This window comes from Gambusia affinis, linkage group LG05 (assembly GCF_019740435.1).
Source record: "Gambusia affinis linkage group LG05, SWU_Gaff_1.0, whole genome shotgun sequence".
In the NCBI taxonomy this organism is placed as follows: Eukaryota; Metazoa; Chordata; class Actinopteri; order Cyprinodontiformes; family Poeciliidae; genus Gambusia; species Gambusia affinis.
In genome coordinates, this window is record NC_057872.1 from 15,371,375 (window position 1) to 15,435,999 (window position 64,625).

The 64,625-nt window shown below is 38.5% G+C and overlaps 4 protein-coding genes and 1 long non-coding RNA gene across 9 annotated transcripts; 1 reads left to right on the forward strand and 4 right to left on the reverse strand.

Moving 5' to 3' along the window:
• Positions 1-1,147: 1,147 nt before the first annotated feature.
• Positions 1,148-11,344, reverse strand: ptdss1a (phosphatidylserine synthase 1a). Of its 2 annotated transcripts, XM_044117647.1 has the most exons (14): positions 11,166-11,343; positions 10,842-11,079; positions 10,355-10,446; positions 8,996-9,040; positions 8,776-8,900; positions 8,502-8,660; positions 8,139-8,290; positions 7,035-7,176; positions 5,378-5,490; positions 5,202-5,267; positions 4,660-4,759; positions 4,450-4,518; positions 3,248-3,314; positions 1,148-2,571 (listed from the first exon to the last, which is right to left on the reverse strand). In XM_044117647.1, exons 2-14 carry the CDS (start codon positions 11,021-11,023, stop codon positions 2,489-2,491), a joined length of 1,395 nt encoding a protein of 464 aa, XP_043973582.1. In that variant the 5' UTR covers positions 11,024-11,079; positions 11,166-11,343; the 3' UTR covers positions 1,148-2,488. The 2 variants fall into 2 exon arrangements, with proteins under 2 accessions (XP_043973582.1, XP_043973581.1); XM_044117646.1 differs by having other exon boundaries at positions 10,842-11,344.
• A 1,501-nt stretch (positions 11,345-12,845) lies between these two features.
• Positions 12,846-14,539, reverse strand: LOC122831459. The gene is made up of 2 exons (XR_006370698.1): positions 13,476-14,539; positions 12,846-13,390 (listed from the first exon to the last, which is right to left on the reverse strand). It is a non-coding gene; the product is annotated as an uncharacterized LOC122831459 (long non-coding RNA).
• Positions 14,540-16,911: 2,372 nt separating this feature from the next.
• On the reverse strand, positions 16,912-18,798 carry LOC122831462. The gene is made up of 7 exons (XM_044117652.1): positions 18,674-18,798; positions 18,427-18,592; positions 18,211-18,303; positions 18,060-18,116; positions 17,733-17,828; positions 17,522-17,650; positions 16,912-17,435 (listed from the first exon to the last, which is right to left on the reverse strand). The coding sequence occupies exons 1-7, from the start codon at positions 18,703-18,705 to the stop codon at positions 17,406-17,408; spliced, it is 603 nt and encodes a 200-aa protein (XP_043973587.1). The 5' UTR covers positions 18,706-18,798; the 3' UTR covers positions 16,912-17,405.
• A 14-nt stretch (positions 18,799-18,812) lies between these two features.
• On the forward strand, positions 18,813-25,948 carry si:ch211-269k10.4 (uncharacterized protein LOC100150242 homolog). Of its 2 annotated transcripts, none has more exons than XM_044117654.1 (6): positions 18,813-19,118; positions 21,040-21,230; positions 24,672-24,791; positions 24,891-24,947; positions 25,044-25,151; positions 25,276-25,948. In XM_044117654.1, the coding sequence occupies exons 2-6, from the start codon at positions 21,054-21,056 to the stop codon at positions 25,366-25,368; spliced, it is 555 nt and encodes a 184-aa protein (XP_043973589.1). In that variant the 5' UTR covers positions 18,813-19,118; positions 21,040-21,053; the 3' UTR covers positions 25,369-25,948. The 2 variants fall into 2 exon arrangements, with proteins under 2 accessions (XP_043973589.1, XP_043973590.1); XM_044117655.1 differs by lacking the exon at positions 18,813-19,118 and adding an exon at positions 20,505-20,964 and having other exon boundaries at positions 25,276-25,746.
• Positions 25,877-55,488, reverse strand: zgc:158766 (uncharacterized protein LOC100009641 homolog). 3 transcript variants are annotated; one of them, XM_044117651.1, is made up of 24 exons: positions 55,370-55,488; positions 44,367-44,564; positions 42,249-43,494; positions 39,209-39,412; positions 37,655-37,778; positions 37,171-37,264; positions 36,571-36,657; positions 36,233-36,349; positions 35,846-35,944; positions 35,321-35,463; positions 35,107-35,245; positions 34,885-35,007; positions 34,385-34,537; positions 33,228-34,099; positions 32,885-33,134; positions 31,990-32,079; positions 31,664-31,882; positions 31,339-31,509; positions 31,080-31,257; positions 30,133-30,249; positions 29,450-29,731; positions 28,861-29,096; positions 27,580-27,642; positions 25,877-26,210 (listed from the first exon to the last, which is right to left on the reverse strand). In XM_044117651.1, the coding sequence occupies exons 3-23, from the start codon at positions 43,276-43,278 to the stop codon at positions 27,598-27,600; spliced, it is 4,773 nt and encodes a 1,590-aa protein (XP_043973586.1). In that variant the 5' UTR covers positions 43,279-43,494; positions 44,367-44,564; positions 55,370-55,488; the 3' UTR covers positions 25,877-26,210; positions 27,580-27,597. The 3 variants fall into 3 exon arrangements, with proteins under 3 accessions (XP_043973586.1, XP_043973584.1, XP_043973585.1); XM_044117649.1 differs by lacking the exon at positions 55,370-55,488 and adding an exon at positions 48,606-48,839; XM_044117650.1 differs by lacking the exons at positions 27,580-27,642; positions 55,370-55,488 and adding an exon at positions 48,606-48,839.
• Between the last annotated feature and the right edge of the window lie 9,137 nt (positions 55,489-64,625).

The window sequence follows — 64,625 nt, forward strand, 5'->3', positions numbered from 1 at the left end:
TGGTGATACCAAAAAAGGGGTTCTATGTTAACATGCGACTTGGTCTGTTGAGATGTTTTTGATTGAAATAGCTTTTGATTTTAGTACATGTGACCACTTATGCTGCACATTCAAAGAATAACCGTTTGCAATTCTTTAAAATTCATAAAATGTTTAGAAAATCTGCTGTGCATAATAATTTGAAACAGAGCATTTTGAGTTTTTTATTTTTGAAAAAAAATTAAAAAATGCTGTTCTCCTGAGGAGCTTTGTTCAGTAAAATTTGATTAATACTGTAATAGTTCATGACTTGAAAATTATACTGACCATCATTTGCATTGACCATTTAAGAAAATCTGAGAAAATATCACTTGCATAATAATTTGGAACACAGTATAGTGGTCTGATCAGAAGAGACCAAAATTTATTTTTGTTATCTTACATGCAAAATGGTTATGTTGCATAAATACATCACTACACATCACCCTGTACACAGAGATGTGGCAGCATCATGCTGAGAGGATTAAGAAAAACTACAATAGGGTGACTTGTTTAAGCATGTCAATGTGTTAGGATGGTCCAGTCAAAGTCCAGACCAAAATACAAAAGAAAATTGATGCTTGCAGATGCTATTTAGCAAAACTGCTAGAGATGGATCCAAAACAAACTGAAGCTGAAATAATGGAAAGGTAGTTTTTATTAAGTTTTGCCTCAGGGCAACTGAATACAAATGTATGCTAAACATTTCAAATTATTTGCACATTTATGCATTAATTTGTATCCATTTACCTAAAAACCAAAAATATATACCAAAACATCGTGGTTGTAGGATAAAATAAAATGTGGAAAAGGTCAACGGGTCGTACATATGTTCCAAGGCCGTGTAAATCCTGGTTTGGGTCAGCACTAGAAAGCTATTTCTGGATGACTTTCAAGATGTGCAGCTCGAATGAAATCTGACTCCAGACGGGCAGCGCTGAAGTCAGCAGGTCGAGGAGCACTTACATCCTGTAGGGGTGTACTTCAGAGCCCGAAGAAGATTATTCAAGTCCCACCAGTGTTAAGTAAAAAAAAAAGTAAAATCAGCTTTAAAGATGACTGTAGCATGTCTAATTCTTACTTTAAAACCCAAAAAGGATTATTAAAAAGATACACAGAGATTTGAAAATAAAGAGGAAATGTAAAACATTTTAATATGTTGAGTTTGAATTTCGTCACAGTGAAACAAACAGCACAGGTCATCTTCAACAGTAATGTTTTTGGCAAAATGAAATGAATATCCAGAGACATTGTACCATTTACAAAGCCTAATGTTGCCCGGGAGACCGTTCCACCGAGGCCAGCATTTGGATTGTCGAGGATACGAGAAATATCTCAGTGCTGAGATGATACTGATAAAACAAAATGACAACAAAGCCCCACCGAAGCACTCCAGGCAAGAGTATTCAATAACAGAGAGCTTGGTCTAAATACAGACTGAGAAGCGTTAGGAATAAGAAATAATTCCATGCAAACAGGCACAAGGCGTGAATTACAATGTTATGACAGTAAAAGACAATACTTGTGTTCAGGTTTAAATATGATAAAGACTTCTTTTTTTTTTCCTACTGTTGTAACATTATCCTATTTAAAAATCACTTGATTTGACAGTCATGCAAAAGAAATGAACGGAACGGGAAGGTCGGCAGGAAAAGAAAACCACCTGCACACCGACATGCAAGGGTCTGAATAATTGCCCTTCAAACATAGACAAATTAAAAATAACATAGCAGCCACAGGCGGAGAGGAGAAAGTAAAGTCACTCTGGATCACAATAGTTCACATGATACTAGAACATTACGAAATGTACAGTATTTTCAGGGAAGAGCTCCTGCAAAGTGCTTTAACTGTGTGCTTCTTTACAAAATGAACCTAAATGAATGCCAACAAGCTAAAGCTGTCTGGCATGGAAATTCTGCCCACATTCAAGTATTAGTAAAAAAAAAAAAAGAAAAAAAGAGAGAGAACAATGCAAACGTTTAGGAAGTAAACCAATAATCAGTGAAGAATGCAAGTATTAAAAAAAAAAAACCCATACAGGCTTCAAATAAAATCTTTAAAATGTTTTTTTAACATTATGATGTTTTGAACCAACTTACTGGCATTCGGCCAGATGAATGCCAGCCTTCAATGATATTGTGTTGTAACTTAAAATCTACAATGGACACGCAGTCACAGCTACAGTCGCTTTTATCCTCTCACACAGACTGTCTCGCTCTCAGTCACACACAAAGAAACCTGTGATTAGTTTGTGTAGGAGTTTCTTGAGCACACAATGCGACGCGCATCTCTGTAGTTTGAGCCGCTACACTTTTCATCACAACACAGCAATCACCTGTTCATCCACTTCCTATTATCTGATGTCTGCTCTCCCTGTCTCCAGAAAGTGTAGGCGGCGGTGGTGGGATGGTGAAGTTTCAGGATCTTCTGCAGGAGCTCGGATGTCTCGCGGCCTCCCCGGCTCAGCTTACTACTGGCTGTCGATGCCATTTAAGGGTTTGGGTTTCCCTCTTCGTCTGATCGTGGGGCTCTCACCGTTTGAGTCCATGTCATCTAAAATATGGAGTTCAAACATTTAAAATAAATTTAGGTAAAAAGCGCATATTTACAGTTCCTGCAATTTATTTATTTATTTATTTTTTTTTACAGTTTTTGTAACATTCAGAACATTTGACTGCAAAAAATAAAATAAAACTTATCAGTTTTTAAGTCATTCAGTAAGTGGGCCTCATCTATGCTCAATAGTTTGACTTTTGATTTTCGTTCCCCTGTTGCTCTGGCATCTGGAGTAAAGCGCCATCTCAAAATCTGACTCCTGGACTTGTCAAATACCAGCTAAAGTACGCTAAATTACTTGCATAATTTTTAAGGCTTAGTCTGTGAACACTTCTACCATTATCCTGTTTGTGTACAAGAAATATAATTGCAGTTTTTATGCTTTGTTTGGCCTTTAAACCAAACTTAGCCATGGTTCTGCTCAAACGAAATTATTAGATTAAAAAAATAATCCAAGTGGAGGATAGTCTGTAAAATACAATTTTTACCCAAACACAATTTTACATTCTTATCCAGACCTAGAAATTGGTAAAGGCTGATTTCATAACTTTTCAAGACTGTAAACAAGCCCTTTTTGTTCAGACACTAGGGTGAAGTGCTTTACAAAAAAAACAAAAAATAAAACAAACAACCTAAAAGTTGTCACTGACAGACAACAGTAGAGACTCCGTACCTTTAAAATCCCCAGACATGTGGTCAGGAGACTCTGCGTAATTACTGTCTTCACACTCTGAAAGGCTCTGCAAGAGGAGAGGAGAGTAAAGACACATGACACACGTTCCTGTAACAGAGCACACATCATATGCAACAGCATGCAACTGATCCTGCACAATGTTTCCAATAGACCAAGTAGACTTGACAAGACAAAACCTTAAAAGCTGTGTACTAACAATAAGAGCTCAGTTACTGCCCTAAAGAAAGTCTAACTACTGCCATATATGAAGGATGGCAAAGTTCATGTAACAGAAGAGCACAACAGCTAATTGTTTTCAGCAAAGACAAGTATTTAGTTTTCAGAACAAGAGATTTTAAAAGAAAGTGAAATGGAAACGTGACTGCTCTGTAGCAAAAGCAATAGTAAATAAATGAAGACATATTTTTCTTCACCGACCAAAAAAGTTTCTCTAGAAAATGAGACAACTAGAACCTCGGTTTCAAATAAAGGAGAAAACCCGGGTTTTGGCGACTGTCACTGTTAGGTTCTTGGTAAGGGTGATGTTTCTTAAGTGCTTCAGATAAAATCCTCATTTAATTCTTCACATAATGAACACACGTTCAAATTAAGACTTTGCCATCCCAACCTTTGGCCTAAAGATTAATTTCTCTGTATTTTTTACTTTACATTATTCTCACTTTCAGACATGGACACAACTAGCTTACAAGCTATAGAGTTTTTTTTTTGTAAATCATGTTGAGATTGGCATGAGATCACTTAAATTACATGAATTATTTTCCAAATTAATTTGAACATGAAGGAACCGACTAATATAATCTTTCAAAGAGTTATGTAAAAAAAAATAAAATAAAATCCCTTCACTGAGATGGTTCACTAAAAATGATTATAAGTGAACATTAAAGATGGTCTCCGGTGTGTTAACAAAAGCTATAAGTTAAATTCGGTGCTTTTGAATGGTTTGCTAACAAAAGCTGTAAATTCAATTCAATTCAGTTTATTTAAATAGCGCCAATTCACAACAAATGTCGTCTCAATGCACTAAAACAAAAATAATTTGGAGCTCATTTCAGATATAACAAAAATGTATCTTAACAGAAAGCCAACCCTGGGTGACACCTGAAATTCAGGGTGTGTCTCTATGCTTCTAAGTACTGGATAAAACATACACACATTCCTGAAAGCTGAAACAATAAACACACCTTTCCCCTTGGACCATATGTTTCTGCATACCACACCATCCCATACAGACACAGGAATGTAATGAAGGCCTGAAAGCAGAAACAAAGCACAAGCTGTCAAATAATTCAGCAACAGGCATTCATCTATAACAATAAGTTATTTGATTGGTGGTTAAAGTACATATTTTTCAGCAGCGGTTGTGTGACGTTGCACACAAATCCTGGTCTTACCAAACACAGCAGCCAGAGGACCACATAGAGGATCTGTGTTTTTGAGAACAAGTCCTGTCCAAATTTAATACACGCCAAGGCCTCTAGAAAGGCTATCGCCCTGCAAACAACAAGAGGGGAAAACGATCAAGGACTGAAACCTGGGGGATATTTCTAGTTTGAACGAGGAGACACCAGGCCTCGGTCAAACATGTTCGGTGGATATAAAAAGGTTTACAGATCCCCAGTTATAAAAAAGTGTTAGATCTATTTCAAAATTTTATTTGATATATATCCTTCAATTAAAATAAAAGAACAATTTTACCAGAAATTTTTTTAATTTTTTTTCCAAATCTAACAACAGGAATCTGTGGGTCACTTAAACAAGGTTTAGGACAGAGGTCCTCATAATCTGATACGTTTGAAGGAATAAAAAAAAAAAAAAACTAAACGGAGGATATTTACTGCTGACTTTATGAGTTATCTCCACCTCTGTCTGTCAGTCTGCCACTATAGTCTTGTTTTTATTCGACTAACGTTACATATTTTCCATTAATACTCACCCAAAGACCCAGCACTGTGTCCCCACTCTCTTACACTGTGTATCTGTGAGGTATGCATAATACTGCCTGAAACAAAAAAAACAAAAAACAAACACGATGCAGGGATTAATTTATTCCACTAATACTTCTCAGCCTTTTACTTGCCCCAGAGAAAAAGAAAAGTCGTAACAGCGTACCTCACTGTCGGAGCTGTGATGATACCAACGAACAGGATTCGACACCAGCTGAGAGCGTGGCTCGCGGGAAAGACGAAAATGTGTTTGAGGAAGAATGTGTTCAATTCTGTCAGCTGTGAGGAAAACACAAATAAAGCTGATTTCAGTAACTAAGGCTGTGTGAACACCTAAAGAATGCCTGTTGATGAATACAGAGTAGCTTCTAGACATGGAAAAAGTCTGAGCCATGTGTTGCCTGTGGCTAATAACAAGATCCGAGAAACAACTGAAACCAAATTGCTGGTTTCTAATGACAAAATAAATCTGTCTCCTAATCTACGGTAATCTTGTTTGCTACAGTTGCAGAAGTTTTAGGCGTTTTAAGCATTTCTCTGACTAGGCCTGAAACGGTTAGCCGTTTCTCAGTCTAAACAGAGAAAGAAAATCACAAAGATTTACCGCTATACTGTCCCTACATTTGGAAATCTTTTACACGAAAGTCCAGAGAAAGTGTCTGGGACGAGTTGTCACCAGGTGCATAGAAGATAGTGTATTACTGTCCCTCCCCCACGTGTTGCTGCACACCTCTGGACAGTTTTGTGAAACAGAGTGAACTATTGAACTAAAAATGGTTTTACTAAATCAATTAGATCAAGTTATACGTTTGACATAGTTGTATAAAATCAATCTACTCTGAAATATTTTATTGAGGTGACAATAAAAAGTGCACCAATGACTTAGTTAAAACTTATTTTTTCTTACCATGTTTATTGAATAAATATCCTTAAAATATAACATTCCTACGAGTGGCGACAATATTTGTGGAGTGTTTTTTTTTTTCCTGAACTGTAAAAAGAATGAATAAAATGCACCCAGTCTTATTTTAATAATGCTAAACTTGCCATTTCAGAAAATATTTGGAAAAGGAGGAAATAAGTTTCAAGCAGCTACAAAGTAGACAGTTTTTTTTTTTTTTTTTCCACCTAATAGAAATATGATCTTGAAACATGCTGACATGAGAGCAGAACAAGCATGGGTGTGGAAAACGACATTCAATAGGGGCTTTGTTCAAAATGTGGGAAATGTTTGTGAAGAAACTGTGTCTACAAGGGCTGGGATCTTAAAACAGCTTCACAGATAAGGAGCTCCAACGCTCTGAGACAGGTTGTATTTTACCCTCGGCGTTTTTGCAGGGGAACCAGAAAACAAACCTGTTGGCAACAACAAAGCAAACAGCTAATCCAGAAGAGGAAGTGAGAGAAGCCAGTCCACACTCTGAACGGCTGAATCAGAATTAATCTCTTAAAGTAGCTCTCAAAAACAGCATTCATCAGCATGTAAAGCTTCAACTGGGTGTGTTACGAAAAGAAAGGCAGTTTTTTTTGCCAACAAAATAAAATGGTTAACATCACATTTAACAGCAAGAGGCTAGAACATTTACTCATTTTCTCCATCCATTGTTTTCTCATTACCGCAAACAGTCTCAGCCTTAAAAGGATTAGCAGTCAATGCATCGACGACAAGACACCTGTGTACTTAACGGATCCGCGAGGATTAAGATTTTACCAACAGACAAAGGAATCAGCTCAGCGGGGACTTAGCGCGCTGGATGATATCCGAATCGCCAGCGCTTCGGTCGCTGTCGAGACGCCAGAGCAGGATTTGCCCGGTGACCCACCTGCCAGATGATCATGAACAGGTAGACGCCGGTGACCCGCTGCAGGGAGGACTTTGGATCAAGCCAGCGCACGTAGGTCCAGCTCGCAGGCGTGAACTGCAGCACAGCTCGCTTGATCTTCCCTGTGGTGGTGTGGATGTCCCTGATTGAGTGGGATAGAAGTGGGATTACACAGACTTACTGACAGATTTATAAAGAAACCCTATTATTCTAATGCCTTCAGCAAAGAGCAAACAGAACCAACGTCACAATGCAAAGCATTCGACTTTGCTTTTTTGATTCATTTCTGGAATTATCTTTTAAAATAATTTCAGAATCCCATCTGTAATACTTTTATACAAGGGATTAAATTATACACAAATGTTCTGAAGTTGCAAAAGAAACTAAATAAACAACATTAACAATAAACACTACGGTATATACTTTGACAGTGAAATTTGTTTCATTATCAAAAAAAACAAACATTTTTTGAGTTTTATTTTATTTATTTTTTTACGCCTTACACATTTGGATTTAAATCGAGTTAACTTATTCACAAACTCAAAAATTTTATTTATTTATTTATTTTTTAATCAGTAAACGCAGCATATACTTCCAGGTGAGAGCATCAACAATCTTTAGCAAAGGAAGTTGTTATCGGGTGGAAAAAAGTAAGCTAGTTAGTCATTTTTGAGGTTTTTAAAAACAGAGTGAGAGGAACATCAATTGTGGCTTCCTGCAGTTCTAGCAGCCTGCAAGAGAGAGCAGGACTTTCAGCTGATAACAGAAAGGCTGAGCGACGATCCGTTTTATCTTTTTGACGTTTCAACTTCTGTTTTGTTATGAATCGTTTGGAAATCTCAGTTTCATTTCAGTAATGCTTCTCTAAATAAGAGCTAATATACTGCACTTAAGATAGCTTAAAATGTTAACTTGTTATTTATTTTGCCTCTTTTGTTTAAATATTACAAAAAAAATCTGTCATCTCCTCTGAATACAACAGAGGAGATGTATTTCCTCGATGTTCAAGCTCCTGTTATAGTTTTACAGAGAAATTGGAACGAACAAGAATCTGTACCAGGAGGTCACAGCTAAAAGACGAAACGCCGATGTTCATATTCATACTTAATACTGGCCCAGTGGTACGTCCTCATCTCCAAGAAGCGGCAGACGGTCATTCCGAGCCAGATTCCTCCTCCGTTACACAGGAGGATGTCCAGGATCACCTGGTCCCACCAACACTCCGCAAAGTTGGGCAACAAATGCATGAAGAAAAGCTGTTAATTCAGAAAAAAAAAAGACAATTATAATTGGAGACCAGACCACGAGTGTATATTTTGAATTTAATATCTAATGTCAAACTAATCTGACTCTTGCTCCGTTACATAAACACATTACATCACAAGCTTTGGTGATTTAGACAGGCAGGCAGCCAGGAGCCTCACAGCTGTGGAGTGTTTTTTTTTTTTGTTTGGAGTGTTTGTTTACCTCCGTAAGCTCCCAGGTGATACTGATGGTCCAGCAGAGGCCGTAGCTTCGGATGAGGAGGGCCTTCATGCCCCAGCCCCAGAAATGGCTGAACGCAAAGATGTCTAAATGGCTCAGGATTCTCTCCCAGGTGATGACGTGGCAGTTCACTGCATACTCCTGCAGGCGATGACACAGACAGCCACGTTATGGCGATCCCCGCCAACGGTGGGAGCAGAAGGCAAACAGACGAGAATATCTTTTTTTTTTTTTACTGTACGCCGTCGTCACAAACCATAATATCTGCCTCTCTCTTGGCGTAGCGCAAGTTGGGATCCAACCAGTACATGAGCTGCTTCACTTGCTGCCAGTTGAGGAAGATGATGAAAACCAGGAACAGAAAGTAGAGCACACTCAGCCCTTAAAAACAGAAGAACATGACCTTCAGCAAGGAAAGAATCTGTAATAAAAAAAAATTTAATTTTTGCTCTGAAATACTTTCGCTAGACACTCACCAAACACTATCCGCCATATTGCTGGATGCGGCCTGGTGAAGGGGCCTGAAAGCAGATTTATTAAGACAACATGTGAAACGATGGGGAACCGATCTCTGATTGAGCCAAGATTTACTGCTTCTGAGATCACGGTGGAGGTACTTTATGGGTTTCATGCCAGCCTAAGCCTTGTACTAACAATAGACAGCAAGAACGACCCCACTGACAGACGCTGTTCACTAGCGTGTTCAAATGTTGTGCTCTTTCCTCCTACACACAGGCAATTTTTGTACTACCTTTATTGTAAAAAAGGAGTTTTGAAACTAGATTAAGGTGATTGTAATAGCTAGCTTATTACAATCACCTGCATAATATTTAGCATAATATTTCAACCAAAAATTGCTTTGAGATGTCATGGACTACACAAGGTCTGTGAAGGTCTGCTTTGGTGTCTAAGAAAAAGATATAAGATGAAAACCTTTTGACTCTGCTTTTATCATTAATCTATCCACGCATTGCTATACCAGCTTATCCGTATCCTTATCCTTATTATGAGAAAAAAAAAAAAAAAGAATCTAAATCTTCAGTCAGATTTATACTGACCACTTTTTGAAGAAAAACGTACCACACCATATTTTAAAGTAAGCAAAGTAAAGGTACCGAATCCTGTTTGTGTGTAAAGTTACGCTCCAATAAAAGTAATGCCAGCCGCATTAATCCCTCACTAAGATACTCAAGTCAGTTAAAAAATGTCAATAATTGTATCTGGTTTGAAATTCAATTGAAATCTTGTTAAACTTTTTCACACATGGGCCTCTGGTCATCATAAATAATTATGAGAGAAGCCATTTAAAAATTCTTTGTAGGTACAATAAATTAGTCAATGATTTAACGGTCTGACACAAAAAGGAAAATTAGAGTTTATTTACTCTCCAATGTTATGTTGGACTCCATTGTTATTTATTTTCAAAGGATTCTGCAGAAAAAATGTTGTGGTAGGTTAAACCTCTGTTCAATAAACTAATTTTTTTTCCTGCACAAAATTAATTTATTTAACTGTAATCATTTTATTGTGAACCCGGCCAAATTTTCAACACAGTCAGAAAACACACAAGGGATATTTTAGGAATTTGCAGTTCGTAAAGAAATCAGGGTTGCTTTAAAACAGATTAAATCAGATCGGTGCATCTCTTAGACAAAGATTTCAATCTTTATGCTTGCAGGTTTCTTGTTTGCTTGCAGATGCATGAACTTACGTGACAAACTTCTCTCTCTCTCTCGCTCTGCCTAATTTACAGCATTAATGTCTTCAACCATCCTCACTCACATTACTGCATAAAATAACATCCACAATTCCTGCGAACTATGTCGTGCACTCACCATTGGGAAATGCCAAAACACTGATGACCAGGAAGAAGGAGATGACCAGGATGAGCCCCACCCAGACGTTATTGTCAGGATTTCCATCATCTCTGCAGACAAGATGAAAAACAATCACTAATTAATAAAACTGAACTGTGACACACAGCCCTGCCCATTGCGCAACCATAGTTTATATTGCCTTTACTGCGAATATGTAACTTAGGCTCATAGATAACAAAACATAAACTAATATGGCACATTTAGCTAAAAATGCAATGTTATCACTTGTTTCTGCAACGCTGCAGCGAAAGAAAAACAACATAACCTACACAACGCCTACTCTGTACCCCATGTTTGATTTCTTTAAAGATTAAAAAATGATCCTCCATGATGCTAACGATGAGAAAAGCTCAGAGCACCAAAGCTCGCTAGCCGAGCTTCCTGTGTCGGAGCATCACTTACGCTAGGCTAGGCTAAGCTAGCGTTAGCGGCGGACTCCTCTCACCTTGCGAACGCGAAATACATCAAACTGAGCACCGTGCATGTCAGCAGCGTTATGGTGTGCGGTTTATAGAAAAACTCGATGGTAATATCCTCGACCTGCTGCTCGTTAATCATTCGGAAATGCATCCTGTAGTTGACATCATCTTTGCTCAACGTATGGGATCCGCTATACACGGAAGCCATGGCAGGTAGGAGGCGGCCAGCGCAGCAGGAGCAGCAGCGGCGGCTCGTCACAGCAGCTGGGGCGACATGAGAAAGTGATCCGCACCAGATCAGACGAGCAGGCAACGGAAAAAAAATAATTATATAAAGTTACATAACTAACTGGCGGCGTGCAAGCAGATCGCGATGAGCTCAGAGAGGAGACACAGGTCCAGGGAAAGAGTTCCGTTTAGGTTATGATGGGTTGAGGAGCTTCACAAACACAAAGCGGAAGAGTTTTGTTCGACCTTATCATTTATGTGCTAACGAGTTGCTATGAGCGGGGATGGGAATTAGGGTTCCCGACAATGATCTGGTTCTTCTGACTCGTATCAACAATCAGTTCTTTCGGTATCCTGATGACTCTTCACTTCAAATTATTGCATACATCTGGACAAATGATCAAAAATGTAATTAAGTCCCTTAATTAGTTCAAATAGTTAAACTCATGAAGATTCTTTGTATGCTCATTTTGATGATCATTATATGAGTCCAATGAAAAAAAGAGATTTTAAATAGAGAATATTTATGAAAATACTAGCTTTCAGATGATTGTGAGGCAAAGCCCATTCAATAGTGTGATTCTTAGTAGCAGTCAGTATAAGCAGTCATGATTTTTTTAGATCATTGTTTAAAGTGAAATGTGCCAGTCAGCGAGTCCTTCAGATATTTTGTGCTTTGTCAGTAGAGACATCTGTTTGGCACTCTTGAACCAGACATGTTTGAAGAATGTTACATGGACTAAGGAGAAAAAGGACTGGACTGTTGCTCAGTGATACAATCTACTCTTTTTCAGAAAAAAAAACAACAACTTTCCTTTTCATTTAGATATCAAGTACCCAAAAATGGAGATAGATATCCATATACTTTGCTAAAACGTCCTGACCCTAATTGTTCAAGTGAGTCAGTACTGTAAGGTGGCTCAGTCATAACTGGCACATCATGTGAGTTTTCAGCTGAAGGACTTTAAACCATGACAATTTAAAAATCTATTTGAGTCACCACTTCAGTTTCTTCAGGTGTAAACATTAAACACAATAAGGAAATGGAACACAAATAAAGCAATTTATGAAATGGAGAAGAGAATAGATGTCTAAAACCAGCCAAACAAAATTGTCTAGTTTTTTGTTGTTGTTCACTCAGAAATTCTCACCAATGAAGATTCTTAGACAACTCAGTGAGATATAAAAGCTTTGAAAGTTTTAATAAAACGATTTTCCTGGAATACAAAACAGCGACTTCCAGGGAATGTGGAAAAAACAGCATGATTTGCTTTGTGTTTGTCTCCCTCTTGTGGCCACTCATAACTGTACACCTGGCTTCCGATGAGTTCCCCCTGATGTGAACCCTGGAGAATTTAATATTTCAATATTAAATTTGTGTCTAAAATGTAAAAGTGGTCACCGTAGTTTTGTAAATCTTCTCCCAAAACTTCCATCTGTACAAATGAACATTATGCACCAGGGTTTATTGTTGTTGTTTTTTTTTATAACAAAACATTAAGTGTTCACTATGCACTTTCCATCTGTGTTATTATCTCATAAAAAGCAGGATGTTGTTAGTGTGTTGATCATAAATAAATAAGTACATAAATTAAAGCAAACATAGAGTTAGAAGCCTTGTAGTCTCAGCGTTCACCATCTAATGGTCTTTAATTATTTAGCTGAATGATATTCAAAATATTATTAAAATAAATATATATATTACATGTTAATATATTTGATAATATATTGCATTTACACAGTTTACTTATGTTCGAGAAATTAACAAGATGAGTCTGGAACACAATACGGTCAAACAGTTATTTTAGGTTTAAGAAGGTTTTAATAGTTACAGAGGTTTTTTTGTGTGTTTTTTTACATTTTATCTTGCAAAAGACTTCTATCCCTTCTTACCTTTCAAAACATAAAATATCCCACATCCAAAATGAAGCTTCTCTATACATATTGTGCACTTTGAAGAAGCTAAAACTTCTTTTTTTTTTTTTTTTTGGAAAGGTTGAGCAAAACTTTAGGCAACCCTAAAATTGTTTCTGCTGCAGCACATGAACAAAAGCTTTGATAACACATTACTAGAATCAGCGGCCTATGTTTACCAAATGAAAAGGCAGTATGCAGAAACTACATGTTATAATGTGCTGCAAATTGGAATCATTGTGTGCTTTCAAACAAACTTTCCTATTATTTTTTTCTTTGAAGCAAAAGAAGAAACGACAAAAAAAAAAAAAAAAAAAAAAAAGATTTGCCAAAATCCTGTTACAGTTTAAACACTAGCGTACACAGGGGTTGATTATTCCTGGTTCTGCTCTGCGTTCATCATTCTGTCCTCCTGCTTCAAAATGATCTTGGGCTGCAGAGAAACACAAAGCACATTAATGACTAAGCGTGTTCTGTCATATGTTTAGTAGACGTTTATAAGAAAATAACACACATACCAAGGTGTTGAAATTTGGAGGCCTTAGTCTTCAAAGTGAACATCACAGATTCGAGTGACATTTGCCGCATGTCTTCCTCCTCTCTCACTACCCACTTTCCTGTATAATTACTCTCAAATAAAGGACACTAGAGTTAATAAAGCCCTACAAAAAATATAAAAAATAAATAAATAAAAACATTTGAAGGTGGCTTAACTTGAGAATGAAAATTCGCCTGCTGCCTTGAAAATGCAATTAAAGTCAACAAGATTGTTTTGGGTTTAACTCAGAAATTAAAGAGACAAGTTGTCTAAACACTGTTTGTTTGTTTTTTTAGTTCCGATAGCTCATTAATCTTGAAATGTGACTTTTAACTTAATACTAGAATTTAAACCAAGTATTTATTTTACAATAAACAAAAAAAACAAAAAAAAACTGCCCTCACCTTGTTAAAGGAGAGCACATTCCTGTGTTTTTTTTACTCACATCACAAGTTAAAATAACTATTTATTTTACATTAGAATCATTTAAATTATTGCTTCAACATCAGTAAGCACAAATTTGGATCTGGCAATTAATTTTATGCAACATCAGAATGAATTCTGTTCAAATACATTTAGCGTGACATGACTTTATCCTCAAGCTTTGCAAAAAGATGGTTACATTAAAATGAACATTTGCCTTAGTAACACACAAGAGTCAGATCAATGTAACACACTTCCTTCTCACAAAGCACACTGGAAACATTCCTGCCTTTTTCTTCTTTTAATGTTTTAAGTGCTAAACTAAAAACTCTTGTTTATTCAACTCCTGGAGGTTTGACAAAAATGAATAAAAAGCTAAGACGACTTACTGGTGTAAGTTTATCTTTCACTAACACACATTTAGGCAAAAAAAATAAAAAATCTAAAACCTCCAAGATTCATTTGACTTAACAATTAGAAGATAGTAGACACAACTAAATGTAAATCAAATGTTTTCATTAAAGCCAGCTTTACCGTTCCGTTCTTCCTTTGCTTGATTTAGACTTGAAATTTGCAGCTTTCTCACATTTACCCGATGAGGAAATGACATTAAAAACCAACTATCTTCTCTTGCTAACCCTAAGCTGACTTTAACCAGAAAAAAAAAAAAAAAACACAGAGAGAGAGAGAGAGAGCTGCTTTTGACCAAATTAAGTAGTTTTGCAGAGAAGAAGTTTGAGGAAGTTAATGTGGATGAAGACCTCATGTGTGTTTTACAAAAATTAAAACGGTGCGATGATGAGAATCTTGCTCAGCCAAATAGAGATCAAAGGAAACACGGTCAGATAAAATATCTTAAAATATATCTCTTCACTAGAAAATAGACAGATTTCCTGAATAATTTTACAGAACAGGCAGGAGAAATTTATGGTTTTTAATATTTAATATTTTTATATTTACTTAAATATGAATACATTTATATTTATTTATAAATTTCTTTGCTTGTTAAATTAGAAATCTACTATCGGAGCATAATTTTCTAATCAAATATCATTCTCTTCTGGTAAAAAAGTGTTTTACTTTTGTTGTTAGCGTTACACTTTTTGTTGTGCCAAAAATTAGTTTAATTAGGATGCTTTTTAAACAAAAATTTATTGCAAATAAATTTTACAAATTTACAAATGGAATACAGTGACATTCTTTTGTTGGATTGTTTTGTTTTGCTCTGCTGCAGCATAATCTTTGTTGTAAAGTAAAAAAAAAAAAAAAAAACCTTAAATTTTATATACCCTTCATAGTTATCCCACACATTGTTCTACTTAAAACATTTTGCAAGAATCATGAATGTCTGGACACGCCTTTCTTTGAACTTAGATTGGAAAAGTTGACCTCTGCAAACTGTTGGTGCCTCTCTGTTAATGACCGGACGACTCATACTGGTCACTGGAATAACTTAAGACTGATAAAAGTAATAATAAAATAAAAATTCACTAAAAGCCAAAAACTAAAAATCAAGTAGGTGCTTCTGAATTGTGGTTCAACAAAATTTAGCTATCTTTTCAGCCAGGCCAGGACAAAAACGATTTTACCTGCAACTTCATATTATCACAGTTCTAACAGCTTGACTTGCTTTGGATTTGTCTCCCTCTTGTGGTCACTTTTGACTGTCCAGGGGGACCCCTTGATAAGGACACGGAAGAACCCAAGGTAGCAAGTTCCTAAATATGTATAAATGTGTCTAAAATGGTAGAGTGATTACCATGGATTTACAACTACCATCCCTCAAAAGCTGGAACAAAGGCTCCTGAATCTGGGTTTTGCTTTTCTCCTTCATGAACTTCCTCCGAAAATCTTTTCTCTCTCTCAGACTCTGAAACCTTCTCATTTTACCTCTTACACTAACATATTTTTCTCTATTTTCATCTAGTTTTTCACCTGTTGCTCTTTCAGCAGTCTTCTTCAAAGGCGATCCTCCTGGTTCCTCTAAAATATTTACTCTTTCAATTCTTGACTTCTCTTCTTCCTGGTCTTACATCCATTTTGTGCCACCAAACAAGGCTTGACTCCACTTTTAAATCCTCTTCGCGGTCATCTGCAGTTTGCAAGTGTCACATTTTCTTTTTAAATTGCTATTTCATAAGAAATCTATGACAAAATGAAATTGTGTGAATTTAGCTCATTCGCACAAGCACGTTTTGTCATTGTAGCCTATTTATTTCCACAGTCTGACAATAAGTGTGCAGAATAGTTTAAATGTGTGACCACATTAATGTGACATTGCTCTTGTAGAGACATCGGAAAAACAGCCCTAATTATTTTTTTTTCTGTAGTTCATCAGTTCTTTTATTGTGTTTATTGTAAGCAAAATTAGGGGACTCTGCTAAAGCTCCTAAAAATCATACTGTCTAAAAGCCAATAAGGGACGTATTAAACCGCGACGGTCCTTCAGCTTCGACAGACATTTGCAAACTGAGTTGGACTTTGTGTATTAAAACATTACCTGCTGGGCTGCAGACAGAGCGCCTCATTAATTTCAATGTGACACAGCAGCGTGTGCGGGAGACAGCACGGGACGTAACGTTATATTTAGTATAAAACTTAATAAAGCTAAATTAATTTGAAGGCTATAAGAAGCTTCTGGGGAAAAAAGAGTTTAGTTTTTAATGTATGGTTAAAAACTTTAGCGGGGCAATTGCCTTCTTTTCACCCTTTTCAGATTTGCCCCTGTATAAACAAATACAATATCTTTTTTCAGTTGATCAAATGACAGTAATTTATTCTAATTATCAATAAAATTTAACAAATGCCTATTGGTAGTATGCATCTTATACATCAAACATTTTTATGTCTTTTTTTCTTTTTCTTTTTGTGTTCAGTGAGAAGACAAACCATTAACAAACCACCCACATTCAGAGATAAGTTGATAAAAGTGACAAGATGATTTACAAACATGATATGAACAAGCAAAACGCTCAAGGTTGTAGAATTTTTTTAATAGTTACAGAGTTCAGTATTCATTTATTTATTTTACCACAGGTAAGTGAAAATTATTTATTTTGAATGTGACAGAAGTATAAAATCACACACAGGAGCAAGGAATGCAAAAGACATATTTTTACACCACAATAATCTTAACATGCTCAAAAAGTTGCAGGAAGAAGTAAGAAACTTGAACTCCAACCCATAAACTCGTAACGCATTTTCAGATGAACCTATATTTTTTTTTACATTGTATTAAATTTTGACTTGAACTCCTCATTTAACTTGTTCTACAATTTTATTCCATGGATTGAAATACAATAGGAACTTTACAGAAGCAAGCATACTGTGATTATTAGCAGCAATGTATTGGAACACACATTATCTCCATGTTCTTTTAAACAGACTTTCCTGCTATTTGCCTTTGAGCACAAAAAAAAAAAAAAAAAAAGTTAAAGGCAGCAAAATAAAAACGTACACAGGAGTTGATTATTTCTGTGTTCATCATTCAGTTCTCCTGCTTCAGCAATATGATGGGCTGCAGAGCAAAACAAAGCAAATGAATGACTCCACATGTTCTCATATATGCGGCAGAGACACCAATGAAGAAAATAACACACATACCAAGGTGTTGAAATGTTCTCTGCACACAGCTTTACTCAGCCAGTAGATCAAGAAGAGCGCCATCATGCATTCAAACACCAGCAGAGTTAAGATGAGGCCAATAATCCCATTAGCAATTCTCGGACCATGCTAAACAATGTGGACAAACAAATACTTAGCATCCCGAAGAGCAACATTTGATAGAATGAAACACATTGATTTTGTGCTGTACCGGGTGACAACATGGATTAAAAATGTTCATGCAGAGACCAAAAGCCACCAGTGACCAGAAGAAGCTGACGATGTTCAGGGAGAACGATAGCTTGGTCTGGAAAGTGGAATAAAGCTGAGTTAACATTCAGATAACGCAACACAAGATGCATCATAAGCTGTAAGGTTTTACATGAAGTTAAACCACCACACCATTTAGAAACATTATATAAGTAGAATTGAAATGAACACATTGTTCTCATGGAAGCTGTGCCAAAAATAATCACTCTTTGTCTTTTCTTAGAGGAACTCCTTTGAATGTTTTTTCATCATAATTCGTTTGACTTACCACATGCATGTTCGGACATTTCCCTGCAGCAAAGGACACCATGCCAGAGATCAAGAACTAACAAAACAATACATCATGTTAATTGGGTGGAAATATAACCATATCAGATGAACAAAATGGCTAAATGTGTGTACATTTAAAATATTTTTACCACAACACTTGGAATAGTGACATTTAAGGTCCCCACTGATGGCAAAATCCACCCAAGAGCGAAAATAAACACACCAGCAATGGCTTGAGCTGCCTAATGAAAAATAAAATAATACAAATAAATACGTAACGTGAATAAAGAAAAATCTGTGGATTCTTTTGAGAGACAAGCACGTCCCCTATGATTTAATTTACAGCACAAGTCAGTGAAACTCACCCCCAGAGGTTTTGGCTTTCCTCGAACAACCAACACCTTGAAGTTGTCCCTGAACACACAGTGGAAGTTCTCCGGCATCAGCTGACCCTCCTGAATGTCCTTCAGGCTTCCGATTGGGATGGTGATGATCATCGACTCGTTGCAAATAAACGTCTTCCTCATTTTCCTGTAAAGCCATAAAATGTTAATACAGCTCATGTTGCTGACAGTGATCAGGTACTAAAGTCTCCACTGACACCAGCTTCACCTTTCCGTCATTCCTTTGCTCGATTTAGACATGAAATTTGCAGCTTTGTCTCATTTGTCCGAAGAGGAAATGACCTCGAATGTCAATTCTCCTCTCTCGCTGACTCCCCAACCTTCATGCAACACCCCCACCATCTCTCACAACCACATGAAGGTTTGCAACCAAACAGACTTAGAAAAACATATACACTTTTAAAAGGCAGGACTGTTTATGCAGAATGAGTTTATTTCTGTAGAGTGCTTCTTTTTCAGTAAGGGAAACATAAAAAAGTGCCAAAAGTACAGAGTTTGATTAAATGAAGCAGTTTTGCAGAGAGGAGTATCAGGCTGAGGAAGTTAACGTGGTTAATGACCTCATTTGTGTTTTAGGGAAGTAAAATAATGTCTGTAGAGCGACGCCTGGCCTGAGACAGAGAGCGAAAAAGATTCTTCTCGAGTGAAACGCGGTAAGTTGTTTTGAAAAAAAAATTCTGCTAATAAAATGGCTGAGGGGTTTATTGAACAATTTTACATTACAAGCAGTTTATGAGTGTAAAATATGTATCTTTGTTATTTTTTTGCGAGTTTAATTATGAAGCTATGTTGCAAATTTTGTGATGAAATATTGTAGCATTAACAAGTTTCTTATTTCTGGTTAAGAGTTGTTTTGCTATTGCAGTTTTTAGTACCATTTTTGTTTTTGTTTGTTTGTTTTATCAAAAATGAGCTAAATTAGTGTGTGAATTTTATGCATTCTTCATAATTATCCTATGAACCAAACTAACAATAATATAAATGTCTTCCAATTTTAAATGTTGTAAGAACTCCGATGCAAAGACTAAATTCTCTTAGGATTAACCACATAAAAAGCATTTATCAGATCAACCTTAAATAACAGGAAATAGAAGGTCAAAATTATTATTCACAATTGCTTTTTTCTAAAATCATATGGAGTCGTTCTATGTTCTAGAAATATGTAAATTAGTTAAGTCTTTCTTTTCTTAAATCTATGTCATACTGGAGTGCAAGATACAAGAACATTTCAATGAATCAGATAATGTTTGAAAAGTTTGTTGATTTCAGTATTTCAGTTTAAACAATGAAACTCTTATATAACATTGATTAATCAGAAAACGAGTGATATTTATCATCCAGTTTCTCAATTAGAGAGGAAACAAAATGTGATGTTTAATAAAAACAAATGTTGGCCTCCTCAGAAGTATGTCCATGCTCAGTTTGTCCCGAAGCCTCAGTCAGTGCAGAATGATTTGGAGGCGATGAGCTTGTAGCCCTGCTGAGGGGTTCAAGATGCTCTGGTTGCTTTAATAGTGGCCTTCAGGTCCTATACATTGTTAAGTTTGGAGTCTTTCTTCTTTTCCATGGTCAATAAAGCAGGTGTTGGTACTTTTGGCAGTTTTTCTGATGAATAAAGTCAGTATCTTGAGAGGATTTGTTAGCAAAGTGAAGCATAAAGTCGTCTAAAAGTTTCTGCTAGATGGCTGTGCTGATGTTGAACTTGACACAACACAGTGAGCGAAGAGCTGCGGATGACATGACTCTCCCTGACATCACCGATTGTGGAAACTCCACTCTGGATTCATAGCATCAAGGATTTTGTAGATGTTTTGCACTCTTCTGACAGATTCTGTGACGTTGATTTCCTCCATCTTTTTTAAAGGTTTTGTTGGCTCTCGCAGCCTTTATTTGAAAGTAGTTCAACAGGAAAGAGGGTAATGAGGGAGAGGAAGACATGCAGCAAATATCACCAGGCCAGGAATTGAACCGGCGACCACCGCCAAGAGGACTAAGGCCTCAATACGTGTGGTGGCTTTGCCCCTGCGCCACCACAGCACCCCGTCTGTTGACCGTTAGATTGTGGAGAACACAGCATAATATTTCCACCTTTTAAATGATTTTTTCTTTTTTGTAACATTAGTTACATTTTTCACTTTTCAGAAAACATAAACCATCAAAATTAACAGCACTAAATGTACTAAATCGCTCAGTATTTTTTGTTTCTCTTAATCTGTCCTAATATGTTTGATTATTTAAGTGAATTTCTAATGTTCTGCTTTACTGAAGTGTAACTTTACCTGCAGTTTTTCAGGCCAATCTGACAACATCTTGAAGCTGTGATTGTCACATTTTGATAACACTGCTAAAATGAAACAGAAGCACATAAATAGAGAAATTGGAGGCACCGCGTGGCGCAGCGGTAGAGCGGACCCATTTATTTACGGAGGGTGTAGTCTTTGACTAGACCATCCTGGGGATCTACTCTTTTGCCATTCCTGTCTGGCAACTGTCAAAAAAGTAAAAAAAAAACAAAAAAAAAAACTTTTAAAAACAGCACTATTTATATAGATAATTCTGAGTTTATTTCTTTAGGTTAAAGAAGCACCATGGCCTCAGCTGATGTTGACATGGACATCCACGAGGAAGATACGCCACTGCAAATGGGAAGGAGACAACCTCCTCCTCCACCGAGTCAGATCCGATATTACCAGGCTTCAGAGATGGTGCCAGAAGAAAAAGGTCAACTGCACAACCTGCTCCAGAAACAACCAGCTGTGTTGGGGGTAAGAATGTGGAAAATAAGTTAAAAAAAAAAAAAAAAAGAAAAAAGTCTGCTCTTTTTAAATTATAATACGACCAAAATCAAATCTGGCAAAATCTGGAAATTTGATAATGTACCAACAACTTCATACATGTGGTTGAAATAGACACTAAAGGTCACCAGCTTTCTGGTTATCTGCTGAGTATTTAAAAAATAGGACATTTATCTGGACTCATGGACTCTGCATGTTTCATCCAGTGCTGCGCTGGCTTTGTGTGGGATTTTGAGCCGTCTGGAAAATTTACATTTCAAAGGTTCTGTGGGAGAAAACAGTTAAACCTTATAAGAAAATGACATAATGAAAAGTAGTCTTTTGAAACTAAGCAATGATGTATAAAAAAATAATGTAATAATAGTCAATAATTTGATAGTTCTGCTAATTTAAATGCAATAAAGCCAGTGGCATAATAACTTCACAGTCATTGTTTTTTAATTCAATTACATGATAATTGGTACAGTTACTGGTCAATATACACTAAGTAAACAAATTACCACTATTCTCAACATTTCAATCTATCAAAAATAATTTTTGTTAATTAGTTGAATTTTATTCCTCCATATATTGAATTATACATGAAAACATTTAAGGAACTACACAATATTCTAAATAAATTTCTGTACAAAAATACATCAAATACTTTATTTAAAGAGATGGTGCAGCGGTACAGCATATAATACAGTGAACATACACTTGTTGAATGCTTATGTTGACTATGAAAAATAATTTACCTATTGTTATATGTGAACTGCAAAAGAAAAAATAGGATTTTCCATTTTATTCTCACATTACCAGCTGAAGTAACGGCAACTTTTTAATTTAATAATGTGACACATTACTGACATTGGTTCAAAATGATTATTACCTTGTTGGCAAGTATTATGTTATTGGCTGTTATTGCATTATCGGTCGCTATGAAAGGTTAGGATAAAAAAATTAGCCACAACTGTCAGAAAAATTTCCCAGGTTCTAAAAAAAAGAAGAAAACATAAATAACTTTAGATGACACGCAGGATTCTAAGAAATAAGTCTAAATGTCATATTAAGGAGACGCTATCGGATGCATGGTCCGGAGAGGAAGAAGAAAGAACAAAAGCCGTAACCAAACGGCACCAAAACTGGCCTCAAAATTGTGAAAAGACCAAAATGTAACTTTAAATCTGAAGCCATAAGTCTTTACTAAAGTGCAACCGTTACTACACTGTTACACGTTCAGGAGGATCATTGATAGCTGGGGACATTTGAGCTACAAAAGCACAGAAATCTTAGTTAAAACTGACACCAAGATGGAAGGAGCATGTTAGAAAATACTGAAGAAAAATGGAACCTACTTAGCAATACCTGCAAAACAGAGAAGTCAAACTTTCCCTGAGGTACCACAGAAAATAAATGAAGGTTTTGTTCATTTTGATGGAACGCCTGTTTCTATCTAAAGAGACTAAGAACTTTACCAGTTTTCTAAATTGTCAGCAAGGTGTCATTGATGTCAAAGCAGGCAGTACTAAGAACTGCTTATGTACGTTTTTGATCAGGTTTGGTTGGTTGACAACTTACCATTGAGCAAGAGAAAGGTTTTTATCCCATAATTCATTTTCTGTAAACAAGTTGCTTGAAAATTCAGAAATTCTGCCAGTGAGGTGAACTTAGATCACTGAGCTCAACAGACAAAAGAGTGTTACAAACACTGACAGTCTGACGGCCAACACATCGCTTACCAGTGACAGCTGGAGGCTTATTTGTCCTACATATCAGAAAATCGTTTCTAGGACAACTACATGAGGTGAGATTTTCAGATGCGGTACGAAGGCGAGAACGTTAGGAGGTGTGCAGGAGAAGCCGTCAGTCTAAACTGCAGGTCTGCTGCGCCTATTCAGAAGACAAAGCACCAAGACTTTGTTAAATAGTTCATCTGACAGTCAAAAGTGAGATCAAGATTTAGGCTGAGATAACATGGCGGAGAAAAAAAGAAGCACAGAGAGGTTTTTCTGTACTTCTGGGCAGCAGCAAGAGGAAGTTCATGGGTTAGATCATATTGAGTCTCATGTACATGCAAAGGCTGAAGTTTCGTACATTATAGTCCAGAACTCCATAACTGCATTTAAAGAAAGAAAACTGTTGCATTACATATTTCACTCGATTTTATTTCTCCCATTAACTTAGCCCTTTCTGTTTGTTGCTCAGGGTGTGCTAGACTTCTTGTTTCTCACACACATCACTGGATCACATACATCATGCACACAAAAATTACTTCTACCTCTGTGTCTACAGAAAAATATATAGCTAAAACAAAACTACAACAAACCACAGTTACTCTGGAGGAGCTGCAGAGATCTACAGAGTTTATACAAGTGAAATCCTCTGGACTTTATGGTAGACTGACAAGAGAAAAGCTATTGTTGACAGAAAGTCATCAGAAGTCTAGTTTAAAGTTACTACAAACCGTGACAGGGGCACAGGAAACGTGGAGGAAAATGCTCTGGTCAAAAGAGAAATATCCACACATGCAAAAGTACAAAAACTACGTATCTCCCTGAACACACCATTCTCACGCTGAAACATAGTGGTAGCAACATCATGCTGTGGGGCAGTTCTAGGACGAAAATCTGTTCAAAAGCTGCAGAACATGTTGAAATAATTTTCTAACCCACATTTCAGGTTATGATAGTAACATATGATAAGTACAAATTTTATTTTATCTATTTTTTAAACCTTTACTTATTTCTACATTTAAAGTGTTTACTTTTGCACATTGCGTGAATTTCCAGTTGCATTTAAATCATCTGATACTTTGCTACTGCATCATAACTTATTTCTGGTGCATCAAAAAAATAGGTGTGAAAAATAATCTTCTTCATTCATCTTTTGGTCATCATAACAAAATAATTTGTTCTGCTTTCAAACATATTTAGACACCGATGCATTTTTCTCTGTTCATCACATTTGTTTATCGGGTTGAGCAGCTTGCTGCAGAACAACTTCATTACCTCACGGATCCTTTCCCGTATCTCACCAGCAAGTACTGCAAACTTATTAACCCACCACTGCGCAAAGAACTGACATGCATACATACATCTCAGACACTGATCAGCAGGTTGTTTTTACTTACCACCTCTTAATAAAGATCACGTTATGTATTGCTTGCAAGATAACAGGGAATATCATTTTCCATTTCTTATTGTAGCTACATTTAAATTAAACACGTCTCCTACTGCTTGCATCAAAACTGCCCGTTCCTTAAAAACTGAGTATTTTTCCACTGAAGTAACCCATCTGCGCAGTTCGATGTTATTAATAGTAGCTATTACTTGCAGTCATCTTCTTTATCTTCGACCCGATCTCATTTAAGGCCTCTTAGTGTGTTAGCCGACATCTTTTTTTTCTTCACTTTCAACCTTTTTCTCTCAGTCTCTGCAGATAATGAGCGGGACCCTCAGTGTCGCAGTGGGCATACTCTTTGCTGCAACTCAGGAAATGCACCAGTCCCTTTTCTGTCTTTTCAGAGTCTCACAGCTGACCGGAGCCCTTGTAAGTCGTTGCGCCAACCAGAACATAATCATTAAATATATATATATATATATACAGCAATAAAAGAAAGTCTGACGTCTACATTCTCCTTCCTTACAGTTTGTAATAGCCGGACTTGTTTCCAACTTGTTGTTCAAATATCCAGCGTTGCTGATGGTGAGACTTTAACAACTTTTTGAAGCAACAGTAGTTATGTATATATATTTATAAAAAAATGTAAACAAAACTATGCATGACTTTTTGCCATCACAGGTGTCAATTGCAGTTAACTGTGGCTGCATTGTTGTAGCCATTATTGGTGCAATTCTGATAAGCGTCGACCTGGCTCGGTGGAATCCACAAAACGATCCATTTATGAGAGTAAGAATAACAACCACAACTGATTCCAATACATTTATCAGCAGAAGCTCACATAAATATTTCCATTGTGGCAATATTGTTTATTAATGATGTTTTTTTTGTTTTGTTTTTTTGTTTGTGACAGATTGAAGCGATGGGGCTGTGCGTGTTGGGACTGGAGGTTTTCCTCTCTGCAGTCCTCTGCTTCTGGTTCTTCAAAGAGAAAAAGGCAAAATGATTAAACTGCTTGTATTGTTTAAATGAATCGTGTTACAGGGAAGCTATTTGTGCACAGGGAACTGTGGAACTGCGCGCTTTTAGAGGAGACAGTGACACCTTTTATGCTTTCATGTGTGGCTTTAACTCTGTTGCCTGTGCTAGAGCAAAAGCCCCTGCAGCGCAGCCCGGGCTGTGGTCTGCGTCTGATGTTTTTGACATGGACTGCAAAACGCAAGAGCTGCGGCAACCAAACGTCAGTTTCCCCTCATGTGAGAGCATAAACCACATTTTAACTCTGCATCGCTTTTGAGTAACGGTGATATCGGCTCTCCCTTTGCATTGTGTCTGTACCCAGAGGGCTCTTTGTGTGGTTTCGTGTTCACACTCTAGCAGTGGAAACGTTTTTGTCACTTGTTGTGAGGCAAAGTCGCACATTCACACTTCTGTCTTTATTAGCCAAAAAAATAAAATAATAAAAAGCTTCAGCTGCAATCTTTAATGTGTCGGAGGAAAAAAAAACGCAGAAACAGCTTTAAACTTTTTATTAATCTGTACAAACGTGTAACTCAGAAGTCACGGGAATACAATGCAGCACTGCCTGAAAGTGTCTTCTACTTTATTTGCAAAATACATCTACAATATAAACACATAACTATCTCACTGAATCAAATGTACAGACCTCTGACGTACCATGACAGAAACATGACATCATCTGTTAGTCTAAGTCAGTTACAGTATTGTCATAAAATGCTATTTTTCTGTTTCAGTTTAATTAAAGTCTTAGTGCTCCAAAAATCAAGTCCTTCTTATTTTCATCTTCTTTTTTCTCTTGTGTGAAATTTGCTGTTGAAAACTTCACAACTGCAAAAAAAAAAGAGAGAGAAAAGAAACATAAATAGCTTCAATGACTATACATCAAAAATACACACATTACAGCAGTAAAACTTCTACTTAGGTGAACATGCAGCGCTGGACATGCTAAACAAGGACAAAGCAGAGTTTTTGGAAGGAAAACATCTCGTCAAACAGTCCTTTACAAGATAATGTGATGTGTGAGTGTCACTAAAATAAGCTTCATTTGAGGTTGTGCATAAAAAGTATTAGTTGCGCAATATTATTACTAATAAAAGTTATACTCATAAAGCTTTCTCCTCTAGAGATAAGTACTAGTTTCTGTGTTATCGTGCAACAATTAACGGCTAAAGACAATTCTGGAGAATAATAATAGATTTTTGTTTTACTTGAAATTAATTTAAATGGAAAATGGTGTGCAGTTGCAAGGCGGTTTATCTCGTCTCCAAAGCGCTTTTCACTACATTCAGGAATTCTCAAATTTTCACTCACAAACTCCTACCTTTTGAACCTCCTTCAGTCTCTTTATTTCTGCTCTTTACTTTTGATTTAAATACTATTTTAAAAAGATCTAGTTGCTTCCATTCACATTTGAAGTTTGCTTTAGTTTATAAGTGTATAATATATATAATAATACACTCTAGAACTAACTAAAACTAAAAATAAGAATAATCTCATGGAGTGCATGGTATATTTTTAATTGGTAAGGAGATCAAGGATGAAAATAAAAAAAATAGATAAATGAATACAAATGTTTTAAAAAAATTAACCAAACATAATACAAATATACAGTACAGACCAAAAGTTCGTATCCAAACTTTTGGTCTGTACTGTATGCCTAAACCGTAAGAAGAAATTATGAATTAATACAACAAAATAAAAATCTATATAATGATATTTGTGTATTTAAATCAGGGCAAAGACAGAGAAGTTAACTATTTTTAAAAAATACATAAATTGTTCTTAATGCTGACCGTTCTAGAATTCATTTTTTATTTCTACAGCAGTCGGTTGAACAGGTTGAATGGTTTTACTCAAAAACAATACATTTCTATGCGCTGCCAGGCCGTAAAACACAGATGCACGACAGCATGCGTTCAAACATGTGGAACATGAGCTTCTCTGGTGGGTTGTGTTTTCCCCCTGATGTTGGACCCGCAGAGAAAAACAGAAGAATGAGGCAAAAGAAAGCCAAGAAGCTCACAGGAACACACAGCCAGACAGAGAAAGAGTCTGCTGAATTCATCTGTACACACCATCATGCAACATGAACATCGACACAAAAAAAACAAACCCAAACACATTTACTTAGATTAGTACTCAGGTCAGGAGTTAATGTGGTTGGAAAGAGTCCACTGCTGTGACTGAGGTTACTTACAGGGCTAACCCTCACCAGTCAGACTACTGTGGAGAGGCCGACCGCTACATGAGTGGCTGCTCTCTGGTAAAAGCAGAACAGCAATGGAAATAGAAGTGGTGTGAGAATCTAAAGCCTCAACAAGAATCTAAAGCCCCAATCTAAACCTCCAGGGAGAAAATTAACTTACAGTGGAGCTAGTTCTTTTAATAACGACCCAAAACTGTAAGTATAAACTTGTCAAATGATTAATAATACAATAACAACAACAATAATTGTATATTAATAATTATTATTCTAACTGTTACTATATTAGTACTAAAAACAACATTAAATTTAAACTGCATCCAATTCTCACTTTTAAAGTTCTTTATAGTTTGCTTCAATCAGTCCTTGAAAAAAAAGGAACAATTCAAAAACATCAATAAAAGCCTTAATTTAAAATCCCTCAATATGATAATGATGTGTAGCCTTAGTTACAGGCTAAAACGAAAGCTCTGGCTCTGAGTGATACTCTGGCTGTTATCAGTGGCTGCATCCAAACAATGTCGTCTTTAGTCTTGCTGAATGTTAAAATACTGAAATCTCTCCTCTGTTCTTTCTTCTGACTTTTTTGTAGCTCTTAAAAGCAAAACTTCTGCCAGAAAACACAAAAGGAAAAAAACTGATGACGACTTGCAGTATCATTTAACGGTTTGCTCTTCTGTGTCTTCATTTGAATGAATCATAACATGAACCTCGAATGATCAGAATGCTACAGAAAGTGCAAAAATAAAGAACATGAATGTGTGATAAAAATTCCCACGTATTCACTAACTTAGATAATTTATCCTCATCATACTGTAAAGAAGATTTACGGGAAATGTTGGATCAACACTTTCATCAAACTGTATTACACTTCAGGCACTTCTGCAGAGATCTCCAGGCTCCACATTGTGGCTTTATTTTGGCCAAAAATGAGCAAATAATGTTACATAAGCTTTTCATCATCTGGCACTAACAATTTTTGATCAAAATACAAAAGAGAAGTAAAATTGGACACATTTTAAATATCAGATATTCCTAAAACTCAATAAGCTAGTTTTTCCTCTAAGCCTCAAGCAGGTTTTCCAGCTCTAGACAAATTTTATTTAGTAGCATCAGGGGCAAAAATGTTTCTTTGGACTGGAGCAAGTCAGAAGACATAACCCCCAGCTAAAGAGCACCGTTAGAAAAGAAATCCCTGGAGAAATGTGCTCTTCTACAGCACAGAGTGTGACTTCAGATAAAAAGGCCTAAAAAAACAGTCAGTCAGACACTTACTGCTGTGATGAACTTGGTGCCGTGCGGCTGGAGGTCTTCATCTTTGTGGAACATCGGCGTGGAGGTGATGGAGGGAGCGGGCGTGGAGGAGCAGAGGAAATCAGGCGACTCGTTGTTGGTGTTGTTAAACGTCTCCATGACGACACCGGGAGGTCCAGGGATGGTGAGGGTGCTCAGCCCTGTTACGCTGTCACTGGAGTTGCACTGGGAGGACGACGTCTCCGAGCCCTCAGTAACTGGCACAGAAACACGCAGAGTATGTTGTTGAAGAAAGAAAGTATCAAATATTTGAAGGCAAAAAGTTTTCATTTTTCACACGGACTGCGACGGAGTTAAAGCTTCGGCATGTGTCTGCGTTTGGCAGCTCCTAGTGGCAGCACCAAAGAAGACACTTTGGGGAACAAAAATCTGAAAAACATTATTCTATTTTTTATCCTGTCAATTTTTCAGTAAATGCTTTGAGAGTTAAAAAAAGGGAGAAGAAAAAGCAAATCGGAAATAATAATAATAAAAAAAATGAGCACTGTAATAACTTTTAAAATCTAACTAAACTATTTTATCTAAACATCCAAATCAAGTTGCCACTGACTCAAGGAAGGCCTGCTGCTGACGACGTCCTGCTCCAGCTCGTCCTCCTCTATGCAGTCATACGGCCACTGGGCGAAGGACGCCACGCTGCCCATCGGGTACAGGTATGGGTGAGGGTGGGACGGCGAGGCGTACAGATGGAGGTTGAGGGAGCCCAGAAGAGAGGAGGACGACTGGCTGCTGGAGGAGGAGGTGCTGCTGTTGGAGATGGTGGAGTGGGGCCTCTTAAACGCGGCGCAGTGATCGAACGACGACACCGCGATGGACGCCCGCGTCCGACACTCTGTGTGTAGAAAGGAGAACAGGGACGATGCCTGAATTGAAAAGGCAAAAGTAAAGGAAGCTAATTTTCTGACATGAATTAGGCAATGTTTCTAAAGATAATTTGGATTTGGCTTTAGTAAAAAAAAAAAGTTTAAACTTTATGATATTTGATGCAGCTGTTCTCTAGAGTTCAATCAGAGAGTAACTGGGTGTTAAAAACATTCATTCTCAAACGGTTGATTTGTTTTAAGTTTTTACACATTTTCTTTGCACATTTACTTCGACTGGTTAAAAATGAAGTTATTTGAATGAGTCTAAAAAGACGGATAGTGTGGATAAAATGTTGACCACTCACCTTCTCTACAGAACCTGTCCTTGGAAAAATCTAAAGTAAAATCAGATTAAAAGAGCACAGCTCACCTGTCCCCTTCATGATGTAGTCAATGGCTCTATCACTGATGGCTGCATCACTGGGCTTAATGTCCATGAAAGGTTTATTACCGATCCCCATGGAAACCATCTCCTGCATACGCAGCTCTACGGTGAATAAAAACAAAAAAAACAAAAAAAAATTGAACATTATTTTCACCTGAAAAGAATCAGGTCACAATCACAGAAATTCTAAATAATTTTTTGAGACATCTGTATGGATGAAAGTTAAAATATACTCCAAGAATATAAAAGATCTTAGCACAAGAAATACAAACTGGAAAGGATGAAATGAATCCATGTCGGATGGAAGAAAATTGCTACTGGAAGAATAACTTGGATCCAGTTAAAAATAAAGTATAGTCATATAATACGATTGTATGTTTTGAATTATCATCCTGCTGAACAACCAAATGAAGACCCATTTTCCTTTTTTTCTGGCAGAGGTCACAAGAGGTCATGCAATCCATAAGTATACATAAGAAATATCTAAGTTAAAAGTTATATTTTTTGCTCCTTTTCAAGCATTTATTTTAGCTGTTATGTGAATTATTCATATTTATTATTGTCTGAATGAAATAAAAAAATAAAACAGTAATAGGTCCACAGCATGACACATCCTCTGCCATACAGAACAGTGACATGAGATGCATCGTTTCACTCTGAGCCTTTTTGGAGGGTTTGTTGCAGAAAGAATTTGACATTATTGCACATGGAGAGTTCAGTAAAGCATGTTTACAGCTTGTGATGTTAGGACAGAAAAATCTTTTTTCACATCTTTGACATTGGTGGAAACACATCCTTCCTTCTCCTAACATTATCTAGTCATGGTGAACAACTTAGCAATTTTTTTTAACTTGTTTTTAGCAAATTGGTATAAAAATAGTCACAGATTTTATGTGCTGTATGGACACTTTTTATTTGACTTTTTAACCCACCTCTGTTTCTGAGGGCCTGCCTCCAGAGGATCTTCCCAATAATAGCCGTCCACACTGCCTTGACCTCAGCCGAGCTGGCCTGGAGTATAAACGTGTCCTGGGACTTCCTCCGACGGAACCAGATCTCAAAGCGAAGGCCGCTGTCACCAACATTTTCCGTCATACCTATTTCTGCTGTCTGCACAGAAAAACACAGAAAAGTTTAACTCAAGTCAGTCAACAATGACAGAAATGCGTTTGAAAAACCCTGAAATCTTACTTTGAAGGACTGCTTGTAGATGTAAATGTCGTATCCTCCCTCTATTTTCTTGGTCTTGCTGAAGAGGATGAGGTCCTCAAACAAGAAGACGTGGCGAAGGTATTTCCTGCGTCCACACCAAACGATGAACTCATCCTGGCAGCGGAGCTGACCCTGCTCTTTCAGGTTCACCTGGAGAGGAAACATGGCCGCTCACATGCGTCACAGAGAACAATGCAGTTCCTCATAGGACGAAAACAAGATGACTTCTATTTCAGAAAATAGCTCTGATGACCCCTCAGTCACCTTAGTTATAGAGATGTGATCGAATTCCCTGGGTACTCACATCGCAGCCACGGATTGCGTCCATCGCCAGCAGGTCGTTCCCGTGGCGAAGCTGAAACCTCACCATCTCCTCAGCAGTGCGAAGGTCACTCAGCTCCTGAGAGAAGCTGCACTCCTTTATCAGATCTTTGAGCAGCAGTGCGTATTTGCTCATCCTCTGAATGGGCTTCAGCAGGTAGGACGCCAAATCCATCTTGTCTCCCAGCTCCAGCTGCTTATTCTAGACAAACAGAGAGAGGAAGGCAGTTCAAGCGTTTTTATCAACAGGTTTCTGGTGATGTGACCTGTAGCTCACGAGGAATGTGACCAGAGCAGTTTTAAACGCACCTTAAAGAACTCATGGCCATGGCTGCTGAGCAGAGCATCCGACTGCGGCTTATTCTTGCTGTACAGAGCGTACATTCCAAACTGATCCTCCTGCACCCAACGTGAATCAGTTACCACAACGTCTACATCACAGAGCACGCTGTCACTTCAGCTGACAAACACATTAAAAGACCAAGACCTCAGAGGATGCTGGGAGGCACATGAATTGTAGACAAATTAGAAACTATTTCTAATTACGTACCTAAATCCAGTGATTCCTTAAGTAGAATTTTACAAAGTAAAAATCAAAACACAGAACCTATAAATTTTTATTACTAATTAAAGCTAAAAACTTAAAGAATTCTAGAAAGAAAAAATAATGGAAACCACAAAACCTGAAAAATTTTGGAAAAATGTAAAACTGAGATAAGGATAAACAACTGGGCAGGAAAAAAAAAAACGTGCAAATAAAATGTGGGAAATAAAAAAAAAAAAATTATAAAAACTGAAATAAGGATCACAATTAATAGAAAAACAAAGAACATGACATATAGATTCAATGAATTTGAAAAATAAAAACTAAGCACATGAACTGAAATAATAATGTAATTTAATTCTATATTTCAACCTCTTTAAATTATATATGATAAATTGCTTTAAAACTTTCTTATTCATATGTAATATATTTTTTTTTTCTACACTACACTAGAAGTGTATATACTACTAGTGTACTATATACATTAGTAGTAAAGTATGCTATATAGTATTTTGACAAATTTCATCTTTCAGTTGTTGATACATTTATTTCCTAATAAATAAATCTATCATTTGTACATTTTCATCTATTTTAAGAGAGCTTTGACCTGATTTACATCTCATTCTCACTCAGGGCGCTTTTACAGAGACCTCCACTTACATGTCGCAGGAAACAGCTGCTGATGCTCAGCGGAGAGTGAGCGCTGGCCTCCAGCTCCTTCAGGAAGTACTGGCTGTGGAAGTCCCACAGTTTTTCCAGGTTCCCAAAAATGATGCTGCGCTTCCCTCGCAGGTCCTGCGGCAAGTCAAGACGCTCCATCTCGGGGAAATAGTGCTCAATGATGTAGCTGAGAGAGCGAACGTACTCCCTCTCTGTGGAAATCATTTCATCCATGATGTGCTGAACTTTACTGGGAAACACAAACATATGAATGATAAGCACATACCACAACTTACTGTGTTAATGTGAAGTTATTGCCAGAATAACTGGGTTATACCGTCACCTGCTCTGTTTCTTGCCATCTCCTTCACTGCGTCGGTTGTGTGTCCTTGAAGGTGTGGACATGCTGCGGCTGCGTCCCAGAGCGGGACTGGTCACATCGGGCCTCAGCAGCTTCTTCTCTGCCGACACGTTATTGGCAACCTCCAAGCCCTTAATGTAGACCCCCGTGTAGCCGTGAACGTGGCTGATGTCTGAGTGGCCGCCGTCCCTCGGGGTCAGCTCGTAGCTCATGGTCTTCTTCATGATCTTCTTCATCGGGTGCTTTCGAAGCCGAGTGGCCTTGGAGTACACTGGCTCAGAGTGGCAGGAGACGGTCGAGTCTATGGTGCAGTCGCTGTCCGTGTCATCGAGAGTGCATGAGCTCTGGCCCAGCTTGTCTTCTCTGTCCACGGGGAACCTGAAGTGCGATGGAGACGAGATGGAGCCGGAGGGGCTCCTCGAAAAAGATTCAGCAGAGAGACTCTTGCTGTCCTCAAATGTAAGTGAGGTAATAGCTCCAGGTAAGTGCAGACATCCATTAGCTCCGGGATGTTCTGGGGGCACCACACAGCTTTCTGCAGCCGGTAAGGAATCCCCCGTGCCGACAGCGCTGGGGTTCTGGTCTGACATCGAGACTCGAGCCAGCGTCGCTTCCAGCTGCCGTTTGGTCTGCTGGCATTTGTGCCACATGGAGTTCCACTGCTGCAGCTGCTGGGGGCACTCCAGCGAGAGTACCATGTTGTTGAGAGTGCTGAAGTTGTCCATGGAGAATTTAGATGCTTCCGTGCAGTAATCCTGCAGGATTTTCACCACAGACGGTGAAAATGTCTGATCGGGGCTGTCCAAACTCAGCTGGTGGAAATAATCCCGACAGTGCTCTATCCACTGCTGCGCCTAACCACGTGAGGGAAAGCATTTCACTTGTAGAACAAAAGCATAAGATGAAAGCTGCCTTTTGAGTTTATTCAAATTACTAATGGCTGCTATTGATTTGATAATTTGAAACATTTAACTGTGACAAAAATGAGGAAAAAACAAGAAAAAATTCTGTATAATTTTCATAGCAATGCATAGTGAATTAAATATGAATATATTTTCTTAAAATTGTATGTCTAGGAAAAATATACTAACATATCACTTGACTTTAGGCAGAATTTAAAAATGATTTCTGAAACTCACCGAGTCATAGAACTCGTACAGGTTAGTTAGGACTTCTAACTTAGCCTTCCTCTCCTGTACTCTGCTTAAGACGGACCCCAGACGTTGTTTAAAGTTGCAAGGAGCCGATTCTGGAAGAGAGCTGGGATTCTGTTTCAGGAGCCTCGTCTGGAACTGTCAGAGAAAAAACAAAATGCATGAGAATGACGTGTCTCAGAACAGCCTGTAGGAAATAGTTTGGATTTTTCAGGTGGGCTTTCAATGAAAAGACATGAGTAGTCAGTATACTATATGCAGCAGGCAACAGAATTGGAGAATTGGTAAAAAATTTGCATGGAAGTGTTAAGCCGAAGGCTTCTCTGAATGGGAGGAAAACTGGAATAGGTTTTAGACTTTAAGTGTTTATTTTCCTTTTCAAGGTAATACTGTAGGTAAGATACTGACTCCTCATGTCTACCATAACATGATTCTACAGAACCATGCAGAGGTTGGTTTGTTTGTTTTTTTTAGTTTTTATTTACCTCCGACTCCTCCAGAAACTGCTCCAAACTCTCCTTCATCTCTTTTATTTTGTCTGTAGACAAAGTTACAGATTCCAGAGGTAGAAGATGCTTCTCTTCCTCTAAGCTAAACCAGCGCTTTATCTAGAAAAAAAAACACATTGTTCATCCAAGTAGTTTTGTTATCAACATCAAACATTATATAAGAATCTGGTGGAAAGGGATGTCTGAATCTGAACTCACCTGTTGTGTCTGCTCCTCAAACTTGTGAAGCTCCAGCAGATCCTCCAACTCTTTCTGCGACTTGTTGGACAGGATTACCAGTTCATGAACCTCTTCATCTACTTGGTTGTAGAGTGCATTCAACATCTCAATTGCATCTCTGAAAAGCAAAAGTCACTGCAGTTGGTAATTTACATTTTCACGTCACGAGTCCCAAGTTGTGGTCTAATTGTACCTGTAGTTTTCATTCTCACACGCCTCCTCCTTCCTGATGCGAGCGAGAACAGTTCCTCCTTCCAGACGCAGTCTGTTCAGATGCGTGTCGTCTAGTACACTCTTCATGAGATGCCTCTGCCGTTCCAACACCTCAGACACCTCCTGAGTGGCAAATGAACGGATTTCACATTTACTGACACAAACACACACTTCTCTACATTTTGTTGGAATTTTATCAGACAGACTTACACAAAGATGTTCATAGTAGTGAAGTAATAGGGGAGTAACATGGTTGTCAGTTATTTACTAATAAAAATATACCAAGTGTGGTGTGCATTTTTTTATTTAGCTGCTACGAATCAATACTTTGTAAAACCACCCTTTCAGAGGCAAAGAGGGGGAACACTTTTGCATGGCACTGTGTGTTAAATAATAAAGTCAGGGTTAAGAAAAAAACATCAGTCACCCAAATTTGTCCCCCTAGGGACCTCCCAGATGTTTCACAGGCACAAAGCGTTTTATTGTATTCAAGTGAGTGCTTTACCTGAGAGGTCTTGAGGTCTCCAGAAACACTCAGAGTCCTGATGGACTCCTGGAGGAAGCTGATGGCTGCACTGCAGCTGCTGGCAAAGGGCTCAATTTTCTACAGGGAACAGAAAAGAAAACAAACCGAGACAGCCGGATGGATTAACAGCATTAACTATTGCCACACGTGAAACCAATCATGCTTCAACAAGCTCGCAGGCTTTTCCCTATAATTGTTTGGAACATTACAATGATCTTCCTTTGTACTTTTATTTGCAATAAAAAACTAAATAATGCCAACAACCAAAAAGAAAACTTTTTTTAAAGCTTCTTGAGCCTTGTAAAGCTGGGTTAACAGATGTATTTACGATTCTGGCAACAGAAAAGGTGCCTGCGTCAGACGCACTTGTCTGAAGCCGATCCAGTGGTTGTGGTCGTAATGATAGGTGCCCTCCAGGTCTCGTGTCAGCTGGGTTTGGTCGATGTGCTTCAGCAGTGCCTTCAGGGACGAAAGTGTCTCAATCTGTGCCAAGGAGAAAAAAGAAAAAAAAAAAAAAAACCCGTCTGAGTCAAGAGCATGCCGCTAGTCTCGCCTCAGAGGAAAAGCAGATTTAAATGCCTGCAGGTCAATTCCTGCATGCAGCTAATCTCAGTCAGCAGATCATGCAGTGAAAAGATGAATGAGGAACAACCAGATATCTTTCAGACGTATAAATAAGTAAAACAATTAGACGTCACTTTTACCTGTACACCAATATCCCTGTCCAGTTTGGCTGATCCATCTTTGTCCACCAAGAACAGGATTGAATAAAGTGCATTTGGTACTAAAGCCTGAGAAAATCAAGGAAAAACTCCAATTGAAAACAATGCATTATATTCCCATATAGGTTTCTCACAATGAGAGAAAAGTTAGACAATCTTACATCACATAGAGAAAAGCTTAACCATAACATGATGATATGTATCGTTTGGCTTTAGCAGCCAACCAGCTCCCAGCTGGTGGTTAAAAACAGACAAGTAAAGACAGGCCTCGGTGCGAGAGCCCTGAGGTCAGGCATTTTTAAAAATATGCCTTGGAAGTGCAGGCACTATACTCTATAAGGTGTGTCTCCTCAAAAAAAAAAAAGCAAACAAAACAAAAAAAAAAACACAAAACAAAAACACAAACCACACAGTGTCGGAGTCCGAGAGGCAGAACAATTGCAAACGTGTAAGGAATGAGACGTATCATAGCTCTGGTGCGGAGACATAACATTACAGACTTTTTTAGCAAGGCGGAGAGAAAAAACAAAAAGCCGTTGGGTGTGTTGGAGGGTAATTACAGACTTTCCACAGTGGGCTCACCTGAAATTCAAACAGAGATGACAACAGAGTTGGGACAGGCTGCTGTTTTCTGCTGTCTATTATAACAGCCAGACCTTGATCACGCCTTTCTTTCCTACAACCAGAGAGTTACGGTTAGTGTGCTGCCTTGATCCAGCACATGATTGCATGCAGTTACACAGAAATTAATACTCTCTACTCTAAGGGAGCAAACCCCCTTTATATGTGATTATCTTGTGCTGGGTTTAGAGACATTTTATGTTTGCTTGACTAACATCAAAGACATGCACAATGTTCTCTGTGTGGAGGAATGCTGAATGTAGGTATTACAGACGTCTCTAGCAGCAGACATGTTTGGGTACTCCTTTCATGACTAAAATGTTCAAATATGCTGCCTTAAAGAACCAGTTTGTACAGATTGTGAAATGACAAGTTCATCATTTGTAGTTACTACTCCAATTTGGTTGTGTTTAATGGTGCATAATCCTGAACACGTGACACATACCTCAGAGTTGAGTGGTAGTAGCCCAGTAAACACGTTACATCGCTGACTCTGCAGGTGTCAAGTGCCCACACCTCGGCTCTGGTGCACACCTGAAGCACTGGTCTCCCTCCACGGTCTCGGTTTCCTGGAACAGAGAAAATGCATCTCAGGGAATTTTGTTGGGACTTCATGTGATTACAGTGTGATCAAAATGATTTTTCAAAATAACTGTGACACATATTTGCACCCAACCTCCTTTATCCTGATGCTAAAATTCAATTGCATTTAACTAGTCCATAGAGTTCCACTATATGTCATTTCACCTAAAAAAAGCTGTTCAGTGAAGGTCTTAATGGTCTGTTAGAAAACATTAGTGAACAAATAGCACCATGAAAGCAAAGGGACACACAAGGCAAGTCAGCAAAAAGCAGGGTTAGGTAATAAAATTATGTTAAATTTGATCAGTTAAAAAGAACACAGCACATCCCATGGATTACATCCTCCATACGGAGAAACATGTTGGTGGCAGCATCATGCTGTGGGAAGGATTGCCTCATATGGGACTTAGAGCCTAATCTGAACTGACAGGAAGATAGATAGATGGAGCTAAATATGGGAATGTTATTAAACCTATTAGAAGCTGCAAAATCCAGCTTGCAGTGGTAATTGCAGTGAGATGTATGTGCTAGGGGTTGAACACAAGGGCAAGCCACCATTTAAAGATTTTTATTTGTAAAAAATGTGAATTAACATTTCTCATCTTGCTTGTAATTATGCAATATTCTTAATTTGCTGCAAGAAATCACAATAAAATCCTTTGAAGTTTTAAAGCAGTAAAATATTTCCAGTGGAACATGTGTCTTCCTCTTGTTTTCTCATCTTTCTCATTATTAGCACATAGGAGCACAGATAGTAACATAAAAGGTTTTTGTTTTTTTTGTTGTTGTTGAAAAGGTAATTTATTGCATTTGAATACGACCAGCAGTTTCAGGTTATTGGATTCTAAGAAGGACGTGCTGTGATGTTGACTGGTCCAGAGTCCAGTACATCTAAGACGAGGCTTTGACTTTGAAAATCAGGTCTTGTGTTCAAAAACCTGAACAGTATTGATTTTGTGTGCAACAGTAGCACATTCAGATGGTTGTGCCCTGTTAGTCCGGTTTCCCAAAAGTTATTTGGGAATAACTTTATTGGTGCCAAGTAACAAAAATAATTTGAAAATAGTGTATTTTCACTTGCTAGTAGCCGCAAAGTGCCTAAAAGCATGATTTTAAATGGATTTCTTTTTATTGTCTGTTACATGCTGATGCTTCACTGATTTAAACGATTTTAAATACAGGCCTTAACTGGTTAAATAATGAATTGAATTAAAAATGCTCAGGTATTGGACCACATAAAATGAGAAAAATCTAAAGAAAATTCCTAAAAGGCCTTCAGAAAGAACAAAAAAGAAGAAACAAAGAAAAAATAAATAAAAGAAGCCTAACTAATGAAGTCAAATTAATTTAAAGAAATACAAGTCGGCATTTGAACAGCACTGTGCATGTGAGACGAGCTCACTGAAGAGTTTCCTACCTGCTAAGATCACAGCCCTTGAGGCGAGCAGCTCTTGATTGATTTCTGACATCAATTTGGGAAAGGCCGGATTATAATCACAGAAAGATTTCTGAGCAGAACCTGGACTTGGGGTAATCCCATTTTCAGCTTTGGGACTGTGTGATTCTTCAACACTTGTTTTGTGCCGTCTGATGTCACTGCTGACGCTGTCGGTACGTTGACCTGTAGAGATAAGTGTAAACGGTGAGCACAGCTCTGATAGGTTCCTTAGTGAGGTTTACCAGTCTTCAACTGTAGAACTAAATTAGAGGCGTCCCTTTTTACTGTCCCTTGTACCATGGAAGAAGTGGTTATTTGTGGAGAATTAGATGTTATCTATCAGTGAGTTCACCCTGAGTCATCAATGAGACCAGATGTGTGGTTTTTTGAGTCACAGGAGAGTCTGGTGTTGTTAGACTCTCATATTTTTTTGCCTCCACCTGTTCAACCCAGTCAACCCGGAGGCTCTGTTTACAGGAATGATGGTCTAACATTCCCAGGTGATTCCACACATCACAGCCTTAATTCATTTCCAGAGGGAGCAAACAGACTGCAAACACACGCCTGGGTACCTTACTAAATGGACACTGACATCAAAACACAAGAATTGTTGTTGAGAAATAAGTTAATCAGTAATAAAACAAAAACATCAAATTACTACACGGATTTATTATAGTTAAACATTTCTGTTGTTTTGACACAAGTGACTCCGATGTTAGTGTGTAAATTTAGTGAATCTACTGAATAATTTCATGTTTAATGTTTTTTTTTTGGTTTTTCATACATTTTATTAACCTTGTTCTCAACACATCAGGCATCACGCAGTCTCTGAAAACCCCCTTTTCTTTTCTTTTGCTGTCAGACTACTACTTTGTGATTGGCTGAAAATGTAACCTTCGGAGAGGTCGTAAGTAGGAAGTTCAGAGGGAACTCAGAAGTGCTGCACAGCAAGAGAAAACTCTGGCCACTGTGGATTTTTGAGTGTACAATATGGAAAAAAAGTTGCTCAATTTTGAAACTGTAACTTTTTAAAAACCTTGATGTGCCTTGATACCAGTAACTAGTGTAAACCTTGTTATAGCATCATACATACACATTTGAAAATTTAAGTAACTGTTTACAGATATGTCATCAAACCACTACTATTAAAGTGCTGCACCCACTCTGCGGGTAGCTCTGCTTGTCTTTGTCAATGATTTGATGGATGACTGTTATCTGTTGTCTTTTTAACCAGACTGAGGCCTCTAGTGTTGTCCTGTTGTGCTCTGTGACAGTAAGCCCTCCATGAGAATCCTCTATTGTCTTTAAACAGTTTGTGCATTTCCTGTGCGACGGTGTGACCAGGCCTGTGTTTGCCGCACGTTTCCTAAAATACTTTGTTTCGAGAGGAAGTGACCGACGTAAAGGAAAACCGCCCTTGTATCATCTTGTGTTTTTAGGCAAAAGGTAATCCTAAATCTGCATAGGCTGTTGCAGTTGAGATAAAAACTCAGTTCATGTATTGCAAACATTTCCTGTCATTATGAGAGATTCAGCATCTGGCCGGGTTTTTCTTTTCAAAACAAGAAGAAGTCATATACAGGTAATGTTTCTCAACATCACCATGGTTTGAAAGCATTTTTTCCCCCCTGGATCCCCAGTGACTGTTTGACTCACAAAGGAAACTTTTGTAAAAGAGGGAACCTATCTGGGATCAGTGCATCCCCCGGCAACCCGAATAGCATTGCAGCTCCATCTCATTGTGGGATGCAGGGGTCCCTACGGTCAGTTTACAGGGTTTACAAGATCTTTTGTAGGCTTTGAATTAACACTGTGAGAAAACTGGCTCTGCAAACGCTGAAATACGATCTCGGCAAGAGTGATGTGCTTTTACTCCAGTGTTTTAGATGATCGACAGTTATCCTTTCATCAGGAAATGTCTCTCTCAGCAATATTCCTGGTCAGATATGTAGCAGAACACACATAGTTTTCAGTGCGCGCTCACAATTCACGGAAGACCCAGCATCATTTAAAAACAGCGCGATTTCCCAGGTGGGACCCTCACATCTCAGTTTTCCTGTGCCACCCATCGCAGACCAACAGAAAACAAAACAGACTAATGGCGGGAAAGAAAACACAGGCTTGAGCTCAAATGTTGTTTTTTTTCCAGGGTAGGGCCATACATGCCTCCCTGAATGAGCCAAAGAACACATAGCGTGGGCATTAAAAACGGCAATCACTCATTAATGAGACATTAAAGCCTCAGAGACATAAGCCGTCTCTTCTCCGACTAGAGAACCAGCCATGGGATGAACTGTTGCAACTGGTCTTGCTGCAGGGCATTACTGCACACCCTGCTATTAGTTTGAGGTTTGTCAAGCTCAGAGGGCATTACTTGATGAGTGATAAGTCATTATGATCCAAATAATGTTAGAGAAAGCAAAACCTTTCAAGCAGTCATGAGAATTTGAAAAAGAGAAACTAAATCCCTTCATTTAGGCCACAGATGCATAATTTCTTAGTTGAAAACGATTACGCAGATTTGGGGAATAGTTACATGAGGCGTTGTGATTTTAGGACAATTTTCTTGTCAGGGATTAATGCACATTTCAGAACAGAAGTATTTACAGTAAAGGCAAGCCATACGTGACGATAACTAGAAGTAAAATAACACGCCAACGAAGGAACATATCCCCCACCATAATTACTGCTATGTAATAAACTTGTGGTAAACTTAATTTGTTAGATAACTGTAGATGCTGTAATCTTTACCTCATAATTTTTCGAAGGTTTCCTGAAAAACACATTTAGCATTCAGTTACTTGCTTTAACATAAGGTTCAGCAGCTGTTGTATTTTACAGCTAAAAACAACTAAACGGGTAAAGAAGTAGAGCAGCCTTAATACATTTTGTGTCACTAGGTCATATTTTATATAGTATCTTATTTACACCGTATTGGGGCACATTATAAGTGCGACATTCAATGTGTTTTATTGGGATTTCATGACATGAGGTTAATAATCGCTGCACCAGGACATACCTGAGTCCTCTTTGCTGCTCCTCTTCTCATTTCCAGGAAACACAGCCTCCACATCCAGTTTCCCAAAGCGGAGCGTGTAACCGTTCATCAGTTTTTTGGGAGACACGCTCGTTGAGCCTCCAGAGGAGGATCGCTCTCGGTGGCCTTTTACCTGGCCTGCCTTGATAGTCCTCTCCAGTGACTTGGAGCGCCTGTCTGACCGCCTCTCGGCGCTCCGTAGCCCCTTCTGCAGGTAAAACAGGGGTGTGTTGGGCCTGGAGTCGTCGCTACTGAGCCAACTCCGACTGCCAAACTTCCAGGTTAAATGTTCTCTGGGAGTAGCGCGGGTGTCGGGGCTGCTACCCGGTGTAACGGCTCGCTCTCTCGAGCCAGTGCCAAGTTCAGGGCTTTCTTCCAGAATGGATTCAGAGCTGGACCCGAGGGTCATTGGGTTCTGCAGGGCCTCCAAGTAGGATTCCCTGAAACGTCTCCTGCTGCTTCCATTTGACCCAACAGAGTCTCTTGGGCGTCGTCGAAGGTCTGGAGTACTGAGATCCGTATCAAAGGAGAACCTATTCGACCCTGATTCTCTTTTTCTTCCACCAGCATCGTCATCTCCTGTTTCTTTACCAAACTCCTCTACATGTCCCTCTATTTTAAAGATTGGTGTTGCTGGTTTTTCCCTACAAGCACTCTGGTTTTCACCACTTGAGTCCTTGTGGTTTGTCTTTGGGGAGGTGGGCTCAGAGAAAATGGAGTCAGCTCCCAGAGAGACCAGAGACTCTCTGGAGCTGCGGTGGCTGTCCAGCGTCCCGGTGGAGCCGCTGGTGCTGCAGGTGCTCAGGTGACCCCTGAAGCTGCCTCTGCTGCTGCAGCGAGCTTGCATGATGGCGTCCGCCGTGCTGCTGACAAACAGCGGGTTGACCACGTTCTTCCACGGCGTCTTGTACACGGCCGTACCGGTGGTGAGCAGGCAGTTCTGTAGAGGGTGCAGGTTTCGATCTCGTGTCACATTCTGCAACAACTCAGCCGTGAAGACGCTGCCATACATGCTCTCTGGAATGGGGATCTCTGCGATGGCCTGCCCGCTGGCAGACAGGCATTTTATCACCAGCTTCGCAGCTTTGCGCCCCAAAGGAACGATCTGGAAGTAGAAGTCTCCTTGCTTTAATCGAACCTTATGCAGCGGTGCAAGTTGCAGGACGACTTTCTCGTGAATGCAGAGAGGCCATCCTTCGTGATAAAACAGCAGGCCTCTGAACTTTACCTAAAAGAACGGAGAGACATCAATTAAATTTAGATTTACCAAAAACCTATTATTATCGTTCATGTTTTATGTCTCCCAGCACTTGCTCTCACTTCAACTTACATGTGCAAAGCAACTCAAACACATGTTTAACTTTAATGGAGAGACAAGAAGCTTTTACAGTACGTTCTAGATGAATCACTCACAGCGATCATTCGGCTTAAGACAAAAAAATCCTGTCTGATCAGGCCTGGTTTCGCAGCAACCACAACACAAATCTCTGCTGTGACAGCATTAACAGAAAAAAAACGAACCTAAAGATTCGACGCTCAAGGGCTGGTTTCGTTCACTTCTTATGAAAACCGAGGGAAAGACTGAGGAGGTGATCTCCCCCTGAAAGCTCTCATATTGCCTGCAGTACAAAGACTCTCATGCACAGCGATCTGTTCTCAGGGGCCAGGCTTATGTGAGGCTATTGCTCTGTGGCTATCGTCACAGTGTAATCAGCAGAGAGTTGAATACAGAGGAATAAAGTTTCAGTGCTTTGGTCTTAAGAGTCCTAACTCGAGAGAAAAAGAAATATTGAGTTTCACTTTGTACCCCTTTTCCATTGTTTCCCTGAAAAAAATATATTTCTATTTCTTTTTGAAGTCATTAATCAACTCTTTCTCAGAGCTACTTTCACTATTCAGTAAAACCTTTTAGCCTCAACTGTATTGTTCAACGCCCTTTCTCTGAAGTTTCATATCCTCTACAAAAGTTAGGAAGAAACCTGGTTTCATCAAACCTGCAGTAAATCTCTAACTACATTATGCCCCAAAATGGAGGCTAAAATAAATCCCAGCAGGCACTCCCAGATTCCTCAATTTGACCGTGTCCAGTGAAGCACTCACGCAGCTCTCCTTTTGGACGATCTGCAGGATCCTCTTGGCAGGAAGCAAGAAGTCGATGAGGCAGCGGAGGCCGTCTCCACGGTACTGCCTCTCCACCACGCTGAAGAGCTGCCACAGCACGGTGGAGGCGGTGGCACTGAAGGGACGGTACAGCGCAGACAAGGTGCTCTGGATGCAGTTATCCAAAGACTCTGCGTCCTGAGTGAAAACGGGAAGCACAAATCAGAAAAACATGCTTTTCCAGTGAGGTGAACACTGCTGTTTGCACAGATTTTTGTGATGAACCATCAATTTGATCATCGTCTAAACGTCTTCCACCTGTAATGAAACATATGAACCATTCGGACAACTACAATCAATGGTTCTGAGTAAATCGAAATAAAGTTCAGCTGTTCCTGTTGGGTTTATTTTTGACATTTCCACATTTGCATACCTTTTTTTTCCAATGATATTACATGGACCAAAATGATATAACTGCATAAATGTATCAATCAGAAGAAAGGTACTGCAGGAATGTACAGCATGTGAAACATTCTGCTATATTCTCAAGGCTAGGCAGTACAACTGCAAGACAGGAGCACTTTACTCCAAACACAGCATTTTGTTTGGCTAAAATCAACCAAACCCTGGTGGAGAAATGCTTTATAATATGATGGAAACCAAACTAAACCAGGTCTAAAATACACAATTAGAACTGAGATAATAATATACATCATAAAACCATAGCTGGGAGGAAATTCTAATTATTTTGACCCAAAATCTTGAGATGTTTGCAAGAAAGTTGAAAATGTCGAGAGATGCAACTTTTCAGTATATACACATAAAAAAAAAAAAAGATTACTTTGAGAGAGACAAATAAAGGCTTTGGTATGGCAGACCCTTACATTGTAGGTTAAAATAAAAAAAATAAAAAACAAACAAACAATGAAAACAGAAAACTTGAAAAACCATCAAAAAACCTGGAGCATTATTGTTTGCCTCCTTGGCAGCAAACATATTAGAAATTGAGTGCGAGTTAAAACTTTTGCACAGCATATTATCTACACAGAGCAAATAAACTCAGCTAAGCATTCATCTGTAAGCATGTGAATCCCTGTGCAGGATTAGCAGAAGAGTCAGGATGTTAGCGCATCCTAGTGACGGGAAACACCTGGTCAGAGTGACATCACCTCCATCACACACAAACAACCAAACTGGAAAGTCCAGACTGGTCAGATGTTTTAGGCCGGGTTGTAATTCTGTAATAACAACAAAGTCATCACACATTATTCGACTCGCACATGACCTCCCCAACCACCATCCGCCACCGACGGAGGGGAAAATGTCCAACGCTGTTGGCTACAACGAGTCCGACGGTGAGACAGGACATCTGAGAATACTGAGGTCCTGCAACGAGGTTGACCTGCAGTGTAGGTTGCTTTTACGGTTGACGCTGTGCCCTTCCTCTGATTAGTCACAGCCAAGGCCAAACATTGCCCTGCTATCTGTCCTTCCTGAGTGGAACACAACAGTGGAATAAAGACATCTGTCTTCAACGATAAGCATCCAGATATACAGCCAAATGGCAGGGAAAGTTGAGGCACCATAACAGCCGTGTAGCGCGTTGAAGAATGCAGGGTTTATGGCTTATTATGCTACTTCTTTAGAAGATCTATGCTACATTTACATGACAATATACATGCATAAAATGCCATGTGGAAATTAAGAGACACCCTTTAGAGTTTCAACCCGTAGGACAGCCTATGTTTCACCCTTTTACAGGAACTGTCCGGTTCATCTGAGCAGCTTTCCATCATGAATTAGTGAGAGTACAATTCAGCTCATTTGGATACAAGCTGCGACCCCGCAACAAGGCATTCATTGTGCACTCCTCCTCTCTAAGTGGCATGTGCTGTACAGTGTTGGTGCCCAGAAACCAAAACGCCCACTTCCATTAGCAGTCAGACATTGCTTTGGTTGAGACAAACATTTCTCTAGGCATTAGTCACTGTTGCGCCTAAGGGGAGAAGAATAAGGCGGTGTTTTATTAGAGGAGCGCTAACAATGGGAGGAAAGCCCTTGCTAGGACTGACTGGCGAGTTTGTGTTCAGGTTTCAAAGGCATAGCAAAAACTTGCCAGTGACACAAGCAGGGCTTTGAAGAGCAATTACCTAACAGAGCAGAGTTTTGAGTTCAATTGCAGTTCAAAGACAGCTCATCTTGCAGGAGTGGCTCTCCATCTGATCCGGCGCAATGGCGTTGCAACAAAATGCCACAATGTTGATAAATTCGCATTATCCCATTCCTCCGGGATAACATCGTTCAGAGTTCATGAGAAATTTCAGGCTCTTTGGACACAAAAGCATCACCTGAGAATACTGTCTGCTCCAAAAAAAACACATCTGCATATATCAGCTGGAGGACTAAGCCAAACCACTAAAGCTGGACTTCCCATTCGCTCCGAGCCACAGAGGAATGCAGTTTTGTGTGTCTGGCTTCAGAGCTTTAGCCAGGATGGAAGCAAAGTGGGAAGTCCCACCCTTTTTGATGCCAGGTCTTTGTAAAACGGCTGGCTTCGTTGATGGAGGGGCCGAGGTGGTAATTGTCGGGTTTGAGTTCCAGGTGGGATGGTTTCGTCTGAGTGGTGGGTGAAAACAGCTGTTCGCAAGGTGAACACACAGAGTGATGGATGAAACGGGAAAACTTGAAGGAGAAACAGAAACCGAGGTTTTATTTGGTTTAAATTAAATAAAGTTATTTTCAGCGCACTTCATGACTTTAAAATGAATGATGATTCAAAACCGGTACAAAAGAGTGCATCAGTGAGGCCGCTAAAAGAGAGAGACACAGAGAGTCAGAGGGACAGAGGTGGTCACCGACGCATTTAGTGGGTCACGGACACAAAAGACGTTGCCTACCAGGACTCCAGTGGAGCATGAAGTCACCAGGGGAGTGAAACAGGAGAGCCCTGAAGCCCCCATACAGGCTGCTCACTAACCAACCTGCTAACATCCCTTGAAGGCAGCAGAGTGAATGAAAGGCGGCAGGTTGCTCAGACTTGCCCCACTCTGCCAGGTGCCAGGATGCCAACAAAGAAACAAGGTTAGACCCCCGCTTTGAGCAGCTGGATTCAGCTGCTTGATCTGCATCAGTGGAAATCTTATCTCATGAGGGACGGTCAGGAATAAAGAGGCAGTAGGGAAAGGTTTGGCTCATCTTAAACAGACAAGCGAGTCTTGCAAATGTATTAATATTCCTAAAAACATGGGGATGGTAGAATCATGCCGTGGGGGTGCATTGCGCTGTTTTCATATTTCTATTTTTAGGAAATATTCAACACCATTTATTCTTTTCCTTCCATCTCGGAGTGAACAGTTTAATATGACAACATGAGAAAAAGTGAAAAGTGGTTTGAGTAGCCTTCAGACTGACGTAAATTGATTGAGGTACTTTTCCCAAAATGTTCCCACAGAATCCATCAGAAGGAGTTGACTTATATCTTCAGCTTGGAACTAATGACTTTTTCCAACAGGATGTAAACAGCACTAACAGAATATTGTCCCCTCGCTGAGCGCACAGTCCCAGCAGATCCCTACTGATGTTATTAATATCCTGAAAAGACACATTCTTAAAGTTTTCTTGGATGTCTTTGAAAAAATTTTATTCCTTCAAAGAGGTCTAATAATGAATGGAGGTCTCTTTAACGGCACAGGGACAGCAGAGACAAAGGGAGCTAACAAACTCTGCTGGCACGTTAGCAAGGTAAATATAGAAAGTGTGCACTCCAAAAACAATTGAGAGACTGATAAAAGAGGAGCATCTCAAAGAGAAAACAAATATAGGACTGACTGACTTCCCATAGCTTCAAAAAGGTGAAATAAGGCTCATCTAGGCACTAAAACACGATTAAAGCCACTATTCAACAGATATTAGGTCAAATTAAAGAGGCATTCATCTGTATTGGACAGTAAAGTAACTCAAAAATCAGACACACTGCTGCGCTTTTTTCTGCTTCACGTATTGCATGTACAAAAAGCTGAAAGGTATGTTTTGGCTACAGCCCTGGCAGTCATAATATTAGCTGCCTGTGCACTGCTACATCAAAAACATCTATCTGTGGAATGTCTACAATCATACGCATAGGTTGTCGTTATCAGACCTTTCCCAAAAAGAGTTTTGTTTTCAGCTGACAGAAAGAAAATGAAACAATATACCCAAAAGAGAATTATTGTGATAAAAAAAGACTTTTGAAGCTCATACCTTAATACTCAGGTAGTTATCACAGCTGCGGGACTTTGCCCTGGGGTGCATTTTGCCCTGCGACAGCATTTAGGCACCAGAAGAAGATCCAAAACATCAATAAATAATGTGGTCAACTGTGAGCTGCTGATCTGATCCTCCACTCTCATGATAGCAACTGGTCTAGGTCCAGCTCCATTTTTTCCACCCCCCTGCCTGCCACTTTCGGTCTCTCCTTCAGCGTGCTGTGCAGTCGGCGACTGGAGCAGACTAACTAAACTCCAGAGCGTGAGAGAGGCAGAGAGCTGGCTTCCCCGTCACTCACCCTCCCTTCTTCTCCCAAAACAACTTCCCCCGCCCTGCTACTGCTGCCGCTCCTGCTCTACTACTGAAGCCTCCTCCAGCTAGACAAATGCAGCAACTTGCAGCTCATCATTCATAAAATACTCACACTTACTGAGCCTGCTGCTTCCAAGCCCCAACATTCAAACAATGAGTGTGCATCAGACTCTGACCAACTCTTCTCCAAACTCCCCCACACATAAAAAAACCTCGGCACCCCCTGCCTCCAACTAGCAGCTCCCCGCCAGCCCTCTTGCCTCAATGGTCTCCCTTTGTCACCACAATACAAATGGACCAGGGTTTCAGCTTATTCTGCTGCTTTTCAAAGAGAAAAAGAAAGGAAGACATTAGCACAGGAGCAGCGGCTCAGGTCAGTGTGTATAATAGCATTCCTATTAAATATTGTCACGGTGGAATGCACGGTTCTTCAGCTGGCTAGAAAATGAAGTTATAATTACAGCTTAGTTAACATTCCTTAATAATTACATCTGATCAGCAAAATAATAAAAAAATAAATAAACAGGCACAGACTCAGAAACTGGGACGAGAGGAGAATGGCTCTACCAAACTGAAGAGCGGTCACTTCTCTTTTCTTTCTAAACAGGAAATCTGTATGAAGTGAGAATGCAAAGATCACATTAAGGCAGCCTGTTTAAACAGAGAGAGTAGCGAGGAAAGGTAATTAAGTTGGTTTATATTTAGAGAAATGGTTGGCAGCAGACAACAAAATGACCACAGAGAAACAAGAAGACCCACTGTCACTGGCTGCAGTCACTCAACACTTGTGGGCCAAGTCTCTGCACGACTATCCAATAAAATGGACTCTTCTTTTGTGTAGGGGAGATATTAAAGGCTGATTCAGTAAACTATGAAAATATATGTTCTGTGATGTGTTGTTAAATCTCCAAGTTTGTTTTGTTTTAGTCTCTACTCTATAATCTTCAATGTAAACAGAGGACACACATACCTCATGTATATAGTCCTCCTCCCTCCAGCAGTATGCTGTTTGGACAAGGACAGAACCTATAATTACTACTGAAACAGGAACTTTTTCTGTTTTAGTCTCTTCACAGTCTTCATTCTCATTTGTTCTAGATGAAAATGCAAAAACAAGAATCGATGAGCTTCTGAACTATAAGCGCAACAAGAAAATGAAAGGAGGTTTCAGATTTTTTGAAAATTAAAAAAAAACAACATTAAAACAATAAAAAAAAAAAAATTTCTATACAATACGGTGCCTTGGTGTTTTATAGCCTTCTTTAATGATGAATCTTAAAGCAGAATGATTAATAGCATCTACAATTTAGTTATAAAAATAACACCCCAGTAAATGTTATTTCTTATTTTTGAGAAAAAATGTAAAGCTGGGTCTATTTCTCAACACAAAATCTAATTTATGTATCAGTTTAAACAAAGTATTGCTGTACTTTTCGTCAACCCAAATGCTTTGTATTTTATTGCCAATTTCAGTGTTATCAGTGTAAATTAAATATAACTTTACCTTCAGTCTTTTAGGCATGTTTTAGGAAATTAAATAAAACTGTCAGATTTTGAATGGATTTCTCACAATAATACAGAAGTAAACATGAAAATTAAAGTTGTGTAAAGAAAATGTAACATTAGTTGTATAACTGTAAATGAATTGGTCCTACAACAAAACCTAAAGCAACACCATCGTACGTGTGGAGAAAATAAGAATGAACATTTCAGGTCTTTGACATTGGATGTTTTTGAAGCACCTCTGGCTGTATTTTTTTAAAACCCAATCTAACTGTATCAGAAACCTTTTTGGTACAGTCATTCAGTCAAAAGTTTTGATTGACTGCCTCCCATACAACTACAACTGTGTACAAAAAATTATTCAATATTAATAGAAGGAGCCTAACTCCAAAAAACAAAGCAACAATGAATAACATGATTTACTGAATGCTACACTTGAGTTTTATCAAAAAGTATTAAAAAAACAAGTCAAAATAAATAGAAAACCCACTTAAAAGGTCTGCCACAATAAAAACATGAACACAGAGAACCAGGAGATGCTAATTTGAACTGATTAGCTTTCATTGCTCTCAGACTTTGCACTGTTACAGAACAGTTACATTCTGCAGAATAAGTGTGGCTAAAAAATATCCTGACCAAAACTAGAAGAAGCAAAGAAAACGCAAAGCGAGGAATGGCGTCTATGGACAAATATACAATCATATGCTGTTAACTAATCATAGAACGTGATCCAGAAGGATTACTCATGCAACAGTGACGAAATTCTACTCAAGTTTGCTTTTGAAAAGATCTGTTTTCGTCAGAGGATCCAGAAAAACCTCCTTCTGTCTGCGTTTACCCACTTCATACAGTGTGTCCTTTTTTTTTTTTTAGGAATGTGGAGATGTCCTCTGTGGTCACAGGAGACAACGTCAGTGTGTTTTTTCTCTTGGTGACTGAGGTCAGCAGACAGCCACTGGGATTAACAAACTGCATCCTAAAGACTGAACTGCTGAGCTCATCTACGTCAATGTAAAAGTCAGAAATAAATGTAATGATTTCAGTCGTCTTCTGATAGAAATATGAGACTCATTCGGGCTGAAGTCTGCACAACCAACGGTCAAACCTTTCCGGTTGTTTTTCCACTGGCAATCGCAGGTTTAAAATAGCCGTATTTACGCAAGCTTCTGGTAAACATTATTTATGCGATGTGAAAAATCAGATAGAGCAGTCCCCTGGGGAGGCACGATATCAGATAAAAGACAAATTAGTCAGATGACACAGGAGCTGCAGCTTCATCGTTTTTCATCTTCATGTCTCAGAGATAACAACAAAATAAGAGTTAAAGGAGGTGGAGGATGTAAGACGTGCAGTGCAATCCACAATTATTGGCACTTATGTTAAAAAGAAATAAAAAGTCTTGAAATAAATTGCAGTTTTGAAAGCTCTGTGACCCTCAAAATGTTTTGTAGCTGTAGCTTTACCTCCCTTACCTTCATACTGATGGTGCATTTGAAGAAAAACTCAGGTACTTGTCCAACCGAGACTGTCTCAGTTCAAGTTCTAAACATGAATAAATTATTGCCCTGACTGTAAGTATGGGAAAGTTTGTGCAAGCATCCATGTTTTTGTTGCCATTTCCAGGCTGAATGAACAAATACTGGTGTTGCTTATTATGCATAATACACTTTGAAAAGAGTCACAAACTGGGCCTCTGTGGCGACAGAACACATTTATACCTCCGTCGAGTATTTCTACTTAAACGTTTAAAGTTATTTACATTTTATGAGATGTTTAGAGGTTAAACTACCACAACAAAGGATTGATTGACTTTTGTTGTTTTTTTTTAACCCATCTCCCTCGGTGGTGCTTATAGAGAGGAGAGAGCTACAGCTTCCAGAAAGCTCAGTTTGGGCAAACTTTATACAAAAAGAGCCACACTGTAAACAGATGATGGATTATATTGAGCAACAGATTGATGCTCATTGTGATGAACTAATGCAAACCTGCACCAAACTGTGGAATGTGACACCTTCTTTCTACCTCACTTCATACCAGTCACACAAGGCACACAGTCCTCCCAAAATTGTGGGAGAAACTTAAAACGTCAACCTTTTTCTTAAAAAGTTGTGAGAAGGAATATAAAGTTTCCTTTTAAAAAAAAAAGAGACATTTGTTGTATGTACTTTACAGTGACTTACTATATCTTAGTTTCTCTAATTAAACCTTACGAAACAAAAAAAGTAATCATAATTTCTCCACAATGTTCTAAAATAAGAGGCAAAAAGGCTAAAATGTTGTGAATTTTGCTTATAAAAGTTCAGTCAAAGTATCGCCACCTGTGAGGCAGTCACTTAATGGATCAAAGCAGCTCCAACCAACCATGAATGTGCATTTCAATGTTGAAAGAGACATTTAGACCCTTTTAGCTGCTATAAGAGTCTTTTGTATTTACAGCTCAGTTTTGGCCTGATTGAAGGAGGAGGTGAGTAAATGTGGTGGACAAAGTGAACTAGTCATCCTTTCTTTCTGACGGCCTCACAGTGACTTGAGAACTCACATCATCATTCAGGTTCAGCCGGATACTGTCCCCTCTGACCTTTCCTGACCAACCTCAGTAGACAGGAAAAACTCAGCGAAAACAAAATCAATGGGGAAGTTTAGGGAGCTGCTTCTCCTGCTGCTTCACAGTTCGGCTTTATTAGCACAGCTACCCAAACACTAAAGCCACATCACACGTCACATTACAAAGTGCAAATCTTTAGTAAAATCTCCCTCACATTAAACATCTAAAGCGACCATGAACCATCCACTATCTTTTGACTTAATATTTGAAGTCATCTTCATTGATATAAAAAATGTATGACTTTTTTTTTTGGACTTTAGCAGTATTTTTTTTATTCCATTTATGAATTGGATCTGTAAATAAAGCACTAAGATGCAGAAACAAACAGAGACAGGACACAAACCCTGAGAGATTTAACATCCTTTAGTAGATCAGGGCCAAGTTTTCAAATATTATCTTTTTAAGAATAACAGGCCTCTGAGACATTCAATTGCCAAAAACTACTTAATAGTTTTTACAAAAAAAATTTATAGTATCAAACAAATTCCTTTTTGGGGTTTATAAATTTCACAAATCCACATTCTGACGGTTCACTATATGGTGAAGCACTGAAAAAAAAAATATATATATATTTTTTTTTAAGATGAGTATTCACTCAACCTGTCGACTGGCTCTCTCGGTCAGCAAAAGGAAAGCTAATCAGAAACTCTGATAAAATTTAAGTCGAGGTAAGGAAAATCAAAGAAAGAGACTATAGTTTAGAACAACTCATATTTTTCTTTATATCAATGGTTGATGTGTTGCCTTATGAAACCAACAAAACCAAAATGTTCCTATCCATTACACCTGGGGAAGCAAATTTATTTAGGCATTTAATTTTTACACACAAGTTGGCATTTCTAAGTCTATAGAGGTCATATTTTGCAATTTAAAAGGTCACCAACCCTGACCTCAAAATCCAAAATGGCTTTCTTACTTACAAAACTTTAAGAAAGCTACCGTAATTTATTTGCTTATCCGAAAATTTGTGTGTGAAAGTGAAACATAGTGTCCATCTGTAATTGTGTATTTTTTGGTTTGCTTTTATGTTCATCGGTAGTTGCATCTGGATTTTTATTAGTGTTGGAAAAAATCCTGCCACATTTAGTAGTTATTATCACTAAGGTTCTGTTATGTTGATTTATTACTTTGTGATTAGTTTCTTAGTTATTATTGTGTTTGTTTAATCTCAGTCATAATGCAGTCAAGTCCAGTTATAATATCAGCTGGTGAAAGGTTTTCTAACATAAAATATTTTTTTAAAGACTTTTGCTTAATTAAGAGAATACGGAATAACACCCACAAATACAAACATTTGTCTTTACTGTTCTTTTCTTCTCTCCATAATAAAACAATTAACAAAAAGCTCCATCGTATTTCATACTTTTTGATGCTGCAACATTAATTTGTCACATTTTTTCCCCCATATTTTCAACTAAATAAAAGAGAAAAACTGTTCCGCCTTGAAAAGGTAAATATGAAAACAACCTGGATTGCAAAAGGATAAAAAAAAAAAAAAAAAAAAAAAAAAGAGCCTAAATTCAAAGAGAACTTTTGACAGACCTTCAAAAAGTAGAAAAATGTCAACAAAGGCCATTCTAAAAGCTCAATAAAATGATCTTTTCCAGTAGCGGACCTCGGCACTGTGCTACAGCTGTTCTTCTGACAGTCTAACCAACCGTGCTGGAGCACTTTACTGCCTGGAGACTGTGCCACCTGTCACGGTTAACCCCAGCGCAGCCCCCTTCTATCTGCTGTGTGGACATCTCACTCCGACACAAAAGCCAGTGTTTTCCCTGAGCGCGCGAACACAGGTGGCTGGAGGAGCCCAGATCGAGTTACTGTGTGGTTCACAAAGTCAAGGAGAACATGCTGACAAAGTATTAATACACAGAGGAATGTAACGAGAGCAAGAAGTATGCTGAGGCAAGGCTTACTCCTTACAATAAACAAGTTACAGCCAGTAATCCTTGTAATTAAAATGTTGTAATAAAACATGGGCAACAGATTCCCTCCCTTTAACACCTAATTGTACCACAGGGAGCAACAAGTTGAGTGAGACGATTTTTTTTCCTTAATAAATACACTAATTTTGTATTTGTGGAACTAACACAAACATGTTTGCCTAATAATCAGTTTTTTTATAGATTATTTTTTATAATTTTGACTTTCTTTATGTCAAACACAACATCTGGGTGTATTTTTCTGAATGTGTCAAACATTCCAGGTCCGGCTGACCACATATTACCTCTTGCTTTGCTTTTTCCAATTCCTACTTGATTAAACAACTTTGACGGCAAACCCAAATTGATTCCTGCAAACCTGATTAATTTATTGCCTCAAGAAAATCAGAACTCACCTCACTCTGTTCTCCAGATGTGAAGCCTCCAACAGCGCACGAAGGAGTTTCCGACTCTCTGAGCACTTATGAGCAGGCAGCTGTCTAACCAAAGGAGAGGACCAGCCCCCCCGAGTCCGAATCCTGCAGCAACCTGAAGTGTCCCATCTGAGACGCTCTGTTTTGTTGACTGAGGAGGAGGAATCACTCTATTAAGGCTCGCCAGGCAGAAGGTTTCCCAGCACCCCCCCACCCCCTCCTCCAAGGCATCCCAATTCCTCAGTGGGGCGTAACCCTTTTCACGTTTTATCTGCACCCATCTCCCTCCCGTGTGTGTGTGCGTGTGTGCTCTGTGAGAGGAAACAAAGTGCAGAGCTTTTTAACTCGACCTGCCATGTCAAACAAGAGAGGTTTCAAAAACACTGCACTTAACCTGGGTGTCCAAACATTTTACTCGTTATCTTATTTGTTTTTTTTGCAAATCAGTTACCAATCTTCTCACACTTCCCACGAAACAAAAAACTTTAATCATATTTAAGTCCTCTAACCAGAAGTCCTAAAATAAAGGATTATCACAATGAGGAGATCCTCTAATGCCTCTGATTGCAGCAGACGCCATCATGCATTGTTATATAGATTACTTGAGCCACTCAGCAAACACCTCCAGGTGTACATTCCAGACTGGGAAGAGGGGAAAAGGTGGGAGCTGCTCCTCTGGGTCAAAAAAGGTGTTGACTTTTTTTCTCTTGGGAACTCTGCATATCTGAGCGCAAACAGAGGAGTTAGTTAGTATCGATATGGAGTGAGGAGAAGCGTCTCCTTCCACAGAAGGACGGGATGGTGCGGCAGTGTATCATTTTTGTGGCGTAACAAAGATAGAAATATGACAAGTTGCAAGCTATGCACCTGGTTCCCATAGAGTCTTTGATCTTTGCGGGAAGAGGCAGAAATTAGAGGCCGCACCAGTGCATCCTTCACAGTAAACTAAGCTCTTCTTGTGAAACTCAAGGCTGATTACTGTCGGACCAGTGGAACCAAGAAACCATTTGAAGAGAATCTGCCTGGCAACACGAAGTAAACAATCTCCAAAAAGCAACACCTCATCCATGGTTTCTACCGCTATTCTATGACAATTCATCTATTTCTCAAAACAAAGAAGGACAAAATGGCAACTCATAGTTACAGAACTAGGATTACAGGTGAAAGAATAACGTAAAGCTAAAGTAAAATGAAAAAATAACACTTAAAGAAAATATTTGAAAACTACAACCTTCAATTTGAGCACATTTATTTATGGTGTAGAAAAAGAAAAAAAATCCATTTTTTTATTTACCAAAATCAAGCCTGCCCGAATCAGCAGTTTCAGAGAAAGAATGTAACTAAATAATTTAATTAGGTAATTTAGGTTTTCTTGGGGTATAGATATGACTTGGGTCCATTTCTCTCAGGAACATTTCATTATGGAAAAGACAAGAGGATGTCATTTCACTAAGGCAGGTTATGGCTGCAAAGTAACAGATATTCAGTTAAATCTGCCCATGGAAAATGAAATAACACCAAACTTCTAGTGCTGTTATAGAAATTTGTTATTTAATTTTTGTGTAATTCAAGCTTTAATGTTGATGTTTAAAATATTAATTACCAGCCTTAAGACAATCAAGGGATTTGGTTTATGTATAAAACCCTACATTCTTCAGTTTTAGGCAGATTGACAAAGTCAACTTTTCCAAACATCTCAACCCTAATTTTTCTGGGGTGGGGGTTCATCCACCTTCTTCAGAAACAAAAACTGAGGACAACAACTATGTCCTCATTCCAGTAAAGGAAACAACATAAGTCACAGTGATAACCATCACCTGACTAATTACCGTGATATGCAGCATTTTGCACCTGATAACTTGAACATGCACATGCAAAGGAGGGGAAAGAGAGACATTGGGGGTTAGACAGAGGGTGAAGAGAATGATAGAGAGGGTGAGGTGTTTCCTGTTTCCATGGCTCTAATTATACACGTCTCCAGAGGCCAGGAACCATCAGAACGAGGCAACTGGTCATTGAGGAGATCCTCAAAGACAAAAGGAGCTTTATTCTTTAAAGTTGTTTCTATATGCCTGCACTGATGTATGTGAATAACATATTTGTGTCCTGAAAGACACAAATATGTTTGTGTATTTTAAATAATGCTTAAAATACAAAAAGACCAGATTAAATGCAGATTAAATACATAAATTAAGCATAAGGAATGTTCTAAGTGTGTGTTTAAACATGAATCTAAATTAAAAATAGCTAATTCTTCTAACATTGTATGTTTGTACTCTTCTTGTCAGGGTTCCAATAAACTAAAAGCTTACCGTACTCTACTTGTGGGTTGCTGCCAGAGTAATGATTCCTTCCTGTTTAAAGATGCAGCAGTGATAGACTCCTGAAATCTTGTGGCTTTGGGACTAAAAAGTCTGTTGGCGTAAGAGATGTTTCACTGACATTTTTACAAACAGGAACTAAACTGCTCCTAAGAAACAAACAAACAAACCCAAGACAAATCCTAAATGTGACTTCTTTTAGTTGACCAAAAGGATTAAAAAAAAAGATTTTATAGCAGAAACTGTTTAGCTCAGTAGATCCTGATTTGGTGTTAGCTCTTTACCTCTTCTGTAAATGATCTAAGATTCATTGGGTTAATCCAAGTTTACAATATTTTTGTATATGTTTAGGTGCAACATTTATCATTTTCAGTCTAACTCAGTGATAGCTTGAAACTAAAATGTTCAACTAAAGAATGCCTATTGTCATTTTGGGACAAAACGCCCTCTGATGTTTTTCTCTTGTGAAAAATCAAAGTTAACTAGAAAGTGTGCATTTCCTATGAAAATGTAAGTGTGAATGCTCAATGCTCAATTCTTTTGGTGAAAATGGCAAAAGCGTTTGAAGCCAACTGCGGAAGACTTGCAGAAAGGTAAGAAATAGTCAATGCAGTGTGAAAAACCCACATAAAAGCCAAAATTAGCTAAAATACTAATGATAACAAATAGGCTACAACTAGCATGATGGGTTACAGTAATATATTCCATAAAATGTAAAATAAATAAATAAATAAAAGTCATGTAAACCCTAAAATTTGAAAAGGACAGAAACGTTCTCCTAATTCTTCCGTAAAAAAACTGTTGGTAAATAAAATCCATACTTTTATGGTTCCTGAGATATCAACATTTGTTTGGAGGCATCATTTAGCATGGTGACTACAAAAAACATGCTACCTACATGAAAAAAACATGCTACGAAAATAGCAATGTCAAAAGCTCAAATTATTCCCAGGTGTAATATAGCATAAAAGCTGTAAAACTGCCCAACTTCAAAATTGCGACTGCCTTGTTTCCTCCTTCACAGCTCCAAAACTGGATGATTCATTGCAATTAAAAGGCAGGACCTGAAACATCCACTGTAAAACACAACAAACATTTTATATTGTAATTCTCCATTCTGCCACAGGATGGAGTGGTTTGGGGAGAAAAATTTATAAAAAGCTGAATATTATAAAAAAGTATGAAGTTTAGAAGTACCAAGAGTTATAGCTGGCATTAGGAGAGCAAGCTGAATAGTACAAAAGTTGAAAGGTGAAAATAGCACAAAGTATGCAGGTGAAGAAGCGTCATTAGTGACGCTTCTTCAGATAAGTCATTAGTGTGAATGCCTGGAGCATTCACTCTAATGACTTATCTACATATTGTTTCTCAGAACATAAAGACAGAAAGAGGTCTCCACTCTTGAATTGTTATACCGAGTCTTCTCAGATGACTATGTTAGCACCATTTCTCTATTTTTCCTTTTATAAATTTTCTGAATCTACTTGTCTGATCAGGATGCTGGGTATTTTTTTTAAATTTACTATGATATCTTTGTAGTTTTGGGCATTCTGTCAGCATCTTTATGGAAATGAAACAAAGTCGTCACCCAAAACACGCTTAATGTTGACCTTGTGTCATTTATCTTGAGGTAGCTTTGAGGTTTCACGCCCGCTTTGAGGATTTTAACAGATTTTCTATAAGCTGCTCATACCATACTGTACGGAAAAGTAATTATGTGCCTTTGATAACTATTATCCAATAGTGCCCTGGGCGACCCTCTCCTTCTGCCACCGTAAGCCAATAAAGAGGCAGAAAAACATCTAAATTCTTGTGGTGGGACAGAAATCAGAGCTGTGCTACGCAAAGCATGTACAATAGTCTTCCCATTCTCAGAAGCCAGCAGGGGCACCAACTCTGCTTTAATAAAATCAACAGACAACAGGTTCAAGGTACAAATGACAAGACATTATTTTTTTAACCTGGTATTGCTCCCTTTCTGAAGCGACCCTGGGCAACTGCCCTATTGCCACTGTCTAGTCGCAAGGGGTCACTCAAACTTCCTTTGGTTTCATCAAGGGTCATTTTCTGATCCATCTCAGAAGGGTCAACTAGTCTAAATGGGAACAAGAACCACAGCAAATGACAATAAGGTGTAAAGTGGTCTTAAAAAGTTGCAGGAGACTAAACCTGGGGGACTGGAGTTTGAGACCATTCATGTAAAATAATGCCTTCAGAATTTAACTTACAAAAAAATTTAATTACCTGTGAGATTTCAACAATTATTTACCTTCATAATTTAGCGCAAACACCAAGAGAAAAGATGTGAAACACATTGCTTAAGTACATGTGTTGCACATCGTTTCACATCGAGTTCCCTTATATCGTCACAGTGTATACACCCCTGACCTCAGTTTGGTATTTTATTTGTTTCAGAGGCCCAAAATCCTCTTTTCAGATAGGTGGTCATTTAAAATTTGAAAAGGGAATCGGTGTCTTAGTGTCTGGAGGAAGGGAGGAGAAGCTGTACATTTTGAATGAGGTCCAGAATTAAGTTTCCCCAGTCAGTAATAAATCTGGAGAGCCATTACATCTGCTGGTGTTTTCACTTCGTGCTTCTCTTCACTGGCAAACTTCATGGAAATGCTGCCCACACTCTCAAATGTACCACTACCTGACATACTCACTATGGAACCACGTCAACATCAAGAGAGTCAACAATGTAAACAAGTTGAAGGCCGTTATTTAAGCAACCTGGGCTTAAATAGAGGCTGATCACCCTCTTGTCATGTCACATTAATGTTCTTTCAAAGAGAGCCCTAAAGAACAAGCGATTATACTCCACAGAAAAATGGACAATCCTCCAAGTAAGTTGGCATCTCTGTATCAAAGATAATACTTTTGGTTTTATGAAATATTTTTTCATTTTATTCAGGAATGGATCTTTTGATGCTCGATAGCTGCCAAAGCTCTAAGGCAGATTCATACCAACAAAAGCTGACATACTTCTGGGTTTAAACTTTTCAGCACACTGACTTCCTCTAGTGGCCAACAATTATATATAAAGTTCTGAACTGCACTAATGTAAAGTAATAACTAGACTACCTTTACATTGGAAAATACCTGACCGACATGTACAAGCATCTGCAATAATAATGGTTATCAGAATGAAAACATTGGTCTATGATTACCTTTATATGCTCAGATCCATTAATATGCTAGCAAAGTAAGCCGAGAGAAGAGCCAGAGGATATCCAGTCACAGTGACAGAGGGGGGAAAGCCTGCAGGGCAGAAAGAAGCCTTTACCCAGCAGCTCTTATTGCCCAGCAACCTCACCACCGTACAGAGAATGCGTAGTGCTCTCTGCAGACTGCCACTGCTTACTCTCACCAACAGAGGTAATTACTTACAAATAAGGGGAAAACCAGCTGTGAAAAATTAATGTCAAGTGCTAAAACAGCATTGTTTGCAATGAACAAGCAACAGGTCAGCAAAACCATTAGGGCAGTGTCCTGAAGTTTTTAGATGTGCCACAGGTACAAAACACTGGAATGAAATGGCTTAATTACCTCCCCCTTGTGTAGATCAGTTCTCCAGAGTTTTGCTAATGACCTAATTATTCTATTCAGGTGGTGCAGCAGAGGCACATCTAAATGTTACAGGACAGTGGCCCTCGAGGACTGGAGTTTGAGACCCCTGATTTATATGGACATTTAACTTTTAAAAAATGCCAGAAATGCCAAGAAATGTAATATATAGTGCAAGAAAAAAAATTTCTGTTATAACAGTAGACATGTCTCGCTTCTTTAAGGGGATGCTTCGGAAAATTCACACCTCAGTGTGCAGCAATGCTTTTGGTTGACAAGATTGTTTTTTTGTTTTTTTTTATCTCAGCACGTCTGACTAAAATTAAAGGCAGGAAAAGGTCGTTTCCCCTTTTCACATCAGACTTGAGGGTCATCATTAGTGAGCCATTTTCCCTCCAGATTCAACTCTAGGCAGCTTAGGGCTTAATCGAGTGGAAATCTGGAAAAGGGGGGATTTTAGGGGTGGCCAGGGTTGGGGTGCGAGACAGAATGGGGCAATTGTTCAGATAAAGGCCTCACATTGAGTCTGCTTTCATGTCTCTCTGTGGGATGTGATGGGACTTTACAGTAGCATTTCACTCCCAGTAGGTTTTTGTTCACCCCTACAGAAGAGATGCAGCCATAAAAGGTGATCTCAAATTTACAATCATGTAATAAAAATAACTTAAAGCAATTGGAGAACAGATTCAAAGAGAGGGAACATTTAGGAGCCATAATGTAGTTGTGGTTTTTTCTTGGTTTTTTACGTGTCACAAACACACATTTTGAAGGTCTTCATAGAAATCCGGGAAGGCGTTTAAGTTTGTTGGATAAGTCTCTGAAGAAGCCAAAAATCTGAAAACTTTTAAATAATGATGTCATAGCTCCACTTTTGATTAAATGTTTATACTAAGAATATCAAATATGACAACAGCCAGCTTTAAAAATGCTCCCTATCTTCCTTCCATAATTTTGTTGTCAGCTAATAATTACATCAGTAAGAAACTTCACTGAGTTCAACTTTAAGTTTCAATTATTGGGCAGGCTGAGATGTGTGTCGCATTATCTGGGTAAATATTATAGAGTAACAGAAGTTCATTTTATTATTGGCTCAGTGTTGCAGAATTTGAGCTACATAGATTCTGGAGCAGTGAGTTTATGGATTTCATATATGGCACAAATATTAAGTCTTATATTTTTGGTTTTAATTGTATAAAAATTAAGATGTATGTGAATAACATCTTAGTGTTGAGATGTTTCTAAACTTCCATAATTTTAATAGTTTTTTTTCTTTTTACTTTTTTGTAATGCACTCTTTAGGAGGTGGAGAGAACTGGAAATCAACCAGGAAAAGAATAGTACATGAAAAGCCTTGAACAGTATACATGAATGTCAATTTATTCTTTGCATCCATGAAAGAAATGCGTGTAGGTGAATCACCAAAACTGGCAACAGCCCAGGGGCCCACATCATCCTAAATCCGTCCCAGATCAAACTGTTGTCGCACACTCAACATTCCCAACACTAAAATGAGATTCCCTTCAGTTTTCCTCACAAACAGACAGGCTCCCACTGATCTATTATGCACCAAAGCCATTCTCATGCGTGTTTTGAATGAAAGCTAGCGTATTGATGGGTTCAGATAATCACGTTTTCTCTAGACAGGCTTAGTGTCACTAAATAAGCTGCAGAGAGGAACGAAACAGACGTGTGGGAATGGGAGTAAAAAAACTTCTGAATAATGAGAGCATTTCTTTGAGAATCTTAAACACAGAAGAAAATGTGCTTTTGCTAAAGGCTAAACTTGTCATAAATGGCAAGTTTATGACAAGTTTACACTAAAGAGAGCGTTAGCGTAAACTGTTTAACAAATGTAAAGTGCTTACAGGCTGGTTGGCGACCTTACCTTTATTATAACGTAATGTGGTCCATCAGCAGGTGTATTTGGCACATTTCAGTGATGCCTCCAGGTTCCGCTGGAAAGTTTTCCACTTGCGTCGGTTTCAATGAAATTCTCCACACCTATAGTTTGGTGAAAACCAGCCAAAATACCAGCTTTTTTAAAATAAAAAGTCACCTATCCTCACAGTTTTTGGTGGAATTTGGTTGTTGTCGGTGCTTGCTCTCCTCCAAGCCGAATAAAAGTGGATATTTGCATCAGAGTGACCCTCCCCTCGCCTTTCTTAGCTGCCATTGTTAGTCACAGTCGGGGCTCGGATTCAGCCCTCCCTCGCCAAATCCCTCCCGAACTGAGCGAGGAGCAGCTTTTATTCTCTGAGCACAGGCTGGCAATTACTAAAAGCCACAAAGAAACTATTATACCGACCCCTTAAAAAAAATGAACGTCTATACATCACAACTGGTCAAGTTTAAATTACTTTTGCATTTGACGCATCACAATGTTCCACTTTTGTCTCATCTGTCCACAGAGCATTTTTGAGTTGTCAATGTGCTCCAGTAGTAATTTTGGTTGAAACCCATGACACTCTGTAGTGCAAACTAATGCCAATGACACATCCTTCTGATACTTACATAAATATGAAGTGTATATTTACTTTTACCATCTTATTTCCCATTTTATCATGTGAAGGCTGATCAGAACAAAATATCTTACTCATGTCACACCATACAACAAATCCAAGGAAGCAGATCATTGCACACTTCAGCCTGGTGTTCTGTGAGGCCCTTTTTCAGTCTCTTCTTTGAAACAAAGCAAACAGGGTCATATTTTTTTAAAACTCTTGCTTGGTTAAATCTCCCAGCTTCTGTCAAAATGACAAAAATAGAGCAACAGATCATATAGTGTACAAATACAGCTGTTGAAATTGACGGTAGTTTTTCATGCTTGGGAGACTGGTGTTATTTTTTCGATTTCCTTTTGATGTGTCATGAGTTTCCTCGAATAAAAAGCTCCATTACTGCTACAAATGAACCTTGATGTTGTTTAGTTGACAATAAAACTGGCTGGTTTAGTTTGAGACAGAACATCTTGATAGGAGGGGGGGGAAGTGTTTAGATGCTGTCAAGTGATGTGTTTTATTTATGTACATTTACAGTGAAAATTGGTTAAATCCTGTTTACATGCATTTTTACGTCAGCAGATTTTATAAGGGCTGCAAGGCAGAAAAGCTTTCTGTTCACAGCACATCTAATATTTAAGTAGTGCTATTTGAAATGATTTAAAATGTTCTCCGAAATGCAACATTTTAATTTGGATTTAAAGATAGTTTAAGGTTCATTTTCGATAGAATTTAATTGTTCTACAAAAGCTCTAATTTATGAGAAAGATAATCTTAAAAGCAGTTTATATCAGCACAAGTGTTTTCAGTAGCTCCATCTGCAGCTGCAATTGCCAAGTGTATGCCTATGAA

Coding starts and splice junctions, on each gene's coding strand:
- ptdss1a (XM_044117646.1), bottom strand. CDS start 11,023: ATGGCTTCCGTGTATAGCGGATCCCATACGTTGAGCAAAGATGATGTC. Junction 4,760..5,201: donor ACACAGTGCTGGGTCTTTGG/GTGAGTATTAAT, acceptor TGTTGTTTGCAG/GGCGATAGCCTTTCTAGAGG. Junction 3,315..4,449: donor CATATGGTCCAAGGGGAAAG/GTGTGTTTATTG, acceptor CTCCTCTTGCAG/AGCCTTTCAGAGTGTGAAGA.
- LOC122831462 (XM_044117652.1), bottom strand. CDS start 18,705: ATGTCTAAATCGAGCAAAGGAATGACGGAAAG. Junction 18,304..18,426: donor GAAAGCCAAAACCTCTGGGG/GTGAGTTTCACT, acceptor ATTTTTCATTAG/GCAGCTCAAGCCATTGCTGG. Junction 17,829..18,059: donor AATGTCCGAACATGCATGTG/GTAAGTCAAACG, acceptor TCCACTTTCCAG/ACCAAGCTATCGTTCTCCCT.
- si:ch211-269k10.4 (XM_044117654.1), top strand. CDS start 21,054: ATGGCCTCAGCTGATGTTGACATGGACATCCACGAGGAAGATACGCCA. Junction 24,792..24,890: donor CACAGCTGACCGGAGCCCTT/GTAAGTCGTTGC, acceptor CCTTCCTTACAG/TTTGTAATAGCCGGACTTGT. Junction 25,152..25,275: donor AAAACGATCCATTTATGAGA/GTAAGAATAACA, acceptor TGTTTGTGACAG/ATTGAAGCGATGGGGCTGTG.
- zgc:158766 (XM_044117649.1), bottom strand. CDS start 48,674: ATGCTGTCGCAGGGCAAAATGCACCCCAGGGCAAAGTCCCGCAGCTGT. Junction 36,350..36,570: donor ACAGGGATATTGGTGTACAG/GTAAAAGTGACG, acceptor TCCTTGGCACAG/ATTGAGACACTTTCGTCCCT. Junction 29,732..30,132: donor CTACATCATGAAGGGGACAG/GTGAGCTGTGCT, acceptor TTCTACACACAG/AGTGTCGGACGCGGGCGTCC.